This window comes from Hibiscus syriacus, unplaced genomic scaffold (assembly GCF_006381635.1).
Source record: "Hibiscus syriacus cultivar Baekdansim isolate YM2019G1 unplaced genomic scaffold, ASM638163v2 tig00116954_pilon, whole genome shotgun sequence".
NCBI lineage: Eukaryota > Viridiplantae > Streptophyta > Magnoliopsida > Malvales > Malvaceae > Hibiscus > Hibiscus syriacus.
The window spans coordinates 1,563,277-1,633,873 of record NW_024063483.1 but is presented as its reverse complement, the minus strand read 5'-3'; the positions used below and the strand labels follow the sequence as shown (position 1 = coordinate 1,633,873).

Below are 70,597 nucleotides of genomic sequence, written 5' to 3'. Positions count from 1 at the left end.
AAAGACAAATAGGAATTTGTGGAAAATTCTTAGTGTGGATAGCTAAGGTAGGACGTAGACTTTGATTGAAAGTCTAACCACTCTAAATCACTGTGCAAATCTTTTCATTTCTGCAAAAGCTTCCACCGAAATTTTTAATGCCAATTCATCCCCCTCTTGGCCGATTCCGTCGATCGATTAACTCAACATGCATGTAATTGTATTTGTTTTTATATACGAGTCTAAAAATCTGTTTTATTTCTGAATACTAATAAATGATTTTATACGTTACATGTTTTAAGAAAAGTTTTAAATTTTCGCTATTTTTACAATGGTCGCTCCGGTGGCCCTAATGTGACACTCCAGATCGGATCAGGTTACCCACATCGGTCTGAGGGGTTACATTTAGTGGTATCAGAGCTATAGTTTGAGTCAAAATTTTCAAGATAGACCGGCCGTCGAATGTCAAATATGTCTGATCATTACATGCCCCTAGACTGCATCGTATCTCTCTGAGCCGGAACTCCAGGGCTGATCCCTATCTGTAATGAGTAAACCAAGTTTCTATCCGTTAAGGCTATAGTGTACAAAAAGGAATACCATAACATCTGTCTAAATGTTGCAAAGTACCTCACGAGCCATGTGAGAGTTATTCATCTGAGAAATTCTGACTCGACTTTAGAAATGAAATTGAGATATGCTGCTGCTCTACGAGCTATTTTATAACCAAGGCTGAATTGATTTCACAAGGATAAGTTGTTTGATTATTTACTTGGAATGAGAGAGATTTCTGATAAGAAAGTATACTCAACTGGTTAAGGATTAATGGAGGATTCATATTTCTATAAGAGCTACATGAAAGATATGAAAAAAAGCTGATGGAAGTTTTATTTATGCAATTATGTGATATGAGTGAATTTCGAGGACGAAATTCTTTTAAGGAGGGAGAATTGTAACACCCCAATTTAGGGGCTAATTTAAGAAATTATAAGTGACAGATTTAATTGGTATTTTGAAAGAAACAGTTGATTAAATTGTAAATTTCAAAGTTGGCAGACGTTTTAAGAAGTGCAGGAAGTTCAGTGACTAAACTCATGGTTTACTCTTTTTTATTATGGGATGAATTATAAACCCCATTTGTCGTTCCCAGTTTCCAGTATGTTCCCAGTTTTCCTCTTCCCCTCAACCCCTCTTTCAACTCCGATCTACTCGTCGTCCGACCTTCGATCGACGAGCCGAAACCACCATCGTGTTCGTTGTCGAGCGAGGAACAAAACCCCTTAAACCTTTCATCGTGAATCGTCACCGTTCGTCGTTAATTTCAATCGGAAGTATCGTCGGTAATAACTCGATTTCAATTGGTTTTTCATCGATTCACGACGATCCGAGCATCCGTTTACGACACCTCCCGCACCATTGTGTTCCTTGCATAGTTCCGAGTCCTTTGGTGTCATTCTTGGTCTCTGTCGACGGCGGCGCGTGAGGAGGTGAAGTGGTCAAAGTTTCCGATTCGTTGAAATTGAGCTCTCCGCCGTTCAAAATTGTGAACCGAGCTTTGTAAGTATCTCGAAATCGCTCAAAATAATTTTTAAGAATTTTTCCATGATTTTTAGGCAACCGGAAGGGGCCCATGCGCTACTACTGCACGTGGGGATGGTCCAAATGACCGATTTTGGAGTAGAATTGACCGGTTTGACCGGTCACAACCCGACCCAACCCGTTGACCGTTGACAGGCGTTGACCATTGTTGACCAAAACTTTAACTGGCTTTGACCGGGTATTAAACGACCTTTGACTTTGACCGAGTATACCTATCCTGGCATTTTCGACGTTCTAAATCCGATTTCGCAGTCTGTTTTTCGAAATTCAAACCCGAAGACCTCGAAATTACCTGTCAAACCCGTTGACTTTGATTTTGACCGAAAATTACAAATTTCTGAAAAGTCATATTTTATGCTTTCGATGTCCTGAATCTGAAGTTCGTTTCGCCAAATTCGAACCCGATAAGTTGTTTTTCACTGATTTAGCACTCAATTCGATCCGTTTATCGTAATTAAGCTCCGTTTTTTATATATTTTATGTTGATATGTATCTGAGGAATTATTGGAAGTTAAATTGAAGATCAAAGGCGTTCGAATGGAATTTTTATAGTCGATCAGTATTGCACGGAAATCGAGGTAATACTTTACTACCTCTTTATGCTTTATGGAACATGTTAATATTGGTAAATGCATGAATAAGATAATATTGGTCACTTTTGTGGAGTTGGTTAATTTATACACTCGATATGAATGTGGTAGAAATTCGGTAACTGAATATAGATCGAATGACTAATATAAGAGATTGAAAGATTGTTAGAATTAAATTACAAGTTTGTGATTAGTGATAAAGAAATCAGACATGGATTTGTAAATTATATTTTATATCATCAAAGGTTAAATGTTAAAAGTACTTGGATGGGAAATTATGAGAATATTCCGTAGGGTAAAATTACGAAATACCCTTATGTTGTAGGATGACAAGAATTGCCTGGAAGTTGGTTAATAACTCTGAAAAGACATATTGATCCGATATAACTACTGATGTACATAGAAATGTTAGTTTATTTGGAAATTATGGATAACCGGTTTTAATCCTAGGAGAGTTTGTGAAGGAATCATTTCAAGATCAAAGAATGTTTGGGAAAACAATTAACCATTGGATCTCTAAAGTATAATTATTTTCGTTAAGAGTTAATACCAAAATTATATTATTAAGAAATTATGAAATTGCCCTTGAGAGGTAAAAATAGTCCAAGTTGACTCTGAATGAGGAAGTAACATGAGAATTTGTTTTTAAACTGATAAATTATTGATTTGATTGTTGAGATCCTATTTTTGTATGGAAAATTCTGATAATCCGTTAGTAACATCTGAGAAGGCATTTAACTTGGAAATCTCCGACTTGAGTAAGTACGTGAAGAATAATAACTTATCGATGGTGATATTTTGTTAGAATAGTTCAAAGGGATTGACATAAATGATAAGTTTGAATTAAATAATAGGACCGAACTAAAGGAAATGATTGAAATATTCTAGATTTGTAAAATGACCAAAATACCCCTATATGAAAATGACTCAAGAATGTCACCAAGCTCAGGAATGAATGGATATACTCAAGCTTTGAAATGAATAGAAAAATATTGAGCACTAAAATGACCAAAATACCCTATTGGCCTAGAATAAGTAAATGTCTTGGATTAATTAAGGAATCTAAATAAACATGGATGTTGTATTGCTCTTAAAAGTTATGGAACGCAACTTAAGTGATCAACCAACGTTAGTGCTATATCATTACCTGAATGATATAAGTACCACTTGAATGTTTGTTCATCTTCTCAAATTTGGATCGATGATAATTCTGGAAGTACTTGGCTCAGCTCAACTCTAGAGCGCATACAGTACTAATAAGTGGGTATTCGTGAGTCAAATCAACCACGAATACCAGAATGACTTTATTATATGAATAAATTGAACTGAAATGAAGTACAACGTGTATTTGAAATTCAGACACGTCTGAATTATTCTAGAAAACTTTAAAGTAATCGGGATAGACTTTCTTACTAAACGAACTAAGTAACATCAATGACTGAGGATTAAATAGGTAATTGGATGAGTTTGGAAACACTGTTGAACTTACATAATGAATTGTCCTTATGAGTTATGAGCCATGGATCAAGTACGTCATTATTTCCTGATATTGTTGAAACGTGGAAATGAAATAAAGACCGTTGGAATATTTATTCAGTGATGATTATGGGGATGATCTATGGATCTGCATTATGGTATTAAAGAGTGAATACACTGGAAGGTAATGAATTGACTTGTTGACATGCATCAGTTTGGGAGTTGTGTAACTCGAGTTGTTTGATAATATGATCGATAGTCGTAGATTGTAAATGACTTGAATCTTCGATTCTATATTTCATCTAAAATCACTTCGGTCATGTTTGAAAAAGCAAGTAACGCAGAAGTAAAAGATTCTGAATACCTCATTTGGTTCAATTGGGCTAAAATCCTATGAATTCAAAGTATATTCCTGAATACCCCTGATTGTTTAGGTATGGAATCACTCGCAGTAAATCTGAATTTAGAATTATATGTATAAAGGTTCCTAAACATTTTCCTAATGCACATGAAAATATAGTGGGATTCTAATATATCAACCTTAAATGTCTAGCTAGATCGGTTAGTAATCGATTCTCCTCAATATGACCTTGTTCCTGGAATTCGATCAAATTTCATAAGTTTCATGTTATCCATAATGATAACTACATAGCCTCTGAAATACTTGGATTCTCTAGTGTGTTCCCTATTTATTACTGAACTATTTTATTTGTTTTAAAATGCAGTACACTGAATTATGGCTCCTGTTTTATTGACGCACCAATTTATTGTGATTTTATGGATTAAGACGACTATCTGATTTTGTTTGAACTGGTATTTGATTACCATATATGGAATTTATGTCACGGTACAATTGTATTTTGATACGGATTTATAAAGTACAGCTCTGATCAAGCTGGAAAACTTTGACGGACCTAATGTGACTCTTAGGTAGGCTCACGGGCCCCAAGATGTTCCATTAGGTTGGCTCCCTTTGTTGTGTGCTTAGGGTAAGCCTATGGACTTACGGACTTAAGGATACATGCCCCAAAGCCTATCCTTAGGTTGGCTTCCTTTTCGCTGTGTGCTTAAGGTAAGCCCTATGGACGCAGTTCTAGGAACTGCGGATGGTGTACAAGAGAATGGTTTAAACTACAAGTTTCAAAAGTTAAATTTCATTATGATTTTATGAGATTTACTGAACTATCATTTGATAAGTGTACCTATTATGATTTTATTATACTGTTGGAACACACTAGACATCCTATTCGATCTCCTGAAAATGTCATACTTTGAAAGGTTTCCTATGAACTGAGATTCATGGCTTCTACTCGATGAACTTCTAAGAAACCCCAAATTATTCCGCAAACTGGTATACGTATAATTCAATAAGGAAATTATATGGCTTTCCATTTATCTACATGTCATGTAGCATCATCTGGTAGTTCTGTATTACTGAGCTTTCCGAAGCTCACTCTATTACTCAACAGTGCAGGTTAAAAGAATTGTACCAGTGTAGCTATCGATATCAGTATGGGAGTTCTTCCGGCGTTGTTTTCAGAGTATGATACATGTGATTAGGGGGCATGTAATTGTATTTTGTTTTATACACGAGTCTGAAAATCTTTTTTATTTCTGAATACTAATAAATTGATACGTTACATGTTTTAAGAAAAGTTTAAATTTTCGCTTTTTACAGTTGGTCGCTCCAGTGGCCATAATGTGACACCCAGATCGGATCGGGTTACCCGCATCGGTCTGTGTGGGTTACATTCTTTCATCACATGATCAAACTCAACAATATTTTCAAGTATACCTAAAAAATTACCATTTGAGTTTTCATAATTTTTTTCATTTTTGCCACGAATAGCCAAATTATTTTTTGCTAAACATTTCACAACAACAATAATTCTAACCATCACTTCTTTTCAATGTTTATCTTTTCTTGTAACTCTTTATCAATTGTTTCATTTTTATTGAACCTAATTCGTGTTTCGGTCCAAGTTCTTAAATTAATCATATGATCGAAACTATTTCATGTTGTTAATGTTTCACCTAAATGTCTCCAATCATTTATTCCTTCAATTGCCAAATTACTTTTAGTCCGAGAGGTTTTAAATAACTTACAACAAAAACAAAAAACTTTATCAAGTTCTTTAGAATACACTAAACATTTTCTATCACAACAATCACCATTTCTTAATTTACGAATAAAAAATCACAAGAAAAATGTCTACCATGTGCATCTTTTGGAAAAAAATTATTAGGTTCAATTTTTCTATTAGACCCTTTTTCTATAAGTAAATCTTTCATTTTTGAATCTAAGTCATCCCACATTTTAGGATCAAAAATATTAAAATCACTTGATTTATCTTTATCAACAAATTCATTATTTTCACAATCTTTAGAATTATCAACCGAATCATTAGGTGAATCATTGGAATTTCCAATAGGATTATTAGAAATGTTATGTGAATCATTGGAATTTCCAATCATATTATTAGAAGGTTTGTAACCCCCCAGACCGATGCGGGTAACCCGATCCGATCCGGGAAGTCACATTAGGGCCACCGGAGCGACCACTATAAAAATAGCGGAAATTTTAAAACTTTTATTGAAACATGTAACTTATAAAATCAGTTGTCACTATTTAAAAATAAAACAGATTTCCAGACTCGTATATAAATCAAAATACAATTACATGCCCCCTAATCACATGTACCATACTCTGCAACAACACCGGAAGGACTCCCTTACTGAAGTCGATGGATGCATTGGTACAATTCTTTTAACCTGAAAAGGTGAGTAATAGAGTGAGCTTTGGAAAGCTCAGTAATACAGAACTACCAGATGATGCTGAAAAACGTGCAGATACAGATAAACATATTTTCCTTATTGGTTCAGATATTTACAGATTTTTATGTTGAGTAGAGATCCTACTGATATTTCAGGTGGTAACGGACAATGAGCTTTTGTTTCAGAGAAATATTTCGGATGACTGAGTTCAGGAGATCAGAATAGGTTTTCTAGTGTGTTCCCAAAAACCATGTAACTTTTCAGATCTTTTTAAAACATATATATATACCCCCATCCGTCACGAACAAAATGTATAGGTTCCCCAGAACCATACAACCCCGTCACTAACAGTAAGGCCCTGAGCACACAGCCGAGGAACCCGGTAAGTAAGGCCCTGAGCACACAGCCAAGGAACCTCCAAGTAATCTTCCTCCAACAATACCCCCCAATAAAACATGTTCCGTCCGTAAACGGATATATCAAAAATCAAAACATAATTCAAGTCAAGTATCATATCAGAATCCAGGTCATGTATCAGATCAGAATCCATGTCAATATCATATCAGAATCCAGGTCAGGATCATAACAGAATTCAAGTCGGAAATCAGATAAAATATTTATATGATTAGGGAACACACCAGAGTTTACAGATATTATTCAGAGGTATTGGATAATCTTAACAGGTAGAGAAACATGAATATTCAGTATACCGATAGGATATCAGAATTTAGAATCACTATTGAAAGAGTTCATTAACTGACAGAATCATCAGTTATTCAGAATGTGAATTATCAGGATATTATCTTATTCGGACAGTTTTCAGAAGCTGTACGTAATCAGAAGGGTATTCAGAATCCTTTACATCCATGTCGATTGATCGGATAATCGAACAACTTGAGAACGAAGATTCAGAACCTTAACAATCTATGTCGACTGGTCAATTCATTTTCCTTCTAGGGTATTTACTCTTTAATACCACAAATTCTTGTCCATAGACCATTTTCGGAATTATCGCTGAATAAATCTTCCAATGACTTTATTCATTTCCACGCTTCCACAATATCATGAAATGTTGACGTACTTGATTAATTTGTTCATAACCCAATGTAATTGTACACCACGTAAACTCATCAGAGTTTTCAGACTTATCCAAATCACTTACTAAATCCTCAGTCATTGAGGTTACCTATTTCATTTAGCAGTCATCTCCATTCCAGTTACTTTAGAATTTTCCAGAGTAATTCAAACGTTCCTGAATTTCAGATACATGTACTTCCATCCCATTCAATTTGGTCTTCGTGGTTGATTGTTGAACAAACGTCCAATTCTTAGTACTGAATACAATCTAGAGCTGAGTTGAATACTTCCAAAATTTATCATCGAGCCAAACTTGAGAAAATGACACATGTTCCAGTATATCTATGTCATTCAGGTATTGACATAGCTTTAGGGTTGATCTATTCACTTGAATTGTTTCCATTACCTTTAAAGGTAGTCCAATACTTATCTTACTTGGATTCCTTAATTAATCCAAGACATTTACTTAATTTAGGCCATAAGGGTATTTTGGAAATTTTGATGTTCAGTTTTATTCCATTCATTCAGAGCTCGAGGATATTCAATCATTCCTGAGCTTGGTGATATTCTTGGGTCATTTCTATTACAGGGGTTTTGGTCATTTTACAGATTCACGGTATTTCAATCTTTTCCTTCCATCCGATCTTATTATTTAATTCAATCTTATCATTTACTTCAGTCCTTTCGAACAATTCTGATAGCAGAATACCCCCGATAAATTACTCTTCCAGTATTTACTCATTATTCGAATATTTTCAGGTCAAGTGTCTTCTCAGACTTTACAACGGAATATCATAAATTTTCCTGCACTAAGTCGGGATCTTAAAAATTAAATCCGTACTTATTCGAGTTAAGTACGAATCCTCTAAGTATTTTCTCATTCAGAGTCATCTCAGACTATTCTACCTCTTAAGGCATTTCCGTAATTTCTTAGCCAGATAAGTTCGATATTAGCTCTTAACGAAAATAATATAATTTAGAGATCCTATGATTAATTGCTTTCTTGAACAATCTCTGATCTTGAAATAATTCCCTTAACACACTTCTAGTATCTGCATAAACCTTCTTGGGGTTAAAAACCGGTTCTCCATAATTTCCAAGTAAAACTAACATTTCTTATGCACATCAATAGTTTTAGCAGATCAATAATTCTTTTCAGATTTATTAATCCACTTCCAGAGACAATTCTTATCATTTTCCAACATAAGGGTAATTTCGTAATTTTCCCTAATCGAAATATTCTCTTAATTTATCATCTAAGTACCTTTCATGAGATAAATTATAATCTACAATCCATGGTTAATTCTTTTATTACTTAATTCCGGAACTTGTAATTTAATTCAAACCGTCCTCCAATTTCTTATAATAGTCATCTGAGCCATATTCAGTTATCTACTTTCTACCGTATTCGTACCTAGTGTAGATCTTCATTAATTACACATATGAGACCAAACATTTCCATTCATGCATTTATCAATACCAACATGTTCCATAAAGCATAAAGAGGTAGTAAAGTATTACCTCGATTTCCGTGTAATACTGATCGACCATAAAAATTCCATTCGAACGCCTTTGATCTTCAATTCAACTTCCAATATTCCTCAGATACATATCAACATAAATTATATCAGAAACGGAGCTTAATTACGATAAACGGATCGAATCGGGTGATAAATCAGTGAAAGACGGCTTACCGGGTTTGAATTTGGCGAAACGGACTTCGGATTCGGATTCAGGACGTCGAAAGCATAAAATATGAATTTTCGGAAATTTGGAATTTTCGGTCAAAATCAAAGTCAACGGGTTTGACTGACAATTACGAGGCCTTCAGGTTCGAATTTCGAAAAACGGACAGCGGAATCGGATTTGGAACGTCAAAAAAATGTCAGGATAGGTATACTCGGTCGAAGTCAAAGGTCGTTTAATGCCCGATCAAAGCCGGTCAAAGTTTTGGTCAACAGTGGTCAACTCCGGTCAACAGTCAACGGGTCAACGGTCAACGGGTCGGGTAAACGGGTCGGGTCGGGTCAACGGGTCGGGTCGGGTTGTGACCGGTCAAACCGGTCAAAACAATTCCAAAACCGGTCAAACCGGTCACTTTTTCCTTCCCCACGCGCAGTGGCGGCGCGTGGGGGCGCGTGAACAGTGATAAAATCCCGGAAAAATTTCTAAAAATTATTTTGAGCGATTTCGAGATACTTACAAAGCTCGGTTCACAATTTGAACGGCGGAGAGCTCGATTTCAACAAATCGGGAAGTTTGACCGGTTCACCTCCCAACGCGCCGCCGCCGCCGGAGAAAAAGAAGAACACCGGTGGACTCGGAACGGCACAAGGAACACGATGGTTCGGGAGGTGTCGTAAACGGATGACCCGATCGTCGTGAATCGATGAAAAACCAACTAAACCGAGTTATTACCGACGATACTTCCGACTGAAATTCACGACGAACGGTGATGATTCACGACGAAAGGTTTGAGGGGTTTTGTTCCTTGGTTGGCAACGAACACGATGGTGGTTTCGGCTCGTCGATCAGAGGTCGGACGGCGAGTAGATCGGAGTTCGAAGTAGGGAGAACGGGAGAGGAAAACTGGAAAATTTTCCAGAAACATACGGGAGTCTGGGGGGTTTATAACATCTCATAATTAAAAATGGCTAAACCAAGAGTTTAGCCATTGAACTTCCTGCACTTCTTAAAACGGTCTGTCAACTTTGAAATCTTACAATTTAATCCCTTATTTCTTTCAAAATACCAAATTAAATCCACCAATTTATATTTTCTTAAATTTAGCCCCTAAATTGGGGTGTTACAATTCTCCCCTCCTTAAAAAAAATTTCGTCCTCGAAATTCATTCATGTCACATAATTGCATAAATAAAACTTCCATCAATTCTTTCAAATCTATCAATAGCTTTTATAAAAGTACGATTCCTCCACTTATCCTTAACCAGCTGAGCATATATTCTTATCATAAATTTTCCTTATTTCAATAAAAGAATTTAAAATTTTCTCGAGTAATCAATCTCTTCAGAATTCTCCCTCAGTCCAAGTAAATAATCAGAACAACTTTATTCTTGTGAAATCAATTCAGCATTGGATACGTGAATAGGCTCGTAGAGCAGCAACATATCTCAATTTCATTTCCGGAGTCGAGTCAGAAATTCTCAGATGAATAACTCTCACATGGCTCATGAGATACTTTACAGCGTTTAGACAGATGTTACTGGTATTCCTTTTTGTACAAGTATAGCCTTAGCAGATAGAAACTTTGGTTTACTCAATACAGATAGGGACTCAGCCCTGGAGTTCCGGCTCAGAGAGGTACGATTGCAGTCTAGGGGCATGTACTGATCAGACATATTTTGACATTTGACCGGCCGGTCTATCTTGAAAAATCTTGACTCAAACCATAGCTCTGATACCACTAAATGTAACCCCCCAGACCGATGCGGGTAACCGATCCGATCCGGGAAGTCACATTAGGGCCACCGGAGCGACCACTATAAAAATAGCGGAAATTTTAAAACTTTTATTGAAACATGTAACTTATAAAATCAGTTGTCACTATTTAAAAATAAAACAGATTTCCAGACTCGTATATAAATCAAAATACAATTACATGCCCCCTAATCACATGTACCATACTCTGCAACAACACCGGAAGGACTCCCTTACTGAAGTCGATGGATGCATTGGTACAATTCTTTTAACCTGAAAAGGTGAGTAATAGAGTGAGCTTTGGAAAGCTCAGTAATACAGAACTACCAGATGATGCTGAAAAACGTGCAGATACAGATAAACATATTTTCCTTATTGGTTCAGATATTTACAGATTTTTATGTTGAGTAGAGATCCTACTGATATTTCAGGTGGTAACGGACAATGAGCTTTTGTTTCAGAGAAATATTTCGGATGACTGAGTTCAGGAGATCAGAATAGGTTTTCTAGTGTGTTCCCAAAAACCATGTAACTTTTCAGATCTTTTTAAAACATATATATATATACCCCCATCCGTCACGAACAAAATGTATAGGTTCCCCAGAACCATACAACCCCGTCACTAACAGTAAGGCCCTGAGCACACAGCCGAGGAACGGTAAGTAAGGCCCTGAGCACACAGCCAAGGAACCTCCAAGTAATCTTCCTCCAACAATACCCCCAATAAAACATGTTCCGTCCGTAAACGGATATATCAAAAATCAAAACATAATTCAAGTCAAGTATCATATCAGAATCCAGGTCATGTATCAGATCAGAATCCATGTCAATATCATATCAGAATCCAGGTCAGGATCATAACAGAATTCAAGTCGGAAATCAGATAAAATATTTATATGATTAGGGAACACACCAGAGTTTACAGATATTATTCAGAGGTATTGGATAATCTTAACAGGTAGAGAAACATGAATATTCAGTATACCGATAGGATATCAGAATTTAGAATCACTATTTGAAAGAGTTCATTAACTGACAGAATCATCAGTTATTCAGAATGTGAATTATCAGGATATTATCTTATTCGGACAGTTTTCAGAAGCTGTACGTAATCAGAAGGGTATTCAGAATCCTTTACATCCATGTCGATTGATCGGATAATCGAACAACTTGAGAACGAAGATTCAGAACCTTAACAATCTATGTCGACTGGTCAATTCATTTTCCTTCTAGGGTATTTACTCTTTAATACCACAAATTCTTGTCCATAGACCATTTTCGGAATTATCGCTGAATAAATCTTCCAATGACTTTATTTCATTTCCACGCTTCCACAATATCATGAAATGTTGACGTACTTGATTAATTTGTTCATAACCCAATGTAATTGTACACCACGTAAACTCATCAGAGTTTTCAGACTTATCCAAATCACTTACTAAATCCTCAGTCATTGAGGTTACCTATTTCATTTAGCAGTCATCTCCATTCCAGTTACTTTAGAATTTTCCAGAGTAATTCAAACGTTCCTGAATTTCAGATACATGTTGTACTTCCATCCCATTCAATTTGGTCTTCGTGGTTGATTGTTGAACAAACGTCCAATTCTTAGTACTGAATACAATCTAGAGCTGAGTTGAATACTTCCAAAATTTATCATCGAGCCAAACTTGAGAAAATGAACACATGTTCCAGTAATATCTATGTCATTCAGGTATTGACATAGCTTTAGGGTTGATCTATTCACTTGAATTGTTTTCCATTACCTTTAAAGGTAGTCCAATACTTATCTTACTTGGATTCCTTAATTAATCCAAGACATTTACTTAATTTAGGCCATAAGGGTATTTTGGAAATTTTGATGTTCAGTTTTATTCCATTCATTTCAGAGCTCGAGGATATTCAATCATTCCTGAGCTTGGTGATATTCTTGGGTCATTTCTATTACAGGGGTATTTTGGTCATTTTACAGATTCACGGTATTTCAATCTTTTCCTTCCATCCGATCTTATTATTTAATTCAATCTTATCATTTACTTCAGTCCTTTCGAACAATTCTGATAGCAGAATACCCCCGATAAATTACTCTTCCAGTATTTACTCATTATTCGAATATTTTCAGGTCAAGTGTCTTCTCAGACTTTACAAACGGAATATCATAAATTTTCCTGCACTAAGTCGGGATCTTAAAAATTAAATCCGTACTTATTCGAGTTAAGTACGAATCCTCTAAGTATTTTCTCATTCAGAGTCATCTCAGACTATTCTACCTCTTAAGGCATTTCCGTAATTTCTTAGCCAGATAAGTTCGATATTAGCTCTTAACGAAAATAATATAATTTAGAGATCCTATGATTAATTGCTTTCTTGAACAATCTCTGATCTTGAAATAATTCCCTTAACACACTTCTAGTATCTTGCATAAACCTTCTTGGGGTTAAAACCGGTTCTCCATAATTTCCAAGTAAAACTAACATTTCTTATGCACATCAATAGTTTTAGCAGATCAATAATTCTTTTCAGATTTATTAATCCACTTCCAGAGACAATTCTTATCATTTTCCAACATAAGGGTAATTTCGTAATTTTCCCTAATCGAAATATTCTCTTAATTTATCATCTAAGTACCTTTCATGAGATAAATTATAATCTACAATCCATGGTTAATTCTTTTATTACTTAATTCCGGAACTTGTAATTTAATTCAAACCGTCCTCCAATTTCTTATAATAGTCATCTGAGCCATATTCAGTTATCTACTTTCTACCGTATTCGTACCTAGTGTAGATCTTCATTAATTACACATATGAGACCAAACATTTCCATTCATGCATTTATCAATACCAACATGTTCCATAAAGCATAAAGAGGTAGTAAAGTATTACCTCGATTTCCGTGTAATACTGATCGACCATAAAAATTCCATTCGAACGCCTTTGATCTTCAATTCAACTTCCAATAATTCCTCAGATACATATCAACATAAATTATATCAGAAACGGAGCTTAATTACGATAAACGGATCGAATCGGGTGATAAATCAGTGAAAGACGGCTTACCGGGTTTGAATTTGGCGAAACGGACTTCGGATTCGGATTCAGGACGTCGAAAGCATAAAATATGAATTTTCGGAAATTTGGAATTTTCGGTCAAAATCAAAGTCAACGGGTTTGACTGACAATTACGAGGCCTTCAGGTTCGAATTTCGAAAACGGACAGCGGAATCGGATTTGGAACGTCAAAAAAATGTCAGGATAGGTATACTCGTCGAAGTCAAAGGTCGTTTAATGCCCGATCAAAGCCGGTCAAAGTTTTGGTCAACAGTGGTCAACTCCGGTCAACAGTCAACGGGTCAACGGTCAAGGGTCAGGTAAACGGGTCGGGTCGGGTCAACGGGTCGGGTCGGGTTGTGACCGGTCAAACCGGTCAAAACAATTCCAAAACCGGTCAAACCGGTCACTTTTTCCTTCCCCACGCGCAGTGGCGGCGCGTGGGGGCGCGTGAACAGTGATAAAATCCCGGAAAAATTTCTAAAAATTATTTTGAGCGATTTCGAGATACTTACAAAGCTCGGTTCACAATTTTGAACGGCGGAGAGCTCGATTTCAACAAATCGGGAAGTTTGACCGGTTCACCTCCCAACGCGCCGCCGCCGCCGGAGAAAAAGAAGAACACCGGTGGACTCGGAACGGCACAAGGAACACGATGGTTCGGGAGGTGTCGTAAACGGATGACCCGATCGTCGTGAATCGATGAAAAACCAACTAAAACCGAGTTATTACCGACGATACTTCCGACTGAAATTCACGACGAACGGTGATGATTCACGACGAAAGGTTTGAGGGGTTTTGTTCCTTGGTTGGCAACGAACACGATGGTGGTTTCGGCTCGTCGATCAGAGGTCGGACGGCGAGTAGATCGGAGTTCGAAGTAGGGAGAACGGGAGAGGAAAACTGGAAAATTTTCCAGAAACATACGGGAGTCTGGGGGGTTTATAACATCTCATAATTAAAAATGGCTAAACCAAGAGTTTAGCCATTGAACTTCCTGCACTTCTTAAAACGGTCTGTCAACTTTGAAATCTTACAATTTAATCCCTTATTTCTTTCAAAATACCAAATTAAATCCACCAATTTATATTTTCTTAAATTTAGCCCCTAAATTGGGGTGTTACAAGGTTTAACCGGTCTAACAATAAATCTATCTAAAGACTCATGTAAAGAATTAGCCATTTCTTGTTCTTGTTTTTTTCGTTTTCTATTTTGGGCACCCGATGGTTGTTTTCGAGGTAACATATTTAAAAGTCATATGAAGTCTTCAATTTATTTTTATAATTTTTAGAAAATATAGACTTAGATATTAAAATTATTATTTATTACAATTAAATAAATATTATGATATTCGTTATCTAAATTTATACATTACACATACAAATTCAGATATCTGAATCTAATTTTAGATTATCAAATGATTTTTTAAAGAAGATTTAGATTTAGATTATATAATTTTTAATATATAAAAATATTTGATATATAATTTAAATCTTATAGATTTAAATAAATAAAAATAACATTTAATGTAAATGTAAATTCAAATAATAATAATACTTTTATAATATATAAATAAAAGAATCGTAAAGATGGTGCACGTTCTGTTTTCTCTCTGGATATTGTAAAAGAGGTTGTTTAGGTAAGATTGGGGGAAAATATTGATAGGTCTGATTCTATTGATATGAATTAATGAGTAAATTGAAAGATTTTGTAAATAGTAGTTATATTCTAGTTGTATTTGGTGCTGTAGCACTTTAGACTGGTTTTTTTCTCGGGTATTATACAAACTTATCTAAAATAAATAAATAAAAGAATCATATTTTAATATAAATTGAAAATAAAATTTGTAGATATTTGATCTGTCCTCATTTTTAACCGTGGATGTATGATCTTATGTCTGATATGCCGGCCCATAACACGGCCTCAGTGTCAAATTGAGGCCCATTAAGGTCTTGAATCAAAGCAAAGTCCTAGGGTTTCTCTCCTTATAACCCCTACGTATCTCCTTTCAATCACCAGAACAAAGCGAAACTCCCTAAAAAGAAATTCCATTCGTAAAAGCCAAGATCCAGAATGGACAAGAACATTTTAGCAGGGCTCGAGGGTCTCCCTGAAGAAGATAAGAACCGAATGTCCGCCATGATTGACCACCTCCAGCTTCGTGACAGGTGATTCGTTCACTCTTATTTTTCTAAAAACTTTCCATCCCCCCCCCTTTAAATCCCCTAAATTTAACGCAACTGAGGAAGCTGAATGTCAAGATATGTAGTTTTAGGAAACCCGTCGAACTGTTTATTAGGTTTGTTTATGGATTAGCTTCTCAGAGTGGGGATAAGTGCAGTGTCCCAAATTTCACATCTGGGTCAAATTCATCTGTGTATGATGAGAAGCTAAAGAGATGTTCTCCTTAAAACCAATGCAGCGTTTTTTACATTATGTTGCCTCTGGACGTTTTGGGAGCCACATTTCTGTAATGTAACCCCCTTTTTTTTGTTAATTGTAGCCTGCATTTTCATTGTATTTACTTTCATGTGAAATTTGTGTGATAAGTTGATGACACATTTTTATTTGGATTATAGCTACTTACCTCCTTGATTAGTCCGCATTGTTTAGATCCTTAAATTTATATTTGCCTTTTGCTTGTATAAACATGAAGTGTTATTTGAACCCAAAAAATGAAGCATTGTTGATTCAACTAACTTTTTTGTAAGTGTTATAATCACTGCGGGTTCGGTTATTCCGTAGTTTGTAGCAGTGCACATCTGAAGTGGGTGAACAAGTGATGGCTATGACATTGTTGTATTATAGACTTATTGGCATCGTTTATAGCAGTGCAAATACCTTTTCTACAGCACTAGCAAAGAAATATAAAGCCGGATTTGGTGTATGTTGAGATTGGATTTAGAAGGATACTATCACCATTATATCCATGTAGCGATTAGTATTTACCAATGATTTGGATGGAAGGCTTTGTAAAATGTAAACTCTTTTTCCTGTTGCTTAAAGCGCAAATTCCCCTTAGCCAACCAAAGAAACCTTTATTGGTTAACTAATGCTCTTAATTGGTGTCCTTTGATTTGATTTTTATTTTAATTCTTTAGTTTGAGAATGTACAATTCACTGGCGGAGAGATGTTTCACCGACTGTGTTGACAACTTCACTCGCAAGACCCTGCAGAAGCAAGAAGAAACCTGCGTCATGCGATGTGCCGAGAAGTCTTAAAGCATTCAATGCGTGTAGGCATGAGGTTTGCGGAGCTCAACTCCCAGGCTGCAACACAAGATTAAAAGCCTACTTGAACAACCATTAATGGGGCTCAAAATGTTTTTGCTTATGAAGTAGAATTTTCCTTTGGATGAATAGGGTTCTCCTCAGATGAAATGCAGGGTGTTACTGGGGATTTACAGTTGTTTACGAAAGAATTTTTTAATATTTATATCATCTCAACAAATAGATCATTCTCATGGAAGATACCAGTTTTGCGTCTGTATTATTATTTTTATTTTGACGATAACAAATAAGGTTGTTGTGAGCCCTCCATTTGTGTTTTCTTACCCTTGTCAAAAGCCTATTGTGGTCTGATTCCTATGTTTTTACCATAAACTTAGTGATTGAGTTAGACCAGTTCTCACGGTCTAGCTGTAAGCTCGAAACACAATAAAAATTTAGAAAAAGAATTAAACATACTTGGAGGGAGAAATGGAGGTAATCCAAGGATGAACATTTAATAACAGAATACAATTCTCGGCTGCAAGGCTAATACATGCTATTTGCATCCATGCGTGCAGCATATTTCACTTCACTGCTGACTGAAAACCATCTACCATGTACTAAGAGATAACAGTGGTGATCTATTGGATTCAAACATTCTTCGTTTTATTGAAATTCATATAAACGTGGAGATCATTGATAAATGCACGAACAAATAATCCAAAAATACTGGGAACTCAAATGATCTCTTGGATTAAAACATTCTTCGTTTCATTGACATTCATATAAATGTGGAGATCATCGAGCCAACTTTCTACATCCCATGTCAATTATAGACCATCAACGATAGAATCTTTAGCTAAATAAGTTACAACTTATTAAGAATATTCTGATGTGCAACAACATTGAACTTCAAAACTACTATTCGAATGGAAATGATCATGATTTGAAACTACAAAACCTTACAACCGCGAAACTTGGATGCAGCTCCAAGCTAATCAACAGCTATGGCTTCAGAGCCCCCATTAGCATCTTCTATCCCATTCTTCTGCTCTTCAGTCACCATTCTCATCTCCTCAATCAAATTCTTCTGTTCCTCCTCTATGGTATTTTGCAACTCATCCACCTACACGAGTGATGATGTAGCACAGTAACAAAGTTTAGTAACACATATCATACAGATTCAACCTGTCTTTTAGGTGATTTTGAGTACTGCAGCATACAGATTCATCATTCATACATGTTATCCAATACCGTGCAACACAGCACAGAAAGGCAAGGCATTGAGGGTGACAGACCAAAGCATAAAGGGACACCAGATGAGATTAGTGACATACATCTTGAACTGAAGTAGCTCAATCACAAACTTAAGTGCCAATGTGCATACGAAAACAAACAAACTCAGACTCTAGATGACCCCAGGCAATGAGATTAACATGAAATGGGACCAGCAGCAAGGACAGCTTTAGGAAATACATAAGATTCAAGAGAGATTAAACATGGAGACAATGTTACATGAAGAAACAGTGTGTTCATGGAGAGGATCTCAAGAGATCATATTCTCACATTCAAGATATATCAGGAAACAAATATATTTCAAGCATCGCAAAAGACATTTCAATTCGATCATGTTTAGAACAGAAACACTGAAAACTGTATTTAAGTTGCAGAATTAAACATACCACATGCAGAAGCAACGCAAACTGTTTTTTCCGAAGCTCCAGTAATCTTGAACCAGCAGTATTCTCTGCCTCTAATGCGGCGATCTCTTTCTCTATCTCTCTTATGCTTTTCTGTGTCTCTGATCTTGGTGGCTGTGCGGCAATTAGTTTCCTAATCGCCTCACACTCCTCCTTGTGTTGCCTCTCAATCTTACTTTCCTCTAGTTGTTTCTTTAGATCTTCTATATCAGTCTGTGCCAGTGATATTTGCCGATTTATCTCATCTTTTAACTCATTAAAATTCTCCTTCTCTCTAAGATTTGCCTCAATAACAGCTTTACTCTTTAGTAAAGGAATCTCAAAAGTGGACAACTCTTGTAAGAAAGCCTTGGAAAGTTTTGCACAATCATTGTAGTTATCTTCATCCTTTTCAACCTCTAAGACGAATGAGGTAAACTTCCTTTGAAGTTTCTTCAATGGTGGTTCACCTCTCGTAGTAGTTGTACGGGTCAGAAGCCTGTGTTTTATAATGACATCATCTTCGCCCGGGCCAAAAGCGTAGTTTGCTGCAACAGTCTCTCTACCAGACATTTTTCTTCCTTTCCCCAACATTTTAACGTCTTATTTATTCACCCAACCTAGCAATATATCAGTTGATGAATTACTTCAAATAAAGTGCCATACATATCCACAATAGCTAGAAATAAAACATCATTTCCCAAAAAATGGTTTAATGTATTGTAAATATATTACCTATGACACTTTGAATATATAGTCTCTAATTTCTTGCTTTATAATAATAATTGAAACAGATCAGATTTTAATCCTTTAAAGCAACATACTAATTTGGAATATTTAGAAGCGAACTAAGCAGCAAAACATGTTTAGTCAACCAAAATTAACTATTTACAGAAACAATTGCAGGGTTCCCCAAAATTCTAATATATCTAGTACTTGAAACCTAAATCCATTTTTTAGCTGAAACTTTGTTTCGCCCCCAATGTATTAAGAACCCTAATAGTAACCACAAATCCCCATGGTTATATGACGCAGTTGAAAACATATTTCCATTAAGCTTATTCAGCTTCCGACAAATTATTGTAAGAAACAAAACAGAAAATTGTATAAAATAACAATAAATGTTCAAAATCAGAGTCCGATATTCGTATAGCTAAACCGAACCAGTGTAATTGCTTAAAAGCATCAAAATGGAATAACATAAATCAACTATCAACGAACTCACCGAGATCCCGTCGCGTTTGGCAGAGCTGTAATCGTAGTAGCGTCGTCGATTTATGTTCCGAATCAGAGAGAACAAACAACTAATTAACTCAAGCGGCGGTATCGCTTTTACTCGTTTTTAAGCCATTTTAAGTCTAAAGCCTGTACGCACCGTTTTACTGTTTAGGTTTTTTTTAATAATACTTACTTTAGCTATTTATATAAATTATATAATGAAGTTAAACTATTAAGATACTATTAATACACGTATCATCAATTATGCATAATATATAACATGATTTTTAATACATATACTATAAAAATCCATATTTTTAATACATATACTATAAAAATCCATATTTTTACAAGAGATAGAAAGAAGGTTGTCCAAAATTGAATTTTAAAATTAATGCAAACCAAAACAATGTTTTATTAATATATATATTAGTATGTAGTAAAAATCAAGGTGTAGTAATCTCATCACATCTTAACATATTAGTATATATTATTGTTGTTAATATATCATTTAAAATTATTAAATTAAGTTAATAATCTGTAAAATAAGCGGTTAAAAATTCTCAGTTGTTATATTTTTTCTTTTATAAGCAAGTGGTTGTAAGCTCTCAGTCTATATATTAAGTCAACAGCCAGTAAAAATTGTTAAAAAAATTATTAAATTGATTTGAAGTATTAAAATAAAACTTGAAATCGATTTTAAATAAAGTTTTGAGTCTTAGAAATGTAAAAGTGACATGATGGTTTAAAGAGATTTATCGAGTTAAAGATAATAGTGGATTAATCGATTGGTTGCGGTTTATTTCTTTTAGTGTGCGAATGAATAATACTATAACCAATCTAAAAATTTATATATATATATATAAAACTGGTTTTTGGTGGTCGGAAGTTGGATTATCCAAGAAGCTCCATTAGTTGCCTACCCCAATATCACCTTGTATCATGAGTTGTGGTCATTGTCTCCAGGACAAGGTGATGATAGAGGTTATAGGATGGAGGCCTTGAAATCTCTCAATTATTATTCGATTGTAAAATTTCATAAATTTATTGCTTAAAATGATTTTTTGTGTGTGTGGGGGGGGGGGGGAGATATTCTGCAACTGTAAGTTTGTTGAATAGTGTTTTAGGAACAATACTTGAGGAGAAGATTGGATATTAGCGTAACAAGAGTTAAGTTTGGTGGTTGAAATCCAAAGAAGCAAGAGTAAATATTTACTGTAGGCCGTAGCTAAGATGTAATGAATCATGTTCATTCCAATCTAACTAGGTGAAACTAAATTGTAATGATGAGGGGAAAGTGAAGTAAATCTCAAAGAAAAGGAAAAGGACAAAGAGTATCAAACAGAAATGGAATAGGAAAAGAAGATTTGGGGGATGGGCTGCTGCTTGCAGCATGCATGAGCAGTTTCAGCTCTCGAAACACGTACCTATGAATCGTAGGTCAAGGTTGACTGCAACAAATTTAGCAAGCACACGCCGCCTGCAACAGAAGGACTATATGAAAACTCATTGTTATGTCAAATCAAGTATTGTACCTCAACTACGTAGCACCTCTGCTACCCTGGTTGACCGCCTTTTGGAATTTCACGTGATTAAGAAATATCGTCACCTAGCTTACAGGATAGGGGCATGTAATTATTATGATCTCCAACTCTCCTGCCACTGCTATGAAACCTCAGCTCCATCTGTCTATCCACGCAATAAGTTTTTGGTCTTCATTTCCTTTGGATTGAAATCCAAACTAAAGAGAGATTGATAATTCAACTAATCGATGAGATACCAAAAACTCTCAACTTTGTTCAAGATATACTCCTACTTCTAGGGTACATTCCGTGGATTTAATTGATTCCATTTTTATATTAATAAATAAATTCATTAAGATATATCATTTTATTATTTGGAATACATACCATATAAATAAATTGTTGAGATTGAATATAAGATAACCACAATTCTCATCATATTCACATGCATGCAATATCAAACAAAAACAATATATGCACACTGAGAAAACTGAGAGCTTTGACTTGGTTCTACACCTGTATGTAATAAGAAAAAGAGAGACCAATCGGCAATGAGAAAACAGAACGAATCAGATAAAAGAAATAACACAAAACGTGAACCGAACATCACTCCTTAAAACAACTTAAACATGAGAAGAAAACATTAATTTTCTAAAAGGTTGTTCTTGTAGCCGAAAAAAGACAAGGATAGATTCCAGTCAGCTACATTGAATGTATACTTGTGTTTGATGTCGTGCAATGAGGCACAATGTCATTTCACTAAGGGGTTTCACGTACTTCAAAGAAGGACCGATTTTTTACTACAATGTCATACATATGGAAGGACCTGAAATGGGCGAAATTTCTGGGGAGGGAAATGAGGTCAGCCGAGTTCTCTGATTTGTGGAATTGGAGCAAGTGAGGTTGGCTGAAGTTGTAGTATCGAGTCCAACCAAGTTCAGCCAGGCGCTGTTCGAGCTCGGCGTAGGATTTGATGACTTGGTTGGTTGGGAGGTAGACCAGAACCCGTGGTCGAGCCCCGGGAGCGGTTGAGGTTCCGGGACAAATTGGATCTTTATGCTCGAAGGATTCTCTGGTAGGATTGGATATCAAGCGAGCCACACCTTTCTTGTCGAACAGCCACACACCAGACATACTCGGAGAGACAACGTCGAGAGAGATGCCTGTCTACCCTAACTAATGGTTTACTAGTTAGTGAAACGAAAGGCAGCCTGGTGCTACTTTATAGGATATCGCTTCTTTTTGTGCCTTAATATTATATATTCAGCCACGTAGATTTATTTGACACAAGCTAATATGAAACTAATTCTTTTACTATTAATTAAATCATATCTTAATTAATATAATTGCTATGATAATATTTAAAAGTACGTTTAAGTAATCTTTAAAATCAGGAATGGATGTTCACATAGTATAAATTTCAAAAGTCCCATTCCGGGTTAAAACAAGCTAGAGATGAATACAATGTTAAAAGTTTCAAAGTTTGGCAACCAACTTTGGAAAATGTTTTTTCAAAGTTTGGTAAATGTTTCTTTGAAAAATGTTTTTCAAAGTTTGGTAAAATTTTGGTAGATGTTTGTTGAAAATAGGAATGGGTAAATTCACTTTAGTCATTGCACTTTAGGGTATTTTCAAAGATTAGTCCCTAAGTTTCTACTATAAATACCCTTACCCATTTAGCTTCAAAATCATCCCAAAACATTTCTTTCTTCCTATACTAGAGAGCTTTCTTGTGAGTAGTGAGTGTTTTGTAAACACCTGTAAATTTTCTCTCTTAGTAAAAGATCTGCAGCAGCCCGGAGACGTAAGCACAATTGGCTGAACTCCGTTATCAATTTTCGGGTATTATTTTTCCGCTTTTATTTCGCATTCTCACTAATCTGGTTAAAGGGAAATTACTTGTACTCGGTTTATTTTCCTAACAACTGGTAATCAGAGCTTTTGGTTGTGAATTTTGTCAAATTTTCTGCGAGGTTACTATTCATTACTATTCACGTGAATAGTGAATTTCGTGAATAGTGAAATTCGGTCGGCGATACGAGTTTGTCGACGGTGGTGTTCTAATACACGGTGATTCGCAAGAATTGTCAGAAACGATCCAAACGAAGCCAGATTCGAGTGGGAGCGATGGCTGCAGACGAAGGGAAGGTGAAAATTGAAAAGTTCGATGGTGCGGACTTTGGCTTTTGGAAGATGCAGATTGAAGATTTTTTGTACCAGAAAAATCTATATCAACCTCTCTCAGGAAAGCAACCAGAGGGCATGAAGGATGAAGATTGGGCTCTTCTCGACAGACAAGCCCTCGGAGTTATCCGACTGACGTTATCCCGCAATGTTGCTTTTAACATAGCAAAGGAAAAGACCACGGCGGGTCTTATGGCGGCTCTCTCCAGTATGTACGAGAAGCCATCGGCCTCAAACAAAGTTCATTTGATGAGGCGATTATTCAATTTGCGGATGGCGGAAGGGGCATCGGTGGCACACCTAAATGAACTCAACACAATCACAACCCAGTTGAGTTCAGTGGAAATTGAGTTCGATGATGAAGTTCGAGCTTTAATTCTCTTATCATCTCTACCAGACAGTTGGAATGCTACTGTTACAGCAGTCAGCAGTTCGTCGGGAAACAGCAAATTAAAATTCGACGATGTTCGAGATCTGGTATTGAGTGAAGAAATTCGACGAAGAGAATCGGGTGAAGCATCAACCTCCTCAGCCTTACACACGGAGTCTAGAGGGAGAACTTCAGAAAGAAATTCAAATCGTGGCAGATCAAAATCTAGAAGGGGCAAATCAAGAACAGGAAATAAAGATTTTACCTGTTATAATTGCGGCAAAAAGGGTCACTTCAAAAGAGATTGCCGAGCACCGAAGAAAAATACCGGCGCACAGGAATCTGCCAACATGACGGAGGAGACAGGTGATGCCATGATTTTAAGCGTCAACAGTCCGATTGAATCATGGATCTTGGATTCAGGGGCATCTTTCCACTCCACCCCATGTCGAGAAATCATGGAGAACTATGTCAGTGGTGATTTTGGGAAGGTTCATCTTGCTGATGATGAAACCTTAAAGATCGTCGGAAAAGGAGACATCCGACTAAAGTTGCCAAACCAGACCACCTGGAAGCTGACAGGAGTGAGACATATTCCTGGCCTCAAAAGAAATCTGATTTCTGTTGGACAGCTTGATGGAGAAGGATATAGCACAACCTTTTCAGGCTGTGAATGGAAGATTACCAAAGGAGCACTCGTCATTGCTCGTGGTAAGAAGACTGGTACTCTCTATGTAACCTCAAATTTAGAGAATATCATTGCAGTAGCAGATGCTGATGGAAAATCAAACCTATGGCACCAAAGGCTTGGCCATATGAGCGAGAAAGGGATGAAGACACTTTTGTCAAAAGGGAAGCTGCCGGATCTAAAAAATGTAGATGTCGGACTATGCGAGGATTGCATCTTTGGCAAACAAAAGAAAGTCAGTTTTGCAAAGATTGGCAAGACACCCAAGGCAGAAAGGTTAGAATTGGTTCATACTGATGTATGGGGACCATCCCCAGTTCCATCTCTGCAGGCTCACTATATTATGTCACCTTCATCGATGATTCAACAAGGAAGGTGTGGGTTTATTTTCTGAAGAAGAAATCAGAAGTCTTCGATATCTTCAGAAAATGGAAGGCCATGGTGGAAAATGAGACTGGTTTGAAAGTCAAGCGGTTGAGGTCTGACAATGGAGGAGAGTACAGAGACAGTAGATTCAGAGATTTCTGCGCAAACAATGGGATCAAGATGGAGACAACAGTTCCCAAGACACCGCAACATAATGGTGTAGCAGAGCGCATGAACAGAACTCTGAATGAACGTGCCAGAAGTATGAGGATACATGCCGGCTTGCCCAAATTTCTATGGGCTGAAGCAATCAACACTGCAGCTTACTTGATCAACCGTGGGCCCTCAGTTCCTTGGATGGCAGAATACCAGAGGAAGTTTGGAGCAAGAAAGAAATAAACCTTTCACACTTAAGAGTGTTTGGTTGTATTTCTTATGTACACATAGACTCTGTTGAAAGAAGTAAGCTTGATGCTAAGTCCAACAAATGTGCCTTTGTTGGTTATGGCGGTGATGAGTTCGGTTACCGGTTTTGGGACTATGAAAATCGGAAGATCATCAGAAGCAGAGACGTCATTTTCAATGAAAATGTGATGTACAAAGATAGATCAACCGCAGAATCAAGTAATACCGAAGCTGAAACAAAGGAATTTGCTGAGTTCGAGGAGATTTCTGGAAATGATGTTCAGATCAATCCTGAAGCAGTTCAAGAAGAACCAGGCACACCAGAACGGAGACGCTCATCCAGAATTCCTAAACCAACCCAACGGTATTCTCCTTCTTTACACTACTTGTTGCTGACTGACAATGGTGAACCAGAGTGCTATGATGAAGCAATGCAAGTGGAGGATTCAGTCAAGTGGGAGTCTTCCATGAAAGATGAGATGGACTCGCTTATGTCAAATCAGACATGGGAATTAGCTGAATTACCACCAGGCAAGAAAGCGCTCCACAACAAGTGGATTTACAGGATCAAAGAAGAGCACGATGGGAGCAAACGCTACAAAGCAAGATTGGTTGTCAAAGGCTTTCAGCAAAAGAAGGTATTGACTACAATGAAATTTTCTCTCCAGTCGTAAAATTGTCTACAATCAGACTGGTGTTGAAAATTGTAGCTGCAGAGAATTTACATCTTGAGCAGTTAGATGTAAAGACAGCTTTCCTTCATGGTGATTTGGAGGAAGAAATCTATATGAGGCAGCCAGAAGGCTTCATAGAGGCAGACAAGAAAAACCTGGTATGCAGGTTGAAGAAGAGCTTGTATGGTTTAAAACAAGCTCCTAGACAGTGGTACAAGAAGTTCGATAGCTTCATGAGTAGCAGTGGTTTTATCAGATGCCAAGCAGATCATTGTTGCTACATCAAGAGGTTCGACAACAGCTTCATTATTTTATTATTGTACGTTGATGACATGCTCGTTGCAGGCTCAGACATGCAAGAGATTATACACTTGAAGCAAAAATTGTCGAAGCAGTTTGCTATGAAGGATCTGGGCGCTGCAAAGCAGATTCTTGGATGAGGATCAAGAGAGACACAAAGTCGGGGACTTTGATGTTATCACAGGCTGAGTACATCAACAAAGTACTCTCAGGTTCAACATGCAAGATGCTAAACCAGTAAGTACACCTTTAGGTGTTCATTTCAGACTCTCCAAAGACCAATCACCAAGACGGAGGAAGAACGTGCACACATGGTGAAGGTGCCGTATGCCTCAGCAATTGGAAGTCTGATGTATGCCATGGTTTGTACCAGACCAGATATTGCTCATGCAGTGGGAGCTGTTAGCAGGTACATGAATAATCCGGGCAAGGTACACTGGGAAGCAGTCAAATGGATCCTCAGATATCTTCGGGGTACCACAAACAAAGCACTTTGTTTCAAAGGTGGAGATATGATACTGACAGGCTATGTAGATGCTGACTTAGCCGGAAATGTCGACATCAGAAGGAGCACTACAGGGTATGTCTATACTCTAGGAGGAACTGCAGTGAGTTGGGTTTCTCAACTACAGAAGATAGTTGCTCTCTCCACAACTGAAGCAGAATATGTCGCTGTTACGGAAGCCAGCAAGGAGATGGTTTGGCTCCAAAGTTTCTTGGAAGAGTTAGGCAAGAAACAAGAAAACAATATCTTGTATTGCGACAGTCAAAGTGCTATCCATCTAGCAAAGAATCCGTCTTTTCATTCCAGGACAAAGCACATACAATTGAGATATCATTTTATCCGGTCTCTTCTGGAAGATGGGATTTTGAAACTTGAAAAGATTAGTGGAGCTCAAAATCCGGCAGACATGTTGACAAAGACGGTGACTACGGACAAACTGAAGTTGTGTTCAGCTTCAGTTGGCATGCTAGAATAACAAGACCAGACATGCTGCTGCATTGATCGAGGTGTGAAGACATATTAAAATCAGTCTTCAAGTGGGAGATTGTTAAAAGTTTCAAAGTTTGGCAACCAACTTTGGAAAATGTTTTTTCAAAGTTTGGTAAATGTTTCTTTGAAAAATGTTTTTCAAAGTTTGGTAAAATTTTGGTAGATGTTTGTTGAAAATAGGAATGGGTAAATTCACTTTAGTCATTGCACTTTAGGGTATTTTCAAAGATTAGTCCCTAAGTTTCTACTATAAATACCCTTACCCATTTAGCTTCAAAATCATCCCAAAACATTTCTTTCTTCCTATACTAGAGAGCTTTCTTGTGAGTAGTGAGTGTTTTGTAAACACCTGTAAATTTTCTCTCTTAGTAAAAGATCTGCAGCAGCCCGGAGACGTAAGCACAATTGGCTGAACTCCGTTATCAATTTTCGGGTATTATTTTTCCGCTTTTATTTCGCATTCTCACTAATCTGGTTAAAGGGAAATTACTTGTACTCGGTTTATTTTCCTAACATACAAGAGCAATCTGCTCAAGTCACAATATGGCATCCAATGCATGCAAATGAATGTAAGAAGCTGCATGAAGATCCAAATGCCTCCACCAACGACAGGGACAGTAGAAATGGACATTTTGATTTTAGGAAAGCTATCTCAGCCACAAAGGTAAAATAGGCCCAAACTTATGGTTGTCGAGCCTGTTTCACAAGGAACCCGACCCAGAACCTATACCTTACAATATGCACCTGCACGGCTCTAAACATCTTTCATGGAGTTCTCCAATACGAAGTTCAAAAGGATTTAGACACCAATTATATAGCAATTCCATTTACTTGAATTATAGATATTAATCAGGAAAGGGGGAAATGGTCAAATATGGATTTGGTCCTACTATGTTCACATTTGATATTTGATTAGTTTGATTGTTGTTGACATTCTCAGCTTGTTGAATTATCGGCTGCTGATGTTCAAAAAGCTTATGAAGTTTATATTTTAGCTTGCCCTTTTAAGAAGATGTCAAATTTGTATGCAAATAAAATGATAATGGAAATAGGTGAAAAGGCAACCACGCTCATCATTGTTGATGTTGGCATTTGCTACGTGTTCCAATGGCCTTGTCTCATCCAGCGCCTCTCAGCGCAGGCTGGTGGACCTTGCAAGCTTCGTATAACTGTTATCGAGTTCCCGCAACCAGGTTTCCGACCAGCAGAAAGGGTGGAAGAGACAGGGCGCCGATTGAAAAGGTATGCGAAAGATTCAATGTCCCGTTCGAGTACAACGTGATAGCTAAGAAATGGGAAACCATCCAACTTGAGGAGCTATAGATTAAGAAAGATGAAGTGGTGGTTGTTAACTGCTTGTATAGGCTAAAGAACTTCCCAGATGACACAGTGGCACCAACCAGTGCTAGAGACGTCGTTTGAAACTGATCAGAAGCATAAATCCAAAACTATTAATCCATGGGGTGGCAAACGGGACATACAATGCTCCATTCTTCGTCACTAGGTTCTGGGAGGCTCTCTTCCATTTCTCTGCTGAGTTGGATAAATTTGAAGCTACTGTTGACCGGGGTGATCCTAAAAGGATGATGTTTGAGAGGGAAGCACATGGGAGGGACATTATGAACGCCGTTGCATGCGAGGGTAATGGAGGGTTGAAAGGCCAGAGACGAACAAGCAATGGCAGGGTCAGACTCTTAGGGCAGGGTTCAAGCAGGTTCCATTGAATCAGGAGCTGGTGAAGAAAGTGAGGGATATGGTTCGATATAGTTATCATAGAGATTTTGTTGTAGATGTGGATGGCCGCTGGATGTTGCAGGGATGGAAGGGGAGAGTTATTAATGCTCTTTCATGTTGGAAACCTGTTACGGGTTCGGGCCACAAATAGTATACAAATGTTTATACATTCAAAGATCAAATATCATATTCGAAATCCATTTGTTTTTAAAGTTGGGATATCGTAACTAAGAGAGGTGAAAATATGGATTTATGTTGTAAGAGCTGCTATACCTGTAGTCTCAACAGGTACCTCCCCAGCATCAGCATCAGCATCCTATAGTGGTATCATGCTGACTACAAATCCATACTGCTCCAACTTGGAATATGGACATGTCCAAGACAGATGTGGTTCTTATCCAAATAATGGGTGAAGACCCAAAGAATAATATCCCAACTAACATGGTTTTGTTTGATGTTAAAAAGAAGAAGAAAAGGTTTAAGTGACATTGGAATCCACCACCAAATAGTACCTGTCTGCATAAAACAAATAGCTTCTTCTAACGTGGCAACAGAACAACATGACATTGTTGAAACATCAAGACAAGTACCTAAATATGTACCTAAAACTTCCCCAAGCATTTCAAACTAACCTACCTTGAAAAAACCTTCAAACTTTGACAATCTTGGATCATGCCATGCCACTCCCAAACTCTTTTTATTTACTCTGACATGTTTCTTTCACCTTAATCATTTGGGAACACTATATTCATTTTGGTTTTTATTATACATTTAAGTATAATTTTTAAAAAATACAATTAATGAGTCATCGTTTAATTCAAAACAAAGTTGCATTTACCTATCCCAAATACCCATATTACTATACCAATGAAACTCATACACGTGAAATCAGAACAGCACGTTAATGCTATTATATTGTTTTGTAATATAAATACAAGAGATAAACCAAACATTAAACTGCAACTTTCACGTGCCTTAACCAAAAGTATTAAAAGCAGCATATGTATATATATAAGTGGTGGGTGGGTGGATGGACGGCACATGAAAAATATATCTTATCATTTCCTCCCTATCTAGGTTTTGTTTGGCACTTTTCATTTATTAAACTATTTTTCTCAATTTCGTATGTATTTAACATTATATTACTTATATAAATAATCTAATGGATTTCGTTACAACACATCGTGCCGAACACGTAAAAGTATTGTCTTTTTTTTAGTATTTTGAAAGAACTAATTCACCTTAAATTTTCTAACCTAAACAAAGTTTGCAAACGCTTTGTTCTGGTGTTTTTAAAGTGCTCCTGAGCTCAAGTTATTTATTTATTTACGTAATAAAAATCAAAATAAAAAAAATTTAACCATTGGATAATAATTTAAATTTACTTAAATTATTTAAAGATTTTATGTAATATTTCACCTTTGGACATGTTTATTTTTTTTATAGCAGTCTATCTAGTAATTTCAATGGAGCAGGAAGTTAGGTGCTGCCGCAACTGCCGTATTAATCTAACTTATCTGTTAGTCTAAACAAATAATATCTGTAATAAAAGAATTATTTTATTTGTTGAATTTTGAGTTCAAGTATTAGGGATGCAAGGAGTATAAAAGTTTAATATAAAATGATTTAGAGTTATATTTGAACAAATATTATTTTATATTTACCTCTGATTAATACAACACAAACAAAGAAGGAAATCTTATCATAATACCACACATAAGGGAACTGATAAACCGGGATTGAAACGTCAGAATGTAACGTGTCTGAAGAGAAAGGAATAAAATTATTGATAAATTAGTAAGGAGTGTCAATTTTGAAGATAATCAAATCAAAATTTTACAGGAACCTTCTGTTGATATAAGTCAACTCTTGAGTGAAGAAGACAATTAGGTTTAAGTAATTAGTTAGTTAAATAAATTGGCATTCTATAGGGTAATTGATGTAAAGTGTGGAATAGAAAAGTGGGTAAAACCGGCTTTAATTTCTATTGGGAAAACTCAAACGAAGGTAAGCAATTAATGCTTTAAATGGGCAGTACATTTTGTGCAAGGTTCTCATTTGACAGCCACACATCACCTTATGAGATAAGGTAGCATTTGGATAGATGAAATCTATTGAAATTGAGGAGAAATGGAATCTAATTTCATAATTTTCTCATATTTGGTTTAATTTTTCAAAGGAAATTAGAGTTCATCATGGCTTCAACTTTCCATCAAATAAGGGAAAATGGATGGAATTCAATTTCCTTATTGGAGGGAATTGAAATTTGATCATATTACCCTAATCAATCTTTTGGTAACTTATTCATATATTGAATAAAAATATTTTTTTATTATTTCGGGTCGGGTTTATAATTCATTTATTCGGGTCGGGTGAAACTTTATTTTGGTCGGGTCGGGTCGTTTTTAAGTGTGATATTCGGGTCGGGTCGAGTTCGGGTTTAGGGTGAAAAATACGCGACCCGAAAATATATATAATTTTACCTTATATATTTAAGAATAATTACAATAATATCCATTTATATATAATTTTTTTCAATTAAGTCAATGTTTTTATTGAATAAAAATATTTTTTTTCTTATTTTTGGTCGGTCGGATTTATAATTCATATATTCGGGTCGGGTAGGGTGAAACTTTATTTTGTTCGAGTCGGGTTTTTAAGTGTGATATTCGGGTCGAGTCGGGTCGGGTTTTTTTAAGTGTGATATTTGGGTCGGTCAGGTTCGGGTTCAGGGTGAAAAAACCGGACCGACCTGAAAAAAAATATAATTTTATCTTATATATTTAGGAATAATTACAATAATACCCTCTATATATAATTTTTTTTCCAATTAAGTCAATGTTTTTATTGAATAAAAATAATTTTTTTATTATTTTGTGTCGTGTCGGGTCGGGTTTATAATTCATATATTAAATAAAAATAGTTTTTGGTAACTAATTAATATACTCCGATTGGAATGTATCGAAATATTACTCTATCTTTTGGTAACTTATTAACATATTTTGATTGCGATGATTTTAACTTATGATGTTTATAAACATGATTTTTATAATTTATAGAAATGAATAATCAATCAATAAAATGAAAAATTTAATATTTTTAATTTTTATAATATATTACTACATATAAGTTGTAAAACAAACTAAAATAAAGCAAAAAAATAAGAAGAGCAATCTGCCATTTTATATTAATGAAATCAAATTCATCTGACATGTCTGCGAACCAAACAGAATATGAAATTGGATTCCAATTCCCGACAGATTCTAATTTCTTCACAGATTTCAATTCCCTTACTAATACCCAACCCACAACCTCTTCACTGCATATGGTAAAGAAAAACAATTTATCACACTGGAAGTTAGTATTTTATTTAATTTTTTTTCATATTAACCCATAACACCAATAATTTGATAATAATAAAGAAAATAATTAAAAATGTTTATAATCAAACATATAAATAGTTTCTTAAAATTATTTTCTATTTTTGAATGTTATTAATATAATAATAAATTCGGACGTCATGAATATAATTGAAAAATATAAAATTTTAATTTGAGTTTTTTTTAAAACGATTTAGAAAAATGAAGGAAATTTGGATTTGATTGAAAGGCAGATGAAAGCTGAAGTGAATTCTGGGGTTTCCTTAAGTAGAGTAGAACAAACACAAAGATGTACGATGAGTTAATGTAATGAAAACAGACGCATCCCATGTGGGAAACTAAAAAAGTAACACAACAAAAGGGGCTTGGATATTTTAACTACATTCACCTTGACTTTCACTTATTCAATGCTAAGCTGAAGCCTCACATGTTGGTTTCCTAAACAAAATCTATTCATCATGCAATCCACTTTAAACCATCAAATTATTCCAAAAATTAGAGTGAGGGAAGATTTCAGTGATAACACTAATTGACAACCATGAGTTGTGGAAAACCAGGAGAGAAGGTATTTTGCTCATATAATAGTTAATATATTCAATTTAACAAAATATATTTTTTTAAATGATGAATTTGATGTTCCTCATCAGTCACTTGGTCACTCATCCATAAATAATCTCATTTTTAATAAAAAAATAAAAAACCAAAGCTAAAGAAGGAAGAACAATTTTTTTATATAAAAATATCTAACTGTATTTAATCCTGAATTGCAAAAACCCTAAAAGGGTTATTGCAAGAAACAATCGCCGCTTCGTTTGATCTCAGCCGTCTATTCTTTCCCATATATCTTTAAACTACTTTCACTCTCTTCTTTGATCCCAGCTTCCAATTTTGTCTTCTTCTTTTTACTCCAAGCTATCCTTCTTTGTTTTTAGCTCTATTTTTACTTGGAAATAATGACTTTCTAATCTGTTTTTTGTAGGATGATTTATCATATCCAATCTTGAGGAATATATAAAATTTGGGTGCTTTGCTGTTTTTGTTTTCTTAGTTTGATTCTCGGGGAGCTAATTTTTCTTTTCTTTTCCTTTTTTGCTGTTTTTGAGCTTAGAGAGATTAAAGTTTTGATCTTTGACAAATTTGGTAGTTGAAAGTGAGAATCTTTAGTTTGTAAATATGGATTTTAGGGATATCGGTGTAGGAAAAGTTTAGGCTTGTTTGTTGTGTTTAGAGGCTGATTATTGGTTTTGTGAGTTTAGATGATCAATTAGGTTTTTTTAAAGAATGTTATCTGAATTGGATAGTAGACCAATGATAGGAAGTAGCGAAGAATCATTTGGGGATGATTTGGAGAAAGAGATAGGATTATTACCCCGTGAACAGCATAGTAGGCAAGAGGCTGATGAACTTGAACGCGAACTAAACTTGTATAGAAGTGGCTCCGCACCTCCTACCGTGGAGGGCTCACTGAGTGCAGTCGGCGGTTTGTTTGCGGGAGGAGCTGCAGCTGGTTCCGGCGCCACCACCTCCTTTTCAGCTTTTGCTGGAGCTAAAAATGGAAATGGGTTTGCATCTGAGGAAGAACTCAGGTCTGATCCAGCTTATCATTCATACTATTACTCAAACGTGAATCTTAACCCAAGGCTCCCACCTCCATTGCTTTCCAAGGAGGATTGGAAGTTTGCGCAGAGGTTGAAGGGAGAGAATTTAGCTATAGGTGGGATTGGAGATAGGAGGAAAGTGAATAGGGTTGATAACGGTAGCAGTAGGTCGTTGTTTGCGATGCCACCGGGATTTGATTCCAGGAAACAAGAGAATGAAGCAGAGGCGGATAAAGTGTTTAGCTCGGCCTCAGCAGACTGGGGTGGGGATGGACTCATTGGTTTGTCTGCTATAGGACTCGGAAGCAAACAGAAAAGCTTTGCCGGAAATTTTCAGGTGATAACCTATGCTAGTTTAAACTTTTACCATAAGTTTCAGTTCTTAGGTTTTTGATTCTGTACACTCTCTGCCGTTTGCTGCTGATAATAATTTGCTTATCCAAAGATTACGCATTTATTAGATTTTTAGTTATTTTTTCCACTTAATTTTTATGTTTTTTGACGTGTATTATGCTTGAATATCTTTATGGTACTAGCTGTGTTCGATTGCAAATATAATTATGTGTTTTAAATCATATCTATGACTGATAGGTACTATGTGTAAAACTTGGCAGGCATATATGTGATCAATTGTGTCTTGGTTTGCAAATAGCTACATGAATCTTTCTCGTTTAGGTTTTCAACATGTTCCTAATTCCTTGGCTTTTTATATAACTATCAAGACCAAGTTCTTTTTGGTAAAATTTCAGAAACTTCTCTAGCTTTGCCTTTTTCTTTTGTTCAATGAACTAATATCTAGAATCCTTGCAGGATGATCTAGGACACACTGCTCCAGTCACCAGGATACCATCTCGTTCTGCCAGTCGTAATGCTTTTGATGAGAACTTTGAGAATGTAGGTTCTGCTGAATCTGAGCTGGCTCATTTGCGTCGTCAACTGACTTCTGCAGATCCTTTAAGGTCAAGTGGAAGTGGTCAGGGATCGTCTGCTGTCAATAACATTGGGCTGCCTTCTTCATATACTTATGCTGCTGTTGTAGGCACTTCAATGTCTAGGAGTACTACTCCTGATCCCCAACACATAGCTAGGGCCCCTAGTCCTTGTCCGACACCAATTGGAGGAGGCAGAGCTGGCAACTCTGAGAAAAGAAACGTAAATAGTCCAAGTGCATTTGGTGGTGTCATATCTAGTGTCAAAGGGTCTGAGGATCTCGTGGCTGCTTTATCAGTCATGAACTTGTCATCAAATGGTGTTATTGATGAAGATAACCAGTTAGCATCACATATCAAAGAAGATGTTGAAAATTGCAAGAATTATCTACTTGGTTTGCAAGATGGTCAGAATCATATCAAACAGCAGGCTTACTTGAAGAAATCAGAATCTGGCCATTTACATATGCCTTCAGCTAAGAGTAATGGGAGCAGATCTGTGCTCCAGAAATCTGCTGTTCCATCAAACAACTATTATTCGAAAGGATCACCCTCTTCAGCTCTCAATGGCAGTGGCAGCTTACCTGCTCAGTTTCAGCATGGCGATGGTGCAAATGTGTCATTTCCAAATTATGGGTTAAGTGGTTACGCTTTAGATCCTTCTTTGGCCAATATGATGCCTAACCAACTTGGAACCAGTAATCTGCCACCATTGCATGAAAATGTTGCCGCCGCATCAGCTAGGGAAGTCTCTGGAATGGGCTCCAGAGTGCTTGGAGGAGCTTTCGGTTTTGGACAAAACATTTCAAATTCTGCTTCTGAGTCCCATAATCTTGGTAGAGTCGGAAGCCCAATCGCCGGGAATGCTCTGAATGCACCTTCTATCGATCCTTTGTATCTTCAGTATCTAAGGACATCTGATTTTGCTGCCTCACAGCAGGCAGCTCTAAATGATCCCTCCATGGATAGGAATTTCCTTGGTAATTCATACATGAACTTGCTTGAGCTTCAAAAAGCTTATCTTGGAGCTCTACTATCACCCCAGAAATCCCAGTATGGTCTTCCTTTGGGTGCAAAATCTGGTAGTTCTAATCTCCATGGTTTTTATGGAAATACGACCTTTGGAGCTGGCATGTCTTATACTGGAAGCCCCTTAGCAAGTGCTGTTATTCCAAATTACCCTGTTGGACCTGATAGTCCTATCAGACACACTGATCTGAATATGCGTTTTTCTTCTGGGATGAGGAACCTAGCTGGGGGTGTCATGGGACCCTGGCATTTGGATCCTGATGAAAGCTTTGCTTCCTCCCTACTTGAAGAGTTTAAGAGCAATAAAACAAAGTGTTTTGAACTTTCAGAGATTGCTGGTCATGTTGTTGAGTTCAGGTATTCTTGTAGCCCAAATCATGTTTTATGTTGTTACACTGTCAACCTGACATTTATATGCTTTTGATGAGCAGCGTGGATCAGTATGGCAGCCGCTTTATTCAGCAAAAACTTGAAACAGCCACAACTGAAGAGAAAACTATGGTTTATGAGGAAATCATGCCTCAAGCTGTTGCTTTGATGACTGACGTCTTTGGTAATTACGTTATTCAAAAGGTATCTGCTGCATATTTGCTTAGTCTTGCAATTTTATGGTTTCTCGTCTTTACCAAATGAAACCATAATTGTACAGTTTTTTGAGCATGGACTTCCAAGTCAGAGAAGAGAACTTGCCAGCAAGCTTTTTGGTCATGTTTTAACACTTGGTCTTCAAATGTATGGGTGTCGGGTGATCCAGAAGGTATTTCTATATATGGTCGCTATTTATCTAGACTCATTTAATGCATTTTCCCATTTGGTTTGCCCATTTGTGTGGATTTCGTACAAGTGCTCATGCTAATTGATATGTTTCTAAATGGTTTGTTTTACATTGAAGGCCATAGAAGTTGTTGATCTGGATCAGAAGATTAAAATGGTTCAAGAGCTTGATTGTGGTGTGATGCGTTGTGTACGTGATCAGAATGGCAACCATGTCATCCAGAAATGTATTGAATGTGTTCCTGAGGAGAACATTCAATTTATAGTTACAACATTTTTTGATCAAGTTGTGACCCTTTCTGCTCATCCATATGGGTGCCGAGTGATACAGGTTCAACTGTATATTTGCTTTCATTTTGGCCTTCAGAACTGTCTTATGCTAAGAGTAATCGATGTCTGTTCTGTATTGAACCTTTTTTTCTTTAACACCGCAGAGAATACTAGAGCACTGCAAGGACCCAAAAACACAGAGTAAGGTTATGGATGAAATTTTAGGATCTGTTAGCATGTTGGCCCAGGACCAATATGGCAATTATGTTGTCCAGGTTGTGATTCTTTTCTGGAAACTTCTATTTTGCATATTTTGGTGATATTTTTTATTTATTTTTGCAGTGTATCTTGCAATTTGTTTATTTTTGTCATTAGTTGGCTATCCCTATGCCATCTCTTATACCGCTTGACGCATGGACTGACCTTTTCATTCACATAACAGCATGTACTGGAGCATGGAAAGCCTCATGAGCGCTCAATTATAATTAAGGAGTTAGCTGGAAAGATTGTCCAGATGAGTCGGCAGAAGTTTGCCTCTAACGTTGTTGAGAAGTGCTTAACTTTCGGTGGTCCTTCTGAACGTCAGCTATTGGTAAACGAAATGCTTGGCTCTACGGATGAGAATGAGCCTCTTCAGGTTTGTCCATATGATTTTGCACCTGTGAATAGAAATTCTTTTTCAGATTTTTAAGTCCTTATCTTTTGAGCATAAAAACGTCTCAAATCATTGGAGAAATGCCGTGAACCATAACTGGCTATTATTTGTGCTCGGTTTTGGCTGAATATGGTTATCTTCCTTGTTGGTGAGAACTATGCATTCGTATATTCATATTTATAAGCTGGGTTTGAACGCCTGCTTGAGCAAATCAATTTCTTGTACAGTCAGGAATGCCACAATTGTTTATCATCGAAGTCAATTTTGTTGACATCCATCTGTTTATTCTAGGCAATGATGAAAGATCAATTTGCGAACTACGTTGTACAAAAAGTACTGGAGACTTGTGATGATCAGCAACGGGAGCTGATCCTCTCTCGAATTAAGGTCCATCTAAATGCATTGAAGAAGTACACTTATGGAAAACATATTGTGGCGCGTGTAGAGAAACTTGTTGCTGCTGGGGGTACTATTTCTTCCTTGTCTTCTGTGACTGCTTATTGGTTTATATATATGCATATATATATATATATCTGTTCATGCATGGTGTAAAATTAGTTCCTTTACGAAAGCATTTCACCTATAGTTCTTTTTACTTCATTCCATCTAATATAGTAATTGTACGATACATACTCATCACTACATTTTGATGAAACCATTAGAATTTGAGCTATAAAGCGGGATATGGCTGTCAAAGTGCCATGATTCCTATTAACTGGATGTGGGGCTATTATACTAAAACTCACTTTTTCTTTTAAACCCATTCAAATTTGATCCGTAATAAGTTGAAGCCTCTCTAATACGTGATTTCGCTTGCTTTTCAGAAAGGAGAATTGCTGCTCAGTCCCCACCCCCTGCTGCAGCTTAGTTGGTGTAGGAAATAATGTGTTTGTACAGCTAACAGAAGCTATTATGAGAGCTTTCCCCTATCGTTTTAGATTGGTAAGGTCTGTATGGAAATAAAAGTTGTTGCTTGTACTGGGAAACTGTACATTTTGTAGCTTAAGATGTATACATAGGATGGAGCAAACCCGAGGCTTCAGTCGTTGAATACAACTGGTGCCCCCCATGCAGAGGAGTTATTACGGGTAAAAATTTTAAATGCCGAGTTTAGGACTGTACAAAATGTTGGCTTGTGGAGAGCCGTTGATGTTTAGGCGAGGCCACTGTTTCACCCCCTCGATGTACGCTTAATGACATTTCTATTTTTTCCCTCTTAATTGCAGTTTGTTTCTTGCTGCCATCAACTTGTTCATGTTTATATTTATCTTTACTGTTTGTCATCTTTGGATGGTCCACAGGGATTTTTCATTTTAATTCGAGTTTAGCTATTACCTTAAAGCTAACCCAATCTTTGCAATCAAAGCATGGTTCTGATTTCTATACACCATCAAGGTTCAAAACGTTAATCAAACGACCATCGCTAGCAAATGTTCCCTACAAAATTGAGTCATGCTTATTTGAACATATATTGGTAGAGTGGTAGTATATAATATAAATAAAAACTTAATCTTAACAAATAGAAAAAATGTTTTCGGCCAGTCATTTGAATTGGATCTCATATCGTAATCAGCAGGTTAATGTGTTGTCAACTTTTGAACGAAAATTGATGAATTTAGAACATATAAATAGTCGGACGATTATTTTGTAACTTTTAATAGTTGAGAATTTAAGAAAATAATGTCATACAATTGGAGGTTATTTTGTAACTTTTAGTAGTTAGAGGATTCAATAAAACATCTTATAATTAAAGGATTATTTATGTACTTTACCTATATATTTAGGAGTTTATGGATGAACAAGTAAATTATTTTAAATCCAATATTTTTAAAGAGATGCCAATACCCGATTAATCTAGCTGTTGACTTAATTCAACTGAATAATCATAGTTGATTTAAAAAACTTGTAATAAATGGTAATTTACCCTTTAATTATTGTAAAAACCGCGTGCAGGTCTACTTAAAATCTCGAGGGTCATGTAAAACAGTAGCGTATACTTGTCAGCACCCTTATAAATATGAAACTCTAGTGTGTTTTTTACGTTAGAGCTATAATTGGTGTCCAAGTTTGTTGAATGGCAATGGCTTCTCTTTCTTACGAGTGTAATGTTGTTTCCCAGCTTGTTCAGCCACTGCACTTCAACCATCAACCTTGGTATATACCTCCCGTCCTCACCCAAATCAATGTAACCATTGAAATTGATCTCCGCCGCCGTGATCCATTAACGGGCCATTACACCACCCATTCACCCCTACAAGAAACTCTTTGTTTTGGTCTCGACGTCTTGCTAAGCCGCAACCTGATTCATGAAGAAGTTGGTCCAGCATTCACAAGACTCGGCATCAACTCATCCTCCACTGATTACAACATCGTTGAAGAAATCGTCAGGCGTGGATTTATAATCGCAGATATGAAGGTTCACCGGGGATCTTATTGTGAGGTCATGTATTTACATACTGTGATACAAGCATTAGTGGTGGAAAACGAGGTGGACCAAGAATCAAGGGTTGCAGCAAAAGAATCATGGATTAAGGAGATGTTGAGAATGGTTAGGGTAAAAGAAGCAGGAGATGAAGACAAGTGCGCCATATGTTTAGAGCTGCTAATGGTTGGGTTTGAAGCTTCTCAGATGCCATGTCCTCATATTTTCCATCATGCTTGCATTCAAACATGGTTGAAGCGAAGCCATTCTTGTCCTCTTTGCCGCTTCCAGATGCCAACTAATTAGATTCGACTTTTGTGTTTTTCTTTTTCGCTCCTTTGTTATTGAAATCAAGCACGTTGCAGTTTGATCAGTGGAATGTTTTTTTTTTAGATTAAATCCCAATATCAATTCTCTCATAATACCAAACAGAAACCTGAATTGGCTCTCAAACTAAAATGTTAGTGTGTGAGTATATCGGTTGTATGATTTAAGAGTTTTATTTCATAATATAAATTGGATCTCAAATCAGTACGTTGTTGGAAACGTAAACTGTTCATCTTACCCATCATATTGACCTACAAGCTCAAGTTAAAGGAATAGCTTCATTGTAATAATTCATCTATATTGTTATTCGTTAAATAATCAATCATAGTGACCCATTATTATTCACTAGTTAATTGCATTAAATTATATAATTCCTGTACAAGTTTATAAGAGAGGTTCTCACACTATTTCAAGATGATCGATTAAAATTTGTTTATGTTTTTATTTTTCGGTTAAATTCTAAATTTTGAATGTTATCTTCGTATATAAAGTTTCAATAATATATTTTATAATTACAAACCAAGTTATCTTAATGGTTAAAGAGACAGATGAGAGGGAATATTATTGTAGACTTGTATTTATGTTATGAAATACAAATAATACCTATAGAATTATAGATAGACGAGGAGATTTAATGTTGGAAGAATTGATATTGGAGTTTGAATGTATTGATTATGACATGATTCTAGGTAAAGAGTCGTCGATGAAGAAATACTAAAGAAGGTTAAAGTTGAAGATAGAGATGAAGAAAACTACACTATATGTTTGGAGAAACTCCAAATTAGATATGAAGCTTCTCAAATGCCATGTTCTCGTACCTTTCATGGTGATTGCATCGAAACATGGCTGAAACAAAGTCATCGTTGTCTTATTTGTCGGTTCGAGATGCCGACTAATTAGATTAAAATAAAATAAAAGAAAACAACTTCTTTGTTTTTGTGTTTATTTGTAGCTTCTTTGAAACAAAGCTGGTGTTTGCATATTCTTATTAATATTTTTTCTTTTGATATATTTGAATAAAACTACTGACTTAAGTATCAGAAGCTATGTATTATTAAAAAAAATTAAAATACTGTAAACAATTTAGGTACTAAACTTATAAAATTGGTATAATTTAGGTACGAAAGTTTAAATAGGTATAAATATACGAGGAAAACAATGAGATATATAAATCAACCAAAATCTTTTGCATAAACAAAATTATACAATCCATTTGCAATGAGTTATAGAACTTCATGAAGAATCTTTGATCAATCTTACATTTTGATGGAAAGATGTGATACTCTGAAAATTAATTTTTTTTTTTGAAATTAATGGATTTATTTAAAATTTAGATGATAGTTTGAGGACGTTTTACAAAGTTAACCCATTATTAGAATCCCAGATCAAGCGATGTTGTCTGTCACTCTCGCGTCTTCACACATATTTGTTCGACCTTCTAGCTGGATTCGATTAAATCACCAAAGCCAAGCACCTCATATGGCGTAAACTTGGAGAAAAAATCTCTCGCTCCTTCCGACAAAAGTTTTCTATCACAGTCATCTCATCGAAAGAATCACTCTCCAAACCCTAAAAAATGTCGGGTGGATTTTTCCGGGTAATTATTTTGTTTTATTTTTTCTCGTGTGCAATATTCTGATCTGCAATTACATCGGTTTTTGATTAACCTTCTTATTGAAGAATAGGGTACTTCGGCTGATCAGGATACCCGGTTCTCCAATAAGCAAGCGAGGCTACTTAAATCGCAGAAATTTGCTCCCGAATTGGAGCATCTGGTTCGCTTTTAAATGCACTTTTTATTGGCTTTCTTATTCCATTAGGATTTCGATATAATTAGCGGTGTTAATTTTCTTTTCTTAATTTTATTGCGTTTTGCGAATTTGTTATTACTTTGTAGGTTAACATGACCAAGGTTAAGATGGATGTTATTCGACCTTGGATAGCTACTCGGGTGACTGAGCTTCTTGGTTTCGAAGATGAAGTTCTTATTAACTTTATCTATGGGCTTCTCGATGAGAAGGTAATATAAATATGCATATAGAAAAGATAATGCCTGTATACTTTTATATTTTGTTATGGTTTGAAAGTCATATTGCTAGTGCTAGCTCTTTGGTCGAATTTCAAGATACAATTCTTGCTATCTGGATAATTGCACAAGGAAAGAGATTCTCTCAATAAGTCTTTTTTAAGCTGTTGACTGTATCTTTATTCTCATCTCTTCCTGCTTAGTGTTTACTAATATAATTCACCTTGTTCTTGCTTCCGGTGCAGGAAGTTAATGGCAAGCAAGTTCAGATATCCCTCACCGGATTCATGGAGAAGAATACTGGCAAGTTTATGAAGGAGCTTTGGACTCTTCTGCTTAGTGCACAGAGAAATGCAAGTGGTGTACCTCAACAGTTCTTGGATGCGAAAGAAGAAGAAGCTAGGAAGAAAAAGGTTTAAATGTTTTAGGAGTGTGGCTTGATTTTGTAGTATTCATCTTGTTTTGTGTATAACGTGGTTGTCATGTACGGTTGCAGGCAGAGTCGGATAGGATAGCAAATGAGATTCAGAAGAAGAAAGATGGTGAAAGTAGAGAACGTGAACAAGAGAGATTGAGGAAGATGATGGTAATACTAAGTATTTTCGTGCTGTGGTTGCAATATTTATAGTTGGTTGTTTGGTTTTAAATTTCCGTTTATGTTTTTATGCCATTCAGCTGGCTTCTACAATTATTTGGGCTCATGTGCTTTACCTCAAACTACTGTAGGATGAACGGGATGAAAGAAAGGCTGGTGATGCAGACTTGGACCTGTCCTCAAAGAATAACCTACCAAAGGGTTCAAGTCCACATCCTGAGGATAAGAGGGGTGCTGACCTAAGGAATGGTGTCCGAAGGAAGAGGTGAGGAATGTAGCTTCTTTTCTGTCAGCTTTGCTTTGGTGCATTTTTTTCTCAGTATATGGGTTATCGTAATTTAGTTGGCTTGCTAACTTATGAAATAGTTTCAATATCACCTGAAATTAGTTTTATTATTATTATTATTATTATTTTTGGTTTGTTGGGGGGGCACAGGGGAACTAAAAAAGTATTTATTTGTATTCTTTTTCTGCACAATAGTGTTGGACCATGTGATTATAGGGTAGCTATTTTACTTCTATAGGCCTGTTCTCTCATTCCCAACGGAAACCTAGGTTCTAAATAGTTTATGTTCGTTGAAGTTCATTAAGGAGGAAGGAGTTGGAAAATGTTAGGTGCTGTAGGAGGATCGTGGGTTGCTTTCGTTGATAATCTTAGTAGGAGAGTGCATAGGAGGGTATTGTGGGATCGGTTTAGCCGTTTTGGTAAGGTGATTAAAGTTTTTATTCGTTTGTTAATAGCAGACCCAACTACAAGAACAAGACGTTTGCTTTTGTGCATTTTGCGAGTAAGGAGGATTTGATTGCTGCGAAGGAGAAGATGAACAACGTCCTTGTTGATGGGAGGAGGATATTAGTATCTTTTGCGAAATATCAGAGGAGTAGTGGTCCGAGGAACTTGAATCGCAATAGAGTAGTGGAGGCTGGAGTTGTAGGTGTCGAGGTTACGAAAAGGCAAAATGCATCTAGCCAAGTGGTTGAGGCTAGGAAGAAGGAGATGATGAACAGGTTCCAGGATGGCAGAACATATAAGGATACAGTAGTAGGTGTGAAAAAGATGAGGGTCAGCAATCCAGAAACCTTGGGGACAGGAGAGAGGAGAAGAACGACATGTATTTCTTCATTCCTTTGGAGGAAAGAGCATGGCTGAGGACTTCATTAACAGGTATCGTTAAAGGGATATTTGAGGTTGAGTTTGTGCAAAGGGCATTGAGAACAGAGGGAATCAATGTTAAGGTAGTTAGATGGGGTTATGCGAGAAATGCATGTTTGGTAGTTTTCCGGTCTGTGGAGGAGAAGGAAGCAGCTGTAGAAGATAAATGGGAAGTTTTGTCCTTTTGGTTTGAAAGGTTGGAGCCGGTGATCGAAGAGAAGGGTGTTCCATTACCTTACTGCTCAGTATCCATGATGGGCGTTCCGTTAAACTGCTGGTCAGTTTCTTTTTTTACGAGTTTGGCATCGAGATGGGGCAAATTAGTGAAGATTCAAGAACAGACAGCTCAAAGAGTTGACTGCAGGGTGGCTCAAATGTTATTAAGAGTTGAAAGTCCGTTTGACATCCCTCCATATGTCATTTTTAATACTCTTGGAAGGTCCTTTACTATCAAGATTAAGGTAGACAGCAGTGATGATTTCTTCCCTGAGCTTGAGGAAGGGGAAGATGATGAAAGGGTCGATGAAGATGGTTCTCAAGGAGGAACAGTGGTTCCTTGGGAGAGGGATTCGTCAGAGGGGAGCAAAGGGGAGGATCAAGGTGGTCTGCAAGGGCAGGTTAATTCTCAGCAGATGTCAGACTCTAGAAGCAGGGTTGAAGAGTGGGTCCGAGGTTCTTCACAGGGAGGTGGACCAATGAACGAGGGGAGTTTGAAAAATAGCGCTGAAGCCGAGGACAGTTCAAAGGTTGACCTTTGTATCGAGGGGACAGTACTAGGTGAAGGTTGCAGCAAGCAGACTGTGTCAGGGACTTTTTCTGATGGGAGAAAAAAGGTGGTCAGCTTGCAAGGAGACTCCTCGGGGAAAGATAAAGTGGTTCAAGAGGATGGGCTTATTTCCAACATGGGAAGGAGGGAAGTATTTGGGCCTGAGCAGTTCAGTCCATCACCAAAGAAGAATGGAAAGAAGACTGAGCCTTCAATTTCAGATACACAGGTTGGATATGGTATGCAGAATGGGTCTGTGTCTCTATCAATGCGAAGACCTTTTGGGGGGAGTGTATCGGGTAATAATGTCGAGAGAGGATATCAGAATAAAGTTTATGCTAGGAGGAGGGCTGCCAAAAGTTGTGATGGTATGGATGATGGTATTGGAGCAGGAGAAAAGAATCAGAGGAGGACAGAAGCAATGGAGTGTTGGAGAGTATCCAATTTATTGGGGGTAAAGTTTAAAGGCGGAGAAAAGGAATTCCTGACCAAAGTTGTTCCTTTGGTGAAGGATAGAGATGATTGAGGGGTGGTAGTTGGTTTAGGGGGTATGGTCATAAAATGCTTTTGATGGTAGAATGGTCCATTATGTGTTGGAATGTTAGGGGTCTGGGTAGGAAGGTTAAAGCACGTGCCATTAGGAGATTTGTAGAGGAGAAAAAACCAACTATCTTATTTTGCAAGAATCCAAATTGGAAATTGTTAGCACTATGTTAGGTAGGAAAATGGGAGGTAAAATCCTTAATGGGTGGGAAGTTGTGCCTGCTGTAGGTTCGGCTGGTGGTCTAATAACAATGTGGAATCAGAAGGTATTTGTGGTGAAGGAAAAGGTCATCCGAACTAGATTTGTGGCGTTAAAGGGTTGGTTGGATGGTATGACAAACCATTGTTGTTTCATAAATGTTTATGGTCCAAGTGTGGAGGCTGATAAAGAGCCATTTTTCAGGGATTTACTTTCCTTTCTGGAACAGGTGGACTGCCCAGTTTGTTTAGGTGGGGATTTTAATGCCTTTTTGACGAAGGAAGAGAAAAGGGGTGGTGATGTGAATTTGACGTCGATGAATATTTTTCGAGATTTTGTCTCTAAGGCAAATCTAATCGATTTACCCTTAGTGGGAGGTCAGTTCACGTGGTGTAATAACAGGGAAGTTCCCACTTTTGAGAGATTGGATCGGTTTTTAGTTGATCATAGTTTTTTCTCGCAATTCCCAATGATCAATCAAAATCTGCAGCCTAGGTCCATTTCTGATCACAATATTATTCTGCTGGAGAATAGGGAGTGCAATTGGGGGCCAAAACCGTTTAGATTGTTTAATTATATGTTGGAGGAGGAAGGGTTTAGTGAACTGTTGACAAAGGAACTGTTCAATCGGGGTACACAGGAAAACTCGAGACCCATTTCCAAAACTCTTAACCGGGTGAAGGATGTCGCAAAAAATTGGGCTGGTAAGGGTTTTCTCCAATTACCAAGCAGAATCAGAACCTTGGAGACTGAGATACAGGATATGGAAATAAAATTGCAACAAGGGTCTTCTTTGGTGTCAATGAATTCTATGTTGAAGCAAAGAGAGAATTATGGGAGTTACAAAAGAAGGAAGAATCAATTTGGATGCAAAAGTCTAGATTGAAATGGAGATTGGAGGGGGATAAGAACACAAGGTTTTTCCATCATAGTGCAGCAATTAGGGAGGATAAACTACATAAAAGCTATCAAAGTTGATGGTGAAGTTGTTGAAGACCCAAGGTCAGTAAAAGCTTCAGTGGTGGAGTTTTTCAAGAGGTTGTATAATCAAACAAACACCCTGGAGGCAGAGGAATAAATCTGGATTTTCTCAAGTTGTCCGAAGGTCAGTGTTTAGCTTTGGAGAAGCCTTTTTCTGAAGAGGAAGTTTGGGAAGCTATTGCTCATTCAGATATCAACAAAGCTCCGGGTCCGGATGGTCTGAACTTAGGGTTTTTTAAGAAGTTCTGGCCTAATTTGAAGGATGATATGATGAGGTTTTTTAGGGATTTCTATGTGGGAAAGGTTTGGGAGCCGGAGGTTAACTTCTCCTTCATTTCTCTTATTCCAAAGAAGGCAAATCCGGAGGGGTTGGAAGAGTTTAGGCCAATTAGCCTAGTGGGAGGTCTTTATAAAGTCATCTCTAAGGTCTTAGCTAGAAGATTGAGTTTGTATCTCAATGATATTATAAGTCAGTCCCAATTTGCTTTATTCCGGGGAGGAATATCTTGGATTGCTCTTTCATTGCAAATGAGAGTATTGATTTTTGGAGGAAGAGAGGGCTGAAGGGAGTAGTTTTCAAGGTGGATTTTATGAGAGCTTATGATTCGGTAGATTGGAAAATTTTGATTCAAATTATGAGCAAAATGGGGTTTGGTGAAAAGTGGAGGTCGTGGATGTTCCAGTGCATGTCAACTGCTGAGATTTCGGTCTTGTTAAATGGATCTCCAACGGAGAAATTTCATATTTCCAGAGGTTTAAGACAGGGTTGTTCACTTTCACCTATGCTTTTCAATTTGGCTACGGAGTTGTTGCATTTACTGTTAACTAAAGCAGTAGATATGGGATTGATTTCGGGGTTCGAGTTAGGACTGCAGGATCGAGCATTCAAGCTGTCACACCTTCAATTTGCGGATGATCTTATAATTTTCAGTAAAGGTTCCATTCGTAAGTTGAGGAATATTAGAAGAGTGTTACTGATTTATGAACTACTGGTGGGGCTGAAGTTAAATCTAGGTAAAAGCAGGATTTTTGGAATCAATGTTGAAGAAGGGGAGCTAACTAATTGGGCTGAAGTTATTGGCTGCTCGGTTGGATATCTTCCATATGAATATTTAGGTCTGCCTCTGGGGTACAAGAGGAATTCGGCTGCTATGTGGGATCCGATAGTGGCGAGATTTAATGCTAAATTGACTGGTTGGATAGCTAATTCTCTGTCGGTAGCGGGAAGAGTGGTTTTGGTCAAATCGGTGCTATGCTCTCTTCCGGTCTATTTTATGTCTATGTTCAGAATCCCAGCTACTGTGATACTCAAACTTAACTCTATCATGGCTTCATTTCTGTGGGGGGATTCGATTGATAAGAAGAAAATCCATTGGGTCAATTGGAAGTCGGTCTCTAAACCAAGATATATGGGGGGTCTAGGGGTCCCTAATCTAGCACTTTTGAACCGAGCTTTATTAGGAAAATGGGTTTGGAAGTTTTCTTCTGAAAAGAATTCTTGGTGGAAGAAAGTGATTTGTGCCGCCTACAATTTGGATCCCAAATCTATTATTTTGGAGAATTCGGTGCCAGCTCGTGCATCGTGGATTTGGAAAGGTGTCGTGAAAAACTTCTTCAATAGTGATGATTTGGAGAATGTCTTAAAAGGAATATGCGATTGAAGGCGGGGAAAGGGGAAGATGTGCAGTTTGGAATGATGTATGGTTGGGTGATGTTCCCCTGAAATCGTTGTTTCCTAGACTTTATGTTCTCTCAATTAATAAATCGGGTAAAGTGAAAGAGTTTAGGGAAAATAATGCTTCGGGTTGGGTGTGGGACATCCAAATGAGAAGGAATTTGGCTGATTGGGAAGTAGAACAGTGGATGCAATTGATTTCTATGTTGAATAATACCTCTCCTTTTCCCACTGCAGATGATTGTTGGATTTGGTTAGGGAATGGTGAAGGAAATTTTACAGCTAAATCTTGTATAAAAGCTTTTTATGTACAACGTGATTCTGAGCAAAATCAAGTGAATTGGGATAAGACTATTTGGTCTGGTTTAGCTCCTCCAAGGGTGGAATTGTTTGTCTGGCAACTAGTACAACATAGAGTACCGGTTAAAGAGGAGTTAGCAAAGAGAGGTGTTGCAGAGATTGTTGACCAACGTTGTGTTCTGTGTGGTAGGGAGGTGGAATCAGTTCTCATCTGTTTCTGCATTGTAGGGTTGTGTGGGGTCTGTGGTCCTCCTTCTTGAAAATGTGGGATGTGTCATTGGTGACTCCAAAGTGTACAATGGAATTTCTAATTTTGTGGGATGATTTAATGACTAACTCTTTGATTTGGAGATTCATTCCTAGGGCAGTGATGTAGTGATGTGGTCAGTATGGAAATGTAGAAATGAGATTATCTTTCAGAAAGGCAAGCTGGATTTGGTCAGATTATTTTTCATTGTTAGATTCAGAGTGGCTTCCTGGTTTAGTGCTCATTTCAAGGATGTGGGTATTCCTCTAGATTCTCTAGTAGGTGATTTGAAAATTGCTGACTCGATTGGTAGATCAAGAAAGGTTTGCTCTCAACCTGCTTGCTGGGTTCCTCCCCGGAGGGGTTTCTAAAGTTAAATGTTGATGGAGCGATGGTTCGGGTTGGGAAAAAGGAGGTATTGGTGGTCTGTTTCGAGATAGCAGAGGTCTATTGCTTCAGTGGTTTTTTGAAGCAGTAGGGGGTGGTCCTCCTATTTTGGCTGAGCTGTTGGCTATCAAAAGAGGGATTTGTCTTATGGAGGAGTTGGATTTTGTCGCAAATCAAAGAGTTATCTTGGAATCAGACTCTTCTAACGCTCTGAAGTGGATTCAGAATCCGGGTTTAACCCTCCTTTGCATCTATCCTTGGTGAAGGATAATTTCACTTTTGATTGGAAAGGATATTATTTTTAGGCATACTTCAAGGGCGGCAAACTGGGAAGCTGATAAACTTGCTAAAGATGGGATAGGGTGATTTTGGTTATAGTTGTGTTGTTTAACAGGAATTGTTCCTCCCTGTTTTGTTGGATGTTTGTGTTAAGTTTTATGTTCTTCCGTTGGAAGTGTAGGAGTTTGTTCAAGCTTGTAATCTGGTTCTTGTGAATAAAAGTTTTCTTGGCTCTCTTTTCCTCCTTCGTTGTTCCATCATGTTACTCTCATAACATGGAGGGATTGAAGGAGGATTTTAATGGGGCCTTTCTATCAAAAAAAAAAAAAGTTCATTAAGGAGTTTTTGACACTTATGTATTTGTCTCATGCAGCATTTCTAAATCTCCTTGTTCAACTGATGGTTCTCCACACCCTCGGTAATTAAATTATTACTATGTTTTACTTGTATTGCTTGGATTGCATTAAAAAAAATGTTTCTTAAATATATCGGGTTTCATATGCAGAAGATTGCTTTCTCGATCAGTTAGCAGATCATATTCTAATTCAAGAAGCAATTCTGAGTATGTTCTCTCAATCTAAAACTAATATTGTGAATGCATTTAGAGGTGAAACTTTGTATGTTAATCTTTGTATGCTTGAAATGGGTGATGACATGTTTGATCTATATGCTTCTGATTTTTTATATGTGTTCCATTCTTGTAAGATCTTGGTTTTCTTTCAGAGACAAACAGAAGTCTAGGAATATATCTAGATCACCTCCTCCTCGGCAGCGCTCCATTTCCAATGATAGGATGTACCGTTCCCCGAGAAGACGATCTTTAACTCCTCGATCATCATGCTCTCCCACAAGACGAAGACCATCTTATTACCGGAGAATATCTCGATCTCGTTCACTTCGTAGATCACCATCTCCTGTAAGACGAAGATTTCGTTCTCCTTACTTGCGCAGGTCTCCTACTACTGTGCACCGTAAATTACGCTCACCCATTCGACATCATAGATCACCATCACCTGTTCGACGTCATAGATCACCCTTATTGGTTCGACAACGAAGAAGGTCTCCTGTTCGATATCGTAGATCTCCATCACCTATGCGTCGTAGATCTCCTTCACCTATGCGTCGTAGATCTCCATCACCTATACGTCATAGATCTCCATCACCTTTACATCGTAGATCTCGTTCGCCAGTTTCTCACAGATCTCCTTCTCCTATACATCGTAGATCCTTGCTGCCTGTACGTCGTAGATATCCAAACTTGCGACGTAGATCACCCTCTCCTGTGCGACAGCGGTATCGCAGATCTTCAACTCCACAACATAGGTCCTCACCTCCTGTTCAACATAAATCAGCTGCTTCTGGCCGTAGGTCGATAACTCTTTCCCATGATAAATCTCCTGAATCTTATCAACCAAGTTCTCTGTCTCCTGTACGTCGATCATCTTCACTGGTTAGCAGGTTGCCTGAGGAAAGAAGATCACCTTTGCTTTCTCTTGGAGAAAGGCAGCAGTATGTTTACATCCTTTTACTTCGGATGATCTTTATATGAAACTTAGATTGAATTTAATTTCTCCTGTGCATATGAAACTTCTTAAAGTATATTGCAAAATTCTACGTGCAGAATGAGTGGAAAGTTGTCTCCTGGGGGACGTAGGCCCTCTGACGCGATTTATCTGCAAAGAGATCCTGTGGATCAGAGGGATGCAGATGATAATGTGCCTGCCATTTCACTATCCCCAAACAAGTCTCCTGTCTCCAAATCTCCTTTACATGTGAGGAATCGGTCTGCCTGTGAAGATAGGAGGTAAACTATTATAGTTTGCTTGTGTATGCTTCCTTTGTATCAGAATCCATTGCTTTTTTATTATCTGTGCTTATGCAACTTATTTATTTTTTACTTTGTTTATTTTGAAGGTCGTCAAGTCCATTTGAGAGCCCTACGAGGAAAAGGAGGGAGCTAATTGCACATGATGATAGCTTGAGCCTTGAACAAAAACCGAAAGAATTGAGAGGCCAGCGGGAGAGTCAAGAGACTGGGAGGAAGAATGGAGCTAGCAGAAGCAGGTTAGATTTATAATTAATCAGTTATCTGATAACTTTTGTTTGCTGTTGTTAGATGTTGAATTTATTTTGGTACAATTTTTCTGCAGGCATTCACCAATGGTTAATAAGGAGAGGGTTTCTCCTTGGAAGGATCACACTTCTGAACAATTGGCAGGCAGTTGGTCTACAGAATCTCAGAGTCGGCTTGATGATAGAGAATCAAGAAAGAAAGACCTTGAAATGAAGAGGTATTATGATAGTGCAACCATAACTTCGTTCTTCTTGTTTGTTTGCCATTATTAGGAGTCTGAATGTTATAGCTCATTCCTTACAGTGAGAGGTCTTCTGGAAAAGGGGTTCAGTTGGGAACTCCTGATCAATCAAGATCACCAATTTTATCTGAGGATTCATTTGAAGACAAGAAGCGAAGTGCATCACACCTGAGAGAAGGAAAAATATCTGACGATAAGAATCGTTCCCGTCGAAATAACATAGATGGTGATGAACACTACAAAGCAGAAACTTCACCGATGTTGCATGGAAGGGTTGATCATAATAAGAATGGTTTGGATCCAGCTTCTGAAGGAAGTGATAAACGGCGAACTAAGCATAAGGAAAAGAGAAAGCATAAAAGGTCCGAGAGGCATGAAACTACTTCAGATGATGATTCCAGCTATGATTCTCAAACTGAGGACAGGAGAGAGGCTAAGAGGAGAAGGAAGGAAGAAAAGAGATTAAGAAAGGAGAAGCGTAGACGTCGCAAGGAGCGGCGTCACAGAAGAGAAGAACGGCATGCTGAGAAGCTTAAAATGAAAGATCAAGATGATGACTCTAACTTGGATGGTGAGGATGCAGTAAAGAGGAACTTTCATCCAAGTGATGACAAGGCATCTCCTGAACATAAACAGCTTGAAGTGGAGTTAAGGAAGAAGGCCCTTGAATCACTCAAAGCAAAGAAGGGCATTAGTGGCTGAATCTTGTGTCCTGAATGCTAATATTCTATTTTATTTTATGTTGAGCATATACTTTTGAAGTTCATAAAATATTTTAAATTTCAAATTGGAGTATCTTTATATTGGTTACTGCTTAATGTAGTTTGTGTTTACTGCTGGCAGCTGAAAGGGATAAATGAGGATATACTGAGCTTTTCTCTTGAGTACAACTTTTTGCAGACCTTGCTGCTAGATTTCCGGTAATAGCTGCCTTCCCTCTATTGGGAATTTGTTTTCCTCATATTTTAGTCAAGTAGAAGCCATTTTGCTGCCTTGACTGATTTTTCTGCGGTTGATTTATTTGATGTAATGGATGTGAATTTGATTTTATGCCTAGACTCAAATAGTTTGTTTATTTGAATAAAAATTATGTAGTCATTAGTGATGTTCTAATATGAGATATCTAAATCACCTTTCTGGTCAATTGGTAGATGAATTTTATTTCAACTAGATGACTTGGTTGAGCAGGCCATGTGCAGATCTTCGATTTGAGCTTCAATTCAGTTGCGGAGTTTTATTCTTTAATGAGCTCTTTAGGAGAAGAAATCAGTCTGAAGATGAATCATCTTTGTATGTTCATGCTACTTTTTTTGTTTGACTTAACCTCTATGGTTTTCAGCTTGATAATAGTTCCTAGGACTTTGTTTTCTAAATTTTTTTGGTTCTCAGACTTGTGTTGAGATGGTTATGACTTGCTTTAAAGTTTTTGCAGATGACATTGACATGTATCGTTTGCAATGACTAACTTTGCATGAGAATATTTCTTAAATCTAAAAGGTATGTATGCATTTGCAATGATTAGTTCTGCATGAGAATTTCTCTAAAATCTTAATGCTCCGTTCGGGAACTTGGATTTCAAAATTTGAGTTTGGACTTCATTTATCATGTAAACGATAAGAATGAAATGTATACACTAGAGAGATAGTTAGGATTCAATACAATATATAGATGAAAAGTATAGAAACTTGGATTTATCAAATCCAAATATAAACTAAAAATTTCAAAATCATTACTATATCAGCAAGGCTTTGAGAAAGAATCATTAATATTACATTTAGGTATTGTTTACTCAATTTACACTATCTTTGAAATCCTTTTCTTAAATCTAAAAGGTATGTATGCGTTTGCAATAATTAGTTCTTCAAATTAGTTCTGCATGAGAATTTCTCTAAAATCTTAATGCTCCATTTGGGAACTTGGATTTCAAAATTTGAGTTTGGACTTCTTTTATCATGTAAATGATAAGAATGAAATGTATACACTAGAGGGAAATAGTTGGGATTCAATACAATATATAGATGAAAAGTATAGAAATTTGGATTTATCAAATCCAATTATGAACTAGAAATTTCAACATCATTACTATATCAGCAAGGCTTTGAGAAAGAATCATCAATATTACATTTCTAGGTATTTTTTACTCAATTTACACTATCTTTGAAATCCTAATCCATATTCTAAAATCCAAGTTCCCGAAGGTATTGATTTATTAGAATTCCTAATCTGTTGTTGGTGTGGAAACTGTTTTGTTATAATAAAATTTCAGAATGTGGCCTCTAGGATGTTAGGCATGCGTGGTGTATAGTGTATATTCGAAATATAGCTAGGATGAAAATCCTTATCGTTATTGTTTTTCTTAGCGGAGAATATTTCATACCGGTTAGTGAGGGTCAATCTGACGTACTTTTTATGGCTCAGCTGTGGTTTTAGCTTTATAAGCTTTTATTGAGTGCATGAATCAGCGTTGGTGGCTTTGTTAGAAAGGAACGCATGTAAGCTAAAAGTAGGAAATGTTGAAGTTGAGCTTGTGGTCATTACTTTCTTTCCAAAACACACTTGTGAGAATGTATATTCCACCCGCTTATATACCCATAAACCTTCCATTTTCTGTTCCCTTCTTTCTTTCTTTCTTTCTAGAGAACTTGGCTCCTACGCTATCACATGGCATAGGGCTTCTCTGCTTTGATTACCGTACCCTTTGTGGGGGGTGTTGGGTGTGAAGTCACAGGTGGTTCATCTTATTTACCCCATCTTTCAGAGAGAAAGTGGTGACCCGTGAGTAGAACCTTGGTAGCTTAATTAGTCGTTATCATATACCATGGGCTGAATAACATTCTGTGCACCACAGGCGATAACTACTTGAAACCCTAGGCGAGCTGATCGGACAGAGGTGGTTTCATAATTAGATGTAGATTATTGTGACTAATGTTATTTTTTTCACGAGTTGTTTCTTAAAAGCTACTACTCAAGACCAATATTTAAATTCTTAAATCGAAGTTAATTGTACCTTTAGCAAAAAGTTAAAGTTTCTGAATGAATTTAATTTAATTTTTAAAGGGTAAATTACAATGTTTCTCATTTAAATGTACTCTCTTATTTTCCTTACCTAACTTTTAATTTTTCTAATTTGTTTTACTGAATTTTACAGATTAAATCATTTTATTTACTTTATCGTTAATTATTTAATGGTGTCGTGTCATGGCATAAGTATAAGCATCAAAATGATGTCATTTTGAAAAACTTAAATATAAATCAAAACGACGTCGTTTCAAATCTATTCTCAAAACTTTTTTCTTCGTTTCTTTATTTTTTCCCCATTTTCTCCCTCCGTTTTCTTTCTACTCTGCAATCGATTGTTGTCATCAATCATCACGTCATCCTCATTCCAGTCACTGTCTATCGTCGTTGGTGGTGGTCGTTTGGTCCCAAATTTCATAGGTTAGTTTATCTCGACTCCTCGAGTCTGAATTTGGTGGTTGTTTCACCGAAAAAATATCTTAAAACTTGTGAATCTAGATTGAAGTTTTTCAGTTTTCTCATTTTAAATCTCAAATTCGTGAACTTTGGAGTAAGTTCCGACTAAATGGAGGTCGGATTTGGACTCAAGGTGTCGAGGCGAAGCGGCCATGGAATTTAAGGCCAAATTATTATCATTTACAGTGATTGGCAGTGACATTCGACCACCTTCAGGTTTTTTGTTATTATTTTTTAATTATTTTATATTAAAAAGTAAATAAATAATGTCATGTCATCAAAACGTTAGAAAGATAATGGGTGAGTGGACAAAATGATTTATCTTATAAAGTTTAGTAAATAAATTAGAAAAATTAAAAATTAAGTGAAGAAAATAGAAAAGAAATTATAATTCAGCAATTTCTTTTAAGAAATAAGATGCCACAAATATCCACATATTTAACCAATTTCACCAGCTGGAGGGTCTAATTCCTTGGTTTACATCCATCCACCGGCGACCAACGAACCACCCACCGATCCTGGTTTGATGGACCACATTGGGTATGCAAGACTTGCAGGTGATTACCAAGGTTTGGAAGTGCCGTGAATCGATTTGCTAACCTTCCCATGAAAAGAAAAAGGTTTAATCTTATTTTGGAACAACAAATATTGCACACCCAAAGTGAACTAAGAAGCAGAAATGAAAACAGAGACGCTTATAATGGAATGCATGCTTTACATCCAAACCACCACGACTATTAAGATTACAAAAATTCATTCACAAAATACACTCAAAAGCCCCCATTTGCATACAAGAGAGAGAGGCCATCAAATTAACATATAGTATCAGCCACCATCTCCGCCATGAGCACTACCACAACCACTTCCTTCCATTGCGGAGGCGTGTGCAGCAGTAGCACTCACCATTACAACAGCAGCAGCAGGCATGCCCGAATCATTGGCGGTCGCTGCCGTGGTAGCCGGAGCTCCCTGGTAGCCACCTTCATGGTCACCATCATCAATATCTCTTCTCTTCTTCTTCCCACTTCGTTTAGACTTTTTATGTGCTTTCGCCTTGTGAGAATCTGAATCTTCTTCTTTCTTTGAGCCCGGGATGCAAAAACAAAAGCTTCCTCTGCATTTCATAGTTTCCAAGAAGATAAAAGAAGCTAAAATATCAGCAAAGTTTTATTGAGCAAAAAAACATACAGCAACTTAAAACACCCTTCATATTTATGTATTTATATTATTCTCAAATATATATTTATATTATTTCATGTATGATTTAATATGTTAATAATGTGGACCGAGCATTAACTCGATTGGTATCATATTATTACCTGAAATGTAGAGAATTTAAATATTATAATAAAAATATATTAACAATTAGTCTAACTTTATGAAAGTGAGTTGTAAAGCGTGGGAAAATAGGATGTGACACGATCAAAGTTAAAGTTAGACTCCCTTTTCTAATTAGCTTATGATAATTGATCTTACTTTAAATTTTTTATTTTAGTAAAAATACTCTTAACGTTTCTTTCAAATTCGATCATGAATAATTTTTTTAATTAATAAACTAATTTATTTTTTATCATTATTAAAAATAAATAATTGAGGATAATAATTCTTTATATATATATATATATATTTTTATCTAATTGCCCTATTTTTATTGTTATAATAATATATTTAACCCTCAATAATTATGTATTTCATCAACCTTTTATAATTAAGATTAATTTTTTTTAATTAATCTGAAGTAAGTACAAGAAAATATCTGTTTAAAAATAACTCTCATCTATTTTACATTGAATGTTCATACCCCCTAATATTCATGATGCTTAAACTCGATACCCTAATGAATGACGACGATTGTTTTTACCAATCCTGTAGGATCAAGTGTATAAATAATGACCTTTAAATTTATTGAAATTTTAAAAATTATAATAAAATGAAAGTGTATAAATGTTAAAGGTTAAATCGATTATCACATCAATCAAAAGTTAGAAAAATGGATAGAAGAAGTGATCACAATCATTTGTTATGCTCAGTACAAGTATACTGACTGAATGTTTAAGATACGTTTTTCCTCCCAATTTATCTCTTTCACAAAGCATATTTTACTTTTTCAATATAACATATTACACTGAATTTTCCAAATGGAATCAAAATGAAATTTAGATCACAAACCTCAATGACACACGTTCGGATACCGGGGAATAGTTTGCAGCGAATGAATTAAGTAAATGTTATAGAGTTATGGTATATAGTCCAAAGCATTCATCACTTTATAGGGTTCTTTATATCATGTAATATTAAACAAGTTGGATCACAGGCTGTTGGGCAAATCATCATTGCCTACCATTTCCTTCTTTCCTTAAAAGGGGGGGGGGGGAACATGTTCAAAGCCAACGATAAGTGCCTTTCAACATGGACCATAGCATTGCTAGTGCTTGTAATTTTCAAATATTCTTATCCACAAATGAGAAATGATAATGACAACACTTTGAAATAAAATACAATGGAATCGATGCTTACAAATACCTAACAAAACAGTTAAATTAAGTTTAAACATCCATTAACCGACCCCTATCTAAACTTGATAACGAGAGAGAATTCGAATGTGCATGGAAATTAATGGCAACGTTGCAGCACGAAGTAGAGATTATCCGATTTAAGCTGCGGTTGGATCGTTAATAACACCTAAGAAATCATCCTTTATGGTTCCAATACAGAACTGCAAGACAAACAACAGCATTATCATTGTTAGATGAAACTTATAAGTTGTCCGGATAGTATTTCACATATATATTCAAACATGATTCTTCAAATATATGAAAATACTCGGGAAGAATGAACCCCAGGATGAAACATATAAGCAAGCTCACAAAGTTGCCTAAATGTTCAAATATAGACCTGAAATTATCTTTCGATCCCCATAGACTATGTGATTTACCGAATTTTAGATCATGCGGAAGAATACTCCAATACAGCCTACGGAAATGGATGACTTGTTTAACTAATTAATTACAGCAAAAATATCTCGATTTACACTTAACGGAACACTTCCCAATATATGAAAATACTCGGGAAGAATGAACCCCAGGATGAAACATATAAGCAAGCTCACAAAGTTGCCTAAATGTTCAAATATAGACCTGAAATTATCTTTCGATCCCACCATAGACATATGTGATTTACCGAATTTTAGATCATGCGGAAGAATACTCCAATACAGCCTACGGAAATGGATGACTTGTTTAACTAATTAATTACAGCAAAAATATCTCGATTTACACTTAACGGAACACTTCCCCTAAAACCATAATACATGCAACTTTATCGACTGTTGACCCGTTCCTGTAATCATCACTAGTTGCATTAAGGAATACTTCAAATCTACGTTATCTGGATTCGGGTGTGACTTGTGAATACTAGATACATTTTCTTCCCTGGATCTGAAAGATTCTTGAAGAGTGTGAGCAATATAGCTACCAATTCCAAGTGAGCTTAAAATACTCTACATTTGATTGGCATCTAAATCTCTATATGATTCACTTTTAAGCCCCCTTAAGATGTCAAGATTGTGATTCACATCTAAGTTACTCGGACTCGGGTGTGTCGGATACAGTTATGGCTAGATTTTTCTATATATTTGGAGGATCCATAGAGGTCATATCCCTATATCCTTGAGTTGGACATGGGTACTTCATGAGAAAAGAGGAGTCTGAGCTACATAGATTCACAAAAGTATAAAAACTGAGTGAAGATGATAATTAAGAGAAGAAAGGGTCAAGTTTATACTATCTCAGTAGCATCAACTCGAGTTCCAATTATCTTCAAGCGAACTTCGCTATCCTTTTGAATCTTAACCTGCAAAAAAAAAAAAAGGGTAAAAAATAAAATTTCCACGACAGAAAATTAACAGTTACTTTGCTTTACAAGGAACTTGAGCATACCGATCCATCAGAGGTAGTATAATTTGGCATATCTCCAGACTGAAACTCCATATCATCCGGGATCAACTGAAAAACACAATTTTATTACACGTGAGATGGAGGTATAATTGAAAAGACAAAATTTATCAGCCAAACTAGTAATTCCGAAATCTGAGTGTCGCAAAGCGTAAATGTCAAAGAAACTTCACTACAATTAACAAGGAATAGAAATACCATCAAGATACAAAATATTCCTATATTATATTAAGTCATTCACAAAACTTATTGAAACAGGCAAAGAAGCTACTTCTTCATATCTCATGCATTAATCTTCACCCAGATTGCTACGTAGAAGGAAAAGAATCTCATAAAATTAAACTCGTGTTCTCTCGTATGTTGACATAAAAACCGAAAATCTCTTGCGAACAAAGGAACTAGTTCAGTAAAATCAGTCAACGAGAAAATTTCAATTCTATTTATCCAAATTCTATTTGCTTCCAAAAGACTCTACTTTATCTCAAGATACAAAACATATAATTGATCAAACTAAATTTCAACTCCATAACATTGAAAAAAAAAGGAAAACTTGGACCTCGGGAAACAACTAATTTCATACTCCAAGTGAAAGACCTGTAGTCTAACGGTTTGCGAGATGTTTAATGAGACTTACATGGTTAGAAACGAAAATTTGAACCGGGCCGGCTTCTGCAAAGAATCCCATCTGTATGGGAAGCTACAAATCTTAGTAACAACCACTAAAAAGATGACAGAAATCAATAGTTAAACAATCCAAAGGAATACATGCCTTGTTCACCATAGTCACAGCAGCTTCCAAAATCTCCCCTTTAAATGGTCTAAACACGACACATTGATACTTAACAGGGAATGTCACAAATCCTGTCCCGTCTCGAATCAAACCTTTACCGACGTTTTCTATACCAGTTATTGCCACCACAAAACCATGTCTACCACTGCAAACAATTATCAAAGTTTACCAATTTTATCCCCAAACCTAGTAATCGAACCAAGCCTAAGCATTTGGGAAAAATAACCAAATAATGTTAAAAAAATACAGCTTTAAAAAGGAACAAATATAAAGCAAAAACCCAATACAAGTTTATTAATTGTGAAGTAAAGAAGAACCTGCAAGTGCCTTCCACATCTTTCATGAGTTTGGAAACGAGGTTTTCCCGTAGGTTACGACCGAAGTGGCGTGGATGCAACTGCATGTTCCTCTCCAATACTATGTGAAAAAACATGCTTATGTGTTCCTGTTCTTTATCTTGCCGATTGAGAACTAGAGCTTTCCCCGTCCAAAGTTTAAGACACCAAACGATGATCAATTCAAAGAGGTGGAAGCTTGAGCGGATGTTTATTTCTGAATTTCTTTCGTTTCTTTCTGTTTATCTAGGTTAATAAAATACATAAATAATCCCCAACTTTAGCTGCACGCCAATTTCAATTGCCTCTAGACTTTTCGGACGTTAATTTTAGGGTCTATTTTATTGGACGTTTTAAAATTATGGTAGAAATTTCAAATTAATTTTTAAGGTTCGTTTAACTAAAAACGTTTTTTTAAAAATATTTTTCATAAAATGAATTATATTTTTTTACGAAAAATATTTTTTTTAAAAAGTTTTATGATATTTTAAAAATATTGTTTAAATTATTTTTTTCATTAGTTAATGATTTTTTAAAAATTATTTATTATAAATATTAAATACAATAAATAATATTATTTATCATAAAATTTAATATTATTATTTTTAAAATAGTAAAATAATTTATTTATTATTAAAATATTTTTTATAATTTTATTAATAAAATATTAATATTGGTATTTTATTGAAATAAATATTATAAATTATTTTTATTTATTAGTGTGTTTATTATTTTTAAAATATTAATTAGTATATTTTAAATATCTTTAAATATATTAAATTATTAAATTTAAATATACATTATCATTATTAATATTTAATAATATTTTCTATGATTAAATAATATAAATTTTATTAAATATTTTTTATATTTTATTTTTATATATTTATAATATAATGATTATTTATATTTATTATATTCTTATTTAATAATATTTTAATTACTTAATAATTAATATTTTGATTAAAATGATATTATATTTTATTAATATTAAATTCATAAATAAAATTATTTTGAGTATTTATTCTTTGAAATGAAAAATTCGGAAAATGACTTACAGACTATAAGTCATTTTCCATAAAACACAAAGAAAATTTTGTTGACTAGGAAAATATTTACGTTGACCAACAAATTTTCCTCCAACTAAACATTAGAAAATGAGAAAATATTTTTGGAAAAACTTTTTAACCAACACTTAATTTTAAAAAAATTTAATTAATTCCCAGAAATATTAATATTTTATATTCACCCTTTTACCGTACTGACATCAATTTATACATTAAATACCATTTTAATATAATATTAAATATATTAAATATGTATATATATATATATATATATATCAGATTTTAAATATATTTAATTATTACTAAACCTGTTAAAAAATTACGATGAAAATTTAGTAGAGTCATCTTTTTCTTTATAACAAATTAGTTGTAACTCTTTTTTTTGTGTGAAATAAAGATAAAGATTAAACCTTAATTCTCAACTGTCGAATTGCAAGTAGCAGAATCCTGTTGTAGTAAATTCACTACTTCCAGCGGTGGAGTGTAGAATACCATGTGAACATCACCTCTTGTTGTTGCTATCTTCGCTAGTTTATCGGCCACCTTATTCGCTTCTCGATTTATATGTCTCAAAGTAACAATCCATTCCCAACTTATCAGCTCGTTAACACGGTCAAGAAGAGTAAAGATCGATCCTCTATTAGATTTTCCTTATAGCATCTGAATAACCTCCAAACTATCTGCTTCCACCATGACTTGACTTTTCTCAAGATTCCAAGCGTGAGAGATACCTTCATGTATACCCCATAGTTCCGCCTTAACGATAGAGTAAATTCCTATCACTTTAGTGAATCCAAGAATCCAACCATCATTCGAGGATCGAATAATACTCCACATATAACAAATCCATTTCCTGTTTTACGGGAGCCATCAATATTAATTACATCAATTAAGAGGAGGCGGAGACCAATTAGTTGTAACTCTTTGAAAAATAATATGTATATAGATTATCATACAAAATGTCATGTCAACCTATTAAAAATTTAATGGGTTTTTATTGAAATGTGATGATATAACTCATTTAAAAAAACAAAGATTAAATTTAATTTCTTTCTTAAAAATTTAAAGGTTAAATTTAACTAAAAATAGAATGCAAACAAAACTAATAATAAAATGTAAAAAGTAGAGATTAAAATTATATTATACTTTTAAAGAATGATTTACGTGTTTTAGATATACTTCACAATAATCAAAATAATATTTAGTACGGTTAAAGACTAAAGTTGAGGAAAGAACTTAATTAATATGATAATGGAACTTCAAATAATTGAGGAAAATTTGAAAACTTAAGTAAAATCTACCATGCTTATATTATCTAAATCATTTTTTACTGCTTTACAGCAGAAGAATATTGATCATTTAAACATTTTAATTCTATGTTTTCATGTATAATAATATATCAACAATAATATCATCTTCATCTATACTGAATAATATTGAAAAAGGCTTAACTACTGAACTTTTATATTTAATACATACGATAAATGTACGAATATAATTAAAAAATCAATTGCTTGCATTCTTTTAAAGAAAACGATACGTTCTTTAATCTTTCAAGTACATTAGATTGATCTAGCATAAGTTTACACTTCTTGTTTTATTCGGCCATCGGTATCAACTTCGGCTCATGTGTTTCAATTGCTACATTTGGAAACCTTGTTATTAAACTTAAATGATCGATTGCGACAGTGACAGAGCCACATATGTGTGAGAATGAGTACATATGATATGATATTTAAAATTATTTTTAAAAGTGAACATACGTTTATTAATATACAAAAATTCTGTATGAATATAAATAAATAAAATTTCAAGACATATACTGTTAATAAAATAGATAACTTACCGAAAAAATTCGAATTTTCTTTTAATAATTATTTATTTTTTGATTGTGCCTATATAAACATTTTATATTAATAATATATATATGTCTACCCTAAAAAAAAATTATGGATTTATGGCTGGATTGCGGAATGTGTTATACCAAATTTACGCTGTTCATGAACATCTCTAATTCTGATATATATCACATCTAATACAAGTTAACAATAACTAATCTTAATGAGATACCAATAAGAAAAAGACATCTTTTGTACCTTTCAATTCTCGTAACCATAAACTATACATAATTCATATTATGTTTATAAATAGAGTGAAAAACACACTTTCATTACATGTTAGTAACTGATCAAATAAAACAAATTAGACATTCTTTGTTTCTAAACGCAACTTTCGAATCCAACCTCCCATCTTTCACTTTTGAAGAAAACATGTCGATTAAAGAAAAGCCGTCTCGAGCTGCTAACATATGGTTTTGCTTAAAAATATCACAGTCAAGTAAAAATAAGTACAATAAAGATATAACCTATTACCTTTTCTTTTTCAAGTAGAACAGCATCCTCTCTTAGTGTTCCCTGATGCATCAGCCACATCAATGGTGGTTCCTTGGCCGGGAATTGAGGCATTAGCGGTTGCTTCCTGTGCCGCCAATGCCTTTTTGCTTACGATATGGTAAATCTCGGTCAGTATGGTTTGGAATGCCTTCTCAATGTTGGTGGCATCCAATGCCGATGTTTCGAGAAAAGAAAGCCCTTCCTTCTCAGCCAGAGCTTGACCATCCTGTTCGGAAACAGCTCTGAGATGATTCAAGTCAGACTTATTTCCGGCCATCATGAGGACAATGTTGGAATCCGCATGGTCCCTTAATTCCCGCAGCCACCTCTGAACATTATCAAAGGTTTGCCTCTTGGTTATGTCATAGACGAGAAGTGCACCAACAGCTCCTCTGTAGTAAGCACTAGTGATAGCTCGATATCTCTCCTGACCAGCTGTATCCCATATTTGTGCCTTAACAGTCTTTCCCTCCACCTATTACATGATAATGACGTGAAACTAATAGCAGAATACAAACCAAACAGTTCACCCATCTCCAGTTACATGATCACCAGTGAACAAAGAAATGAAGGTTCTATTAAATCTACCATAACAGACTGGCAAATGCAAGGAAATATTGTTTATATCATGGGGCCATGAACAACGACCGTACTCCCTATTAACAAGAATGGGTGAATAAGACAGGATAATAACAGCCTGGACTATTATAATAACTTAAATTTCAATTCAATGAAATAATACAATAGACATAAAAAACCAGAGATAGATGGTTTTTTTCGTATGCTATACAAATTTGGTGAGTGTTAAAGATGGATATAAATTCGACACAAGTATACATAACTTCTTTTTGTTTTTTTTTTTCTTTTCATATATTTGGAGCATCATAATTCATAATCCGTACCCCAATCCGAATATGTGTTCAACATAGACGTTAAACACAGATACTTTAGAGAATCTTTTAATCTTTCCAACAACAAGAAAATACTAATATAGTACGAAAAAATGTTTTGAATTGATAAACATTTATTAAATGTAGAATCTGTTCCATAAAATAGAAATGGAACGAACATCTCAGCTCAACATGTTATTTATGAAAACATAAAATAAAAAAAGGACATTAAAGCGCCTTTGATGATAGAATACTGCATATCATCAAAAAAAAAAAAAAAACTTCCAAGTTAAAATCAAGGTGCAATAGAACACAATCAGATTCGTCGTATAGTGTTAAAATAGCTTATTTATGTACTAAATATCTAACTAAGCATAAGAATTCACAATAAACTTCATCATGCAAATTTTTTCTCCAAACTAAATCAGATCATTAAGTACTCTAATTCACTTCACAATATCAAAGATAAAGAGAATTATCAGGGCATTCTACAAACTTCGGGAGCAATTAATCTTCATCAGAGAATTAAAAAGCGCGAGGATAGATCAAAGCGGCATCGATTGAATAGATGAAAAACCTGGAGAGTTCTGGTAGCAAACTCGACGCCAATAGTGGATTTAGATTCCAAACAGAACTCGTTTCTGGTGTACCTAGAGAGGATATTCGATTTCCCAACTCCAGAATCGCCGATCAAGACGATCTTGAAAAGATAATCGTACTCGTTATCTACTCTATGCGCCATTTCATATATATCTTTATCTCTTCCCTCTCAAACCTGCAAGATCCAAAACATCAAACAAATCAAAAAGAAAACTAAGAAAAACTAAGAAAAAAAGAAGAGAGGGAGATATGGAATAGATTAAAAACTCACCCGAAGCGGATAGATCGAGAGGAGAGAATTTTAAAAAAACGGAAGAAATTTGATAATTTTGGGAAAATTTAAAGAGAGGCAAGGCAGGGCCAAGCAGGGAGGGGCTTTGATTTTTATTTTTGGAACGGGCAATGATTTTTTATTATTTATTAATAAAATAAAATATTAAATTTTGAATAGTAGTACATTACGGTCCTTTTCGTCTTTTGGGTGGATGAAACGGTGCCGTTGTGATGGCAATTGTATGTATGTTAAAATGAAAATTCATAATTGTTTAAGGTCAAAAATGAATAGTAGCAGGCAGGCTGGCTGGCTGGCTGGCGTGGCGAATGATTTCGTTGCGACAGTGGATGTAATGTTAGAATGCCTCTCCACTATGCCATCCCTCACGGAATTAAATAAATAAATTGTCAAATCAATTTTATTTTATATTATTTGATTCCATATCCATTTATATGTTATGTTAATTGAATCAACTTGAGATTGAATTAAGGGTAGTAGAATGAATATATGACATTTTCTAAATCGTCATGAGTTTATTAAAACATAATGTGGAAAGCAGCATCAAAGATTCCTCTATCATATGATTGGGTAAGGAAAGAACATTTTGAGCATCAAATTAATTTATTGATAAGGAAAGAAAAATCACTAATGCATGCTTATCTAAAATGTATGTATTTAGTCGGTGTTTTTAATGATGCGGTGGGGTTTGGCCGTTATATTTGTACCACGCTTTAGGCGTCTGTAGTACCAACACATCCTCACCTCTAAAGAAAAGAAAAGCTGCTTTTGGGGTTATATAATCAACCAAACTGGTCCAGCTGTGGAGTTTTTGGCAGCCATTAAACTGTTAAAAGCTCATGAAATGGGAAATACAAGTTCACTTCATTCACTGCTTGGCTAAGATCCACTTCTACCCGAACGAGTTTCATTAGACATAACGCCAGAGACTTGCCTGCATGTTGCAGCCAGGCTGGGACTGTGAACTCACCTGACACTTGTCTCGAAGATTTGACAGATCGAAACGAATCTGCATTTCACATTGCAGTGAAGAACAACCAGGTTGAAGAGCTTTGTGAAATGCCTGTGAAGATCAAAACCGATGAAATGAACTGGCATTTGAATGCCAAGAACCATGACATCGGCAACACAATTTTGCGCATCGCAGTTGCTCGGTAGGAGTTTCAAGTAAGAATTCTTTATGTTTTCTTGAAAGAGTTAATTACTGTTCTAAACATAATATGTATTATCGTAAACAGGGAAGAGCATTAAACTGGTGAATTAGCAAGAAAGATTACTCTTTTATTTTCTACATAGCAAAGTTGGACAACTCCACAAACTTTAGTTACACAAAAAGATACATAGCATAAAACTCTCATCTTTGACAAAGACAAAAGCCACTTACTACTTCCAAACAGAGTAATCCAAGTTTAAGGATTTAGCCAGAAATATCAATAGCCTTAACGTCAGGCTTTTTCATTTCCATCTTCGGAACAGTGATAGTAAGTACACCGTTTTCCATGGCAGCCTTGATCTGATCCATCTTGGCATTCTCGGGCAGCCTGAACCTCCTCATGAACTTCCCACTGCTCCGTTCCACGCGGTGCCACGTGTCGTTCTTGTCTTCCTTCTCCACGTTCCTCTCCCCACTTATCTGCAACACCCTGTCATCCTCCACCTCCACCTTTACTTCTTCTTTCTTGATCCCCGGAACATCGGCCTTGAACACATGAGCTTCCGGTGTTTCTTTCCAGTCAATCCGTGTGTCCACAAAGGCCGAGGTTTCTGTAGTTGGTGTCGTCAGGGAAGAGGAAGTGAAGTCCCTGAAAGGATCCCAAACATCGAGAGAGAAAGGATCAAAGACACTGCTTCGTCGGTTACCAAGGAAGCTTGGAATCAGAGACATTTTCAGAACTGAAAATAGAGAAACCTTGTTAGCAAAGTAAACAGAGATAGTTGTACCTCAATGCTGTGTAAGCTTTGCTCTATCTGTCTGGGAATTTATAGCAATAGTGGAGGATTCTAGCATTCACATGATTTTTCTACTTTTAGGTGATAAATCATTTTCTGGGACATTTATCCACATTCGTGTAATTATCAGAACCTACAACACTTTCTATTCTAGGACATTCACGAATTTTCATATTCTATATTTGGGCTGGCTTTATTTGGAGGACTTAAACCCAATAAGAAGTAAATTTTAAAAATATAATATGAATTTGATTAGAGATGAAAATAAGTAAATTATTTTTTAATGATTAAAAATATTAATTTTATTATAAATTTCTAGTGTGACATTAATATAAAATATGATGTAATATTTTTAAAAAATATAAAATAATTATTTTAATTTTATATGGTATTTATTATTTAATGAAACAACTAAATTTAACTCTAGTCAATCATATAAACCTAATGTATCACTTTAAAATTTGTTATGTCATTTAATTAAATTTACTTCATAAAATTAATATATTTTTCAATGGTTGTACAAAATATTATTTTATTAATATTTTAATATAAAAAAACTATGTTAACAATTTTTATATTAATTATTTAGATTTATTTTCATTTACAAATCGAACAATATAAGCGTTTAAGTATTTTGATTTTAAATTTTTATATATAATGTGCCAATAACAATACCAATTAAATTAAACTCGATCAATTATATATATTTTGAATTGAAAGAGTATCACATATTACATAATGCTCGTAAATACGAGGAACCTTGAATATTCTTAATAATGAAGTTCCGAATAGGTGAAAGAGCAGTCTCGCGTCCATTTATCACTGATTTAGCGAGGGCATCTACTGCCATATTAGCTTCTCAAGGAATCTAAAGAATTTGTGTTTCCCATCTTCGGCGTCATAAGTTACCAATAGCTCTAACCAATGAACAATGGCCAGCTGCAAAATCATCAGCTTCAATGAGTTTTATGGCCTCTATGCAGTCAGATTGAAGGATGGCTTTCTCAAAGGCAAGGTCCCACGGAATGCTTAGACCAGTATTATAACACCCTCAATCCGGATTCAAGTCTGAGGTATCACATCAACTTTTAAACATCTACTTGTTCAAAATAATGAAAAATCTCCGTTAAAGAAAGCTTCCTATTATTTCAAAATAAAAGTTTTCACACTTATCAGAACATATACAATTCAAATCGTTTATATGACATGCCAACTACATCTAATAGAATAAAATATATATCAAACATTTCTTTTATGATATGAACTTTGTAAGAAAGATGATGAGCTATCTTACTTCTCTCAGCTTCTATATTCACTTTCTGTAACCTGCGTGTGAAACACTCACAAGCTAAGTCGATGACTTAGTGAGGCATAAAAAAACACATCTAATGAAATTCATATCCACTAATCATGCATGACTGTTTTATGCTATCCAATCATACAACTCATATACGTTTTCCATATAACAATTACATACTTGCGCAAATACATGTCATACAATTCTTATCACACATCATATACATATATTACATACATTGTTTTCACAATTATCTCATTATTAGCCCATGTACACATGTGAGAACTATAGATATGTGAGTCTATAGAGGTTGTGCACTAATACTGTCACCACAGCTCAAATAAATGCACCGAAGTTCCACGTAGAATTGCACCGTAATGCCGCGTAGAAATGCACCGAAGTGCTATATAAGGTTGTCCCTAAGGACCACATAGAAAATTTCTTAAGAATCATATACATATGCCAATGATCAAGTATGTGTCTCAAAAGACCTCACACATGTTCCAAAGAATACATTGTTCCAAAGAATCATAAAACTGGTTAGTAATTATGTAACACCCCCAACCCGTATCCGACTCGGATACGAATCCGAAGTGTCACATTGACTTTTCAAACATTTATTCGTATAAAATATTAAGTAATTTAAATTTTTTTTATAACATTCAACTTATTCAAAACGTTTACAAAACTATTCAGAGTTTATACAATATATTCTTTTGAATACATGCCAACTAGAACTTTATATATTAAAGTACATATTAATCACCTCTTTTCTGATCTGACATTGAGTAAGGAGAACTGACCTGTCTTACTCCACATCGCTCTTTACTCCTCTCCATACCTACGTGTAAATCACTTACACGCTAAGTCGTTGACTTAGTGAGGCATATAAAACATATAATAAAACCACAAACCATTTCATATAACATAATGCATACTTATACATATATCATTAATATACTTATCAGTACTCATATCATTATTACTAATTTCTTTCTATCATGTAAGCATATATTGAACCTTTCTATACTCACCATCGAGTATCCATGTCATTTCACATCAAAGCATATATATAGTATCATAACAAGTTATTTATTATCTTTAAAGCCCTTGCATTAGCCCATGTATACATTTGAGAACTTAAGGTATGTGAGTACATTGAGGTTGTGCACTAATGCTGTCACCACAGCTCGTATCAATTCCCTCATGGGGCACCGAACCTTAGTTCAGTATTCGTCCCGAAGGACCAGTCTATAGATCCCGAAGAACCTAGGTAAACAATCCATATGTCCCGAAGAACATAGGTAAACAATCCATATGTCCCGAAGAACATAGGTAAACAGTCCATATGTCCCGAAGAACATAGGTAAACAGTCCA

At 35.8% G+C, this 70,597-nt stretch overlaps 7 protein-coding genes and 2 pseudogenes across 13 annotated transcripts; 4 read left to right on the top strand and 5 right to left on the bottom strand.

The window, feature by feature from the left end:
- Positions 1 to 15,990: 15,990 nt before the first annotated feature.
- On the top strand, positions 15,991 to 17,527 carry LOC120189423 (annotated as a pseudogene).
- A 491-nt stretch (positions 17,528 to 18,018) lies between these two features.
- LOC120189421 (THO complex subunit 7A-like) lies at positions 18,019 to 20,184 on the bottom strand. Of its 2 annotated transcripts, XM_039192708.1 has the most exons (4): positions 20,098 to 20,184; positions 18,876 to 19,492; positions 18,160 to 18,319; positions 18,051 to 18,112 (listed from the first exon to the last, which is right to left on the bottom strand). In XM_039192708.1, exons 2-3 carry the CDS (start codon positions 19,464 to 19,466, stop codon positions 18,188 to 18,190), a joined length of 723 nt encoding a protein of 240 aa, XP_039048639.1. In that variant the 5' UTR covers positions 19,467 to 19,492; positions 20,098 to 20,184; the 3' UTR covers positions 18,051 to 18,112; positions 18,160 to 18,187. The 2 variants fall into 2 exon arrangements, with proteins under 2 accessions (XP_039048638.1, XP_039048639.1); XM_039192707.1 differs by having other exon boundaries at positions 18,019 to 18,319.
- A 7,963-nt stretch (positions 20,185 to 28,147) lies between these two features.
- Positions 28,148 to 29,741, top strand: LOC120189383 (annotated as a pseudogene).
- Positions 29,742 to 33,646: 3,905 nt separating this feature from the next.
- On the top strand, positions 33,647 to 39,206 carry LOC120189419 (pumilio homolog 2-like). The gene is made up of 9 exons (XM_039192705.1): positions 33,647 to 34,643; positions 35,117 to 36,621; positions 36,696 to 36,837; positions 36,914 to 37,021; positions 37,157 to 37,369; positions 37,473 to 37,583; positions 37,751 to 37,945; positions 38,255 to 38,429; positions 38,788 to 39,206. Exons 1-9 carry the CDS (start codon positions 33,990 to 33,992, stop codon positions 38,829 to 38,831), a joined length of 3,147 nt encoding a protein of 1,048 aa, XP_039048636.1. The 5' UTR covers positions 33,647 to 33,989; the 3' UTR covers positions 38,832 to 39,206.
- A 2,965-nt stretch (positions 39,207 to 42,171) lies between these two features.
- LOC120189420 (serine/arginine repetitive matrix protein 1-like) lies at positions 42,172 to 53,622 on the top strand. 5 transcript variants are annotated; one of them, XR_005522510.1, is made up of 14 exons: positions 42,172 to 42,309; positions 42,398 to 42,487; positions 42,610 to 42,732; positions 42,984 to 43,151; positions 43,235 to 43,324; positions 43,465 to 43,598; positions 50,237 to 50,281; positions 50,369 to 50,425; positions 50,587 to 51,372; positions 51,485 to 51,667; positions 51,778 to 51,927; positions 52,014 to 52,154; positions 52,241 to 53,098; positions 53,367 to 53,622. XR_005522510.1 is itself a non-coding variant. In XM_039192706.1 (13 exons), exons 1-13 carry the CDS (start codon positions 42,289 to 42,291, stop codon positions 52,878 to 52,880), a joined length of 2,628 nt encoding a protein of 875 aa, XP_039048637.1. In that variant the 5' UTR covers positions 42,172 to 42,288; the 3' UTR covers positions 52,881 to 53,622. The 5 variants fall into 5 exon arrangements, 1 of the variants encoding a protein (XP_039048637.1); XR_005522509.1 differs by having other exon boundaries at positions 53,330 to 53,622; XM_039192706.1 differs by having other exon boundaries at positions 52,241 to 53,622.
- A 2,611-nt stretch (positions 53,623 to 56,233) lies between these two features.
- Positions 56,234 to 58,232, bottom strand: LOC120189262. The gene is made up of 2 exons (XM_039192572.1): positions 58,176 to 58,232; positions 56,234 to 56,779 (listed from the first exon to the last, which is right to left on the bottom strand). The coding sequence occupies exons 1-2, from the start codon at positions 58,204 to 58,206 to the stop codon at positions 56,478 to 56,480; spliced, it is 333 nt and encodes a 110-aa protein (XP_039048503.1). The 5' UTR covers positions 58,207 to 58,232; the 3' UTR covers positions 56,234 to 56,477.
- Positions 58,207 to 60,939, bottom strand: LOC120189261 (DNA-directed RNA polymerase II subunit RPB7). 2 transcript variants are annotated; one of them, XM_039192571.1, is made up of 7 exons: positions 60,916 to 60,932; positions 60,713 to 60,872; positions 60,375 to 60,540; positions 60,240 to 60,290; positions 59,591 to 59,656; positions 59,436 to 59,504; positions 58,207 to 58,368 (listed from the first exon to the last, which is right to left on the bottom strand). In XM_039192571.1, exons 2-7 carry the CDS (start codon positions 60,826 to 60,828, stop codon positions 58,306 to 58,308), a joined length of 531 nt encoding a protein of 176 aa, XP_039048502.1. In that variant the 5' UTR covers positions 60,829 to 60,872; positions 60,916 to 60,932; the 3' UTR covers positions 58,207 to 58,305. The 2 variants fall into 2 exon arrangements, with proteins under 2 accessions (XP_039048502.1, XP_039048501.1); XM_039192570.1 differs by having other exon boundaries at positions 60,713 to 60,939.
- A 3,053-nt stretch (positions 60,940 to 63,992) lies between these two features.
- Positions 63,993 to 66,079, bottom strand: LOC120189405 (ras-related protein Rab11C). The gene is made up of 3 exons (XM_039192693.1): positions 65,952 to 66,079; positions 65,658 to 65,855; positions 63,993 to 64,665 (listed from the first exon to the last, which is right to left on the bottom strand). The coding sequence occupies exons 2-3, from the start codon at positions 65,820 to 65,822 to the stop codon at positions 64,180 to 64,182; spliced, it is 651 nt and encodes a 216-aa protein (XP_039048624.1). The 5' UTR covers positions 65,823 to 65,855; positions 65,952 to 66,079; the 3' UTR covers positions 63,993 to 64,179.
- A 1,275-nt stretch (positions 66,080 to 67,354) lies between these two features.
- On the bottom strand, positions 67,355 to 67,921 carry LOC120189270 (17.3 kDa class I heat shock protein-like). Its single transcript, XM_039192580.1, has one exon. The coding sequence runs from the start codon at positions 67,855 to 67,857 to the stop codon at positions 67,390 to 67,392; it is 468 nt and encodes a 155-aa protein (XP_039048511.1). The 5' UTR covers positions 67,858 to 67,921; the 3' UTR covers positions 67,355 to 67,389.
- Positions 67,922 to 70,597: the final 2,676 nt, after the last annotated feature.

Excerpts from the sequence above, each read along its gene's own strand:
- LOC120189421 (XM_039192707.1), bottom strand. The coding sequence starts at position 19,466 with ATGTTGGGGAAAGGAAGAAAAATGTCTGGTAGAGAGACTGTTGCAGCA. Across the intron at positions 18,320-18,875 it reads TTGCGTTGCTTCTGCATGTG|GTGGATGAGTTGCAAAATAC; the intron begins GTATGTTTAATT and ends TCACTCGTGTAG.
- LOC120189419 (XM_039192705.1), top strand. The coding sequence starts at position 33,990 with ATGTTATCTGAATTGGATAGTAGACCAATGATAGGAAGTAGCGAAGAA. Across the intron at positions 34,644-35,116 it reads GCTTTGCCGGAAATTTTCAG|GATGATCTAGGACACACTGC; the intron begins GTGATAACCTAT and ends GAATCCTTGCAG. Across the intron at positions 38,430-38,787 it reads GAAACTTGTTGCTGCTGGGG|AAAGGAGAATTGCTGCTCAG; the intron begins GTACTATTTCTT and ends CTTGCTTTTCAG.
- LOC120189420 (XM_039192706.1), top strand. The coding sequence starts at position 42,289 with ATGTCGGGTGGATTTTTCCGG. Across the intron at positions 42,310-42,397 it reads TGTCGGGTGGATTTTTCCGG|GGTACTTCGGCTGATCAGGA; the intron begins GTAATTATTTTG and ends ATTGAAGAATAG. Across the intron at positions 52,155-52,240 it reads AAAGACCTTGAAATGAAGAG|TGAGAGGTCTTCTGGAAAAG; the intron begins GTATTATGATAG and ends CATTCCTTACAG.
- LOC120189262 (XM_039192572.1), bottom strand. The coding sequence starts at position 58,206 with ATGTTTAAACTTAATTTAACTGTTTTGTTAG. Across the intron at positions 56,780-58,175 it reads TAATTTAACTGTTTTGTTAG|CTATGAAATGCAGAGGAAGC; the intron begins GTATTTGTAAGC and ends TCTTCTTGGAAA.
- LOC120189261 (XM_039192570.1), bottom strand. The coding sequence starts at position 60,828 with ATGTTTTTTCACATAGTATTGGAGAGGAACATGCAGTTGCATCCACGC. Across the intron at positions 60,291-60,374 it reads CTGTGACTATGGTGAACAAG|ATGGGATTCTTTGCAGAAGC; the intron begins GCATGTATTCCT and ends CTTCCCATACAG. Across the intron at positions 59,505-59,590 it reads ATACTACCTCTGATGGATCG|GTTAAGATTCAAAAGGATAG; the intron begins GTATGCTCAAGT and ends TTTTTTTTGCAG.
- LOC120189405 (XM_039192693.1), bottom strand. The coding sequence starts at position 65,822 with ATGGCGCATAGAGTAGATAACGAGTACGATTATCTTTTCAAGATCGTC. Across the intron at positions 64,666-65,657 it reads TTGCTACCAGAACTCTCCAG|GTGGAGGGAAAGACTGTTAA; the intron begins GTTTTTCATCTA and ends ATCATGTAATAG.
- LOC120189270 (XM_039192580.1), bottom strand. The coding sequence starts at position 67,857 with ATGTCTCTGATTCCAAGCTTCCTTGGTAACCGACGAAGCAGTGTCTTT.